General features: G+C 54.1%; 1 protein-coding gene across 1 annotated transcript; it reads left to right on the forward strand.

The window, feature by feature from the left end:
* The first annotated feature begins 33,052 nt into the window (after positions 1 to 33,052).
* On the forward strand, positions 33,053 to 58,853 carry WNT4 (Wnt family member 4). The gene is made up of 5 exons (XM_061187024.1): positions 33,053 to 33,129; positions 48,119 to 48,354; positions 57,226 to 57,357; positions 57,454 to 57,596; positions 58,310 to 58,853. The coding sequence occupies exons 1-5, from the start codon at positions 33,053 to 33,055 to the stop codon at positions 58,775 to 58,777; spliced, it is 1,056 nt and encodes a 351-aa protein (XP_061043007.1). The 3' UTR covers positions 58,778 to 58,853.
* Positions 58,854 to 70,501: the final 11,648 nt, after the last annotated feature.

Below are 70,501 nucleotides of genomic sequence, written 5' to 3' on the forward strand. Positions count from 1 at the left end.
AACATAATAATAGGCTACAAGGGCTGAGCCAGAGAAGTGGGGTGAAGGGGTCAAAGGAATGGGAAGTATTGAAGGTGCAAGTCCCCAGGGGAGATGGGAGAGAACAAGGGTCCAAAAGAGAGTGGAGGGAGCAGCCATCACCAGGCAGAAGGCCTCAACCTGGGGGCCAGAGGACAGAAGGTGAAGATGGTGTGGACAGGGGTGAGGGGGTGGGAAATCAAGGACGTTCCCACCAAGGTCTGGGGGTCTTGATGAGGCAACAGGCAAGATCACCCCGTCCATGTGAGAGGGCGGGAAACAGCCAGGGGCCCCGAGGAGGGTGATGAAGGCCAGGTGAGGTGATGAGGGCCTGGAGAGGGGACCACCCGCTCAAGAAAAGGGCCTGAAAGGAGGTGCTGAGGGCCCAGCTATGACTGGAAACCGTGCATCTGTAGCAGCTGTGACCCACCAGGCAGCGATTTTCTTCAGTGATGCTCCAGTAAGCAAGCAGCAGAGGGAGGAGGGTGGGGTGATCAGGACCAGGGGCTCTGGGGGCAGATGGAGGCCTGGGGGAGGGAAAGGAAGGGCTCAGGAAGCTGCCAGCCCAGCGCAGGTGTCAGTGCAGGAGGATCCAGGAGGACGGGGGCTGCTCACCGACAGGCAGTGGGGCTCGGAGTAGGGATTCAGAGGAGGCAGTCCTGGGGGATGATGAGGCCCAGGGTGGCCACAGGGTGGGCAGGTGGAGGGAATGGAGTCACTGGAGACAAGACAGTCCAGGAACTGAGTGACCAGGTGCTAGACAGGCCATCCACGAAGTCACTAAAGTCACCCTGGATGACAGTAGGATGGAGTGGAGGGAAGGGCGTGAGCGAAGTCTTCAGGGAATGTGCAGGGTGGCAGGGAGGTCAGGGCGACAGCAGTGAGAAGGATCCCAGCCTGCCAGAGCATGGCAGGGCTAGGAAGGAGTGTCCCCAAGGAAAGCAGGGTCCTAGGAGGGGAAGGGAGCTGGTGTCACGCTGAGAAGGTGGTGGAGCATCTGTGAGCTATAAAGACATCCAGGACCTGCACAGGGGACCAAAGGCCTGGGCAAGGATGGCGTCTACGGTGAGGGGAAGGAAGGCAAGAAAATGGGAGGATGAGACTGCATTATCCTACCACACAGATGAGAAAACAGAGGCCCAGAGAGAAGAGACTCACCCAGGGTCACACAGAAAGTGACTGAACTTGAACTGGACCCAGGCCTTTGCTCCGGCCACTCAAGCCTACACAGATCCCTTCACATCTCTAGGCCTCAGTTCCCCCATCCATCAAACAAGATCAGCAGGTGTGGTGGCTAGATCTCAGCTGCAACCCATGAAGATTTGGGGGTTACACAAAAGTTCTTGGGGTGAGAGATCCCCTTCTCCCAGCCCTGCCCATTTAACTGAGTCACCTCCGAAATGACAGAACTTTAAAAATTCCCCCAGCTCTGTGTTAGGTCCTCAGGGGAACTGAGTCACAGGAAAGATGGAGACTACAAGGAAGCTGGTGGTTGATGCAGGTGAAATCGGGCTGCCACCAGGACCATCACACAGGTGCCCTCTCTCACAAGAGGTGGCATCACACCCACCCTTGGTAACCCACCTGTGTTGATCTGGCCACAACAAGCCCTGTACAGTGAATGGTCCTCAACATCAAAGGCTTATTCCCCAGCTCCCTGCCTGTCTTCATCCCAGCCCAGTTCCTCTACCTGCCTCTGGAGCCATCCTCCCACGGCTTGCTTCTTGACCCTCTCCTGCTGTAGTCTTCCATAGCGCCCCCATTGCCTGTATAAAAAATCAGCTTCTTACCTAGCATGCCAGGCCCTTGTGACCCAAACCCATTGCCCTCCACAGCAACACCATCCAAGAGTCCTCCACTCCAACCCATGCTTCTCAGCTCCAGGCCTGGGTCATGCCGTTCCCCTGCCAACAGGGAATAGCGTTTCCTCTCTGCTGATCCAAATCATACAAATATAAAACCAAAACCCCAATGTCACCATGTCCTCTAGGTTCACCGTGGCCTTAATTTCAAAATAAAATCATTCAAAACCCTATGCCCCATACTTTGGAAAGCCCAAAGCCCTTCTTGATGTTCCTGGGACCCTGTGAGAGGGTTTGTGGTTCCTGTCTCCCTCCACTCCTACATCTGCTCTTGGCCTGAGCCACGTCTCCACTGCATCCTGCTGTCTGCCGCCCCTCTCTGCTCCTGTGTGCAGCCTCCGCCATGACTCCTTCACCCCCAAAGGCCACGGACACAAGGCTGTGTGTGCAACAGAACCCACTGAAGGGTCAGGGAAAGAAGGGAGACTCCTGGACCTAACCAGCAACACCACCAAAGTGACCAGTTCACTTACTGTTTGGGACATTCGGGCCCTCGCTGCCAGCCCATTCCCTGCCTCTGGCTGCTCCCACATTCCCAAGCCCCTCTCTACCAAAGAGCTCACTGCTCGTCCCCACCCTGCTTTGAGTCCCGGGCCTCCCAAAGTCTCTCTGCAGCGGCCCAGAGATGACTCCCAAACTCCTCCTCGTTACACAGACCCACGTCCTTCACTTTACAAGGAACTTCCTCTTCTAGACCAGGCCCGATGAGGGGTGGGGTGGGGAGACCCTGCCCTTTCATAACCAAAAAGGGCCTCTCAAGGGGGTTTGGCACAGTGGTTAGGAATCCACCTGCCAATGCAGGGGACATGGGTTCGAGCCCTGGTCCGGGAAGATCCCACATGCCGCAGAGCAACTAAGCCCACGAGCCACAACTATTGAAGCCCGCGCGCCACAACTATTGAAGCCCGCGCGCCACAACTATTGAAGCCCGCACGCCTAGAGCCAGTGCTCCGCAGCAAAGAGAAGCCACCGCAATGAGAAGCCCGCGCACCGCAATGAAGAGTAGCCCCCGCTCACCACAATTGGAGAAAAGCCCGCATGCAGCAACAAGACCCAATGCAGCCAAAAATAAATAAGTAAATAAATTTATTTTTTAAAAAAACATTTAAGAAAGAAAAAAAGGGGGTTTTCTGAAGTGAAAGTGCAGCCTCCTTCTGTTACAGCCCCATCTCAAGCGAGGAGCGGCTGCCCTCAGTCCTTTATTTAAGTAGCAATGTTCTTGTTTTCATAGAATGGAATTTTAGAGTCAGAAGCAGGACCATCAAGTCCAAGGTCATCATTTAACAGAGGAGAGGTCGACAGAGACCCAGGGGTCAGGATCCCACCCAAAGAAAGCCCAGCAATTCAGTGCCAAGCCTGGGGCAGAACCTAGTTCTCTGATTCCACGTCTGGGGCTTCTCTGCTCCCCTTACCACCTGCTCCTTCATATCCAGTACAAAGCAGGGAGGTGGGCAGGAGGGACCTGACATTTACTGAGCACCTACTATGTGCCAGGCATGATGTCAAGCACTTTATGTGCATTACATCATTTAATCCTCACATCTACTCTTGAAATGGGAAATGCTATTATCCCCGTTTTACAGATGAGCAAACTGACACCTGAAGAGGAAGCCCACGGTCAGTTGCCCAAGGTTCACCAGTTCAGAACTGGAATTAAACCGAAGCCAACTCTTTAGGAAACTGACCGAGCTTGGTCTGAAGCAGGGTTCTTATTCTTCATCACAATAAAAGCAAACATTGGTGGACTCTTTGCTTGTGCCAAGCACCCGTATGAAATTTTACATGATTCATCCTTGTTTACTCTTCACAATAATCCCAGGATGCATGTAGGATTATTCCCATTTTACACACAAGGAAACTGAGACTCAGAGAGGTAAGGTGATATGCCCAAGCTCTCACAGCTGATTAGTGGCAGAGGTAGATTCAAACCTAGATCCATCTGGCTCCAAGCCAATGTTCTTTCCATTTCCCCTTCCCCCAGAGCCCTCACCACCCCCCTTTCTGCTGTGGAAGGACAGGTGTGGACACAAAGGCCTGTGCCTGCCTCTCTCCCCGGCCTCGCACCAGCTTTAGGGCCTTTTTTCCCCTCCACTCGTGGATTCACTTCTGGGCACCAGAATGTGGTTATGGTCATGGTGCCAGCCTAGAAGGGGTAGTCCCCCCCTTCCCTCCCCTGCGCCCCACCATCCCCACTCCCAGGTCTCAGCAAAAAGGACTAGGTTTGGGGTTAGGAGGCCCCTCTGGGTAAAGTCCTGGCTGCCTGGCCCAGGCAGCCCCTGGAGTTGGACATTGGGCACCACTCAGGGACTGAACAGCTGATCCCTGTGGTCCCATCCAGGGCCAAGATGGGATCCCCCTCCGTCCAGACACTCTCACCACCACCTTCTCCTCCCCACTGGGGCCCTGACTCTCAGCTCCTCTATCCCAGGAGTTTGTAGATTTGCAGGGTGTGCGCATTGACTGCCAGCCACAGACTCCAATTTGGCTTCCTTAAGCTTGAAGGGTGTTTACTGGGGGTTGTGGAGAGCTCACAGAGTGGCAGGCAGGCTGGAGAACCAGGTCCAGACTCAAGTCAGGAGAAGAGGGCTTGGGTCTGTCCAGCAGTCCCAGCAGCATCTCATCATGTCCCACTGGCTCTGAATGAACCAACCCCTGTGGCTGAGGGAACATGATGACCAGGCTGGCTTAGGCAACTCACACGTTCCACCGCTAAGGGGGAAGAGTCACACAAGACAGTGGACTGAGAGGGCAGGGGAGAATGCCCAGGGATCCTGGGTGCTGTAGGCATTGTCTCTTCCAACCACGTAGGCTAGAGGCTTCTCTGGCTTGGTACTGTGCCTCTCACATCATACTAATTGTTCCCCTAGAGCAGGAAGGGCCATGTTTCCACGTTAGAGGGAGGGAGAGAGGAGGGAGGGAGGATGGAAGGTGCACTTTTAAGCACTGATTATGCGTTTAACCCAGTGCTGGCCTCTTTCACACAGGGTATCCCTGCAAGTAAGGGAGGGTGATCCTAGGAGAGCAAATAGCCTGTGCAAAGGTACGGAGGCATGACACAGTGAGACTGCAGAGTGGCTCAGGACTGAAGCCAGGGAGGTAAGACAGGGGAGGAGGCCGGAGAGGTGGACCAGGGTCTGACTGGGAAGGGCCTGGAACACCAGGCCAAAAAACTGGCCTCTCACTAAAGACTGGGCAGCCACTGGGGCTTGGCGTGGTCTCCTCTCTCCCAGTGGGGCCCAGTGAGTCCAGCCACCCCACAAAATAAGACCCTCCTAAGAAGTGCTCCTGCCTGGGCCATGGTGGGAACTCCCCATCACCCAGGTTCAGACCCTCCTCCTGGTGAGGCCTTCATCCGGATACAGCCTATGCCCATGCCCAGTGGGGCTGAACAGACAAGCGAGGAGAGACAAGCAACAAAAGACACGAGCCCAGATGCCACCTGGGCAGCCTGTCTGCAGAAGGGCAGGAAGAGAGTGCTGAGCAGAGATGAAAAGACAACAATGTTGATTTTTAAACTACTTTTATAAAGTTAAAAGTGAGCTGCAAAGCAAAATAATCACTGCTTTTTTAGCTAAAGACATACAACATTGTTCTTAGTTTTAACTCAACTAAGATGATTCTTTGCCTGGTGGCCACAGATTTGTTGTATGATTTGATCGGTGTGTTAACAATCACCAGCCCCAAATCTCTCTGCAATTGATCTGTACAGATGCCCACATGTCTCCATAGATTTGTCATCTCTTGGTCCAGTCAGTCCAAGATGCCTGCGACCTGTGAATATGCTACTGAGGTGTACACAGCCTGACCCACTAGGGCAGGACAATCAAGCTATGGGGTCTGGAGTGAGTGGGATTGGGGTGGGTCTTAAGGAGAGGCCTCAGGACATATCTAGAGAAGGTGAATGACCAGGGAACAACCTGGACTCAAATCACAGCTCCACTTACAAGCCATGAAAACTTGGCCAAATCACCTCACCTTTCTGAGTTTCAACTTCCTCATCTGTAAAATGGAGATAACAACACTGACCCCTCAGAATTGTTGTAAATGTTAAGAAAGGCAAAGGCACCTAGCAAGACACAGCTCACATAGTAGATCCATAGAATATGGCCACTTTCCTGTCCTTAATCAATCCTGCTGATTAGTTGAATCCATTCTCTTGCCTTCCCAGAATGCCCACCCCCAGCCCGCCCCAGGCCCCATCCTCAAAGCCTGTGGGAAGATAACATTCCCTTATAAGGTGACTCCTGGAGCAGGGCTCATTAGATGGGTCCGACCAGCCTCAGAAGGAGACACGTTCAGGGCCCCAGCCTGGAGCCCACGGCATGAGGTGTGATGGCTGCCAGATGATGACCTACCCTGAGTCACAGCAACAAACAAAGCCTGAAGTTTCCCCTGGCAACGGCCCCACCACCAGGTAAGCCCATTTACCGGCAGCATCTCGGCAGAGCCAGCGCCGCCAGCGCTGCCAGAGCCGGCAGGGTACTTGATGAAGACCTAAGTCTGAACCTGCCAGGCCTCATAGGAAGCAGAGTCGCTGGGCTCCACTCCCTGGGCAGGGCCACGTGGGGCTTCAGAGATGCTGGAGGCCATTACAGATGGCAAAGGGCTCCATCCTTCCATTCATTCAAAGGGGGTCTGATGGCAGCCACCATGCGGCTCACCCGTCCTCTGGCCACTCTGCTTTCTTTCTCATCAGGACCAAGATTGCCCCCGGCCCTTCTCTCCTCTTACTCACCCACCAGAGGTCACAAACTGCTGGGGGGGCCAGGGCCAGGCTGCAGATGGGTTCTGTGGATAAACGCATGGGCTCTGGAACCAGACTTGCCTGGGTATGCATCTTGCTCTGACCCTATCCAGCTCGGGTCCTTGGGTGAGTTACACAGCCTCTCCATGCCTCTGTTTCCTCATCTGCAAAACAAGATAAATTCCTCATAGAGTTGTTGTAAGGAAAAGGAGCTTAGAGCAACCCATAGTAAGTACTACCCAATTTTGCCTTTGAAGTTGAGCCAACATTTTAAAATAAGGCTATTTCACAGAAAAATCCAGATTTCTGGCTTTTCTTGAAAAATCAAGGGACTTCCCTGGTGGCGCAGTAGTTAAGACTCCACACTCCCAATGCAGGGGGCCCGGGTTCGATCCCCGATCAAGGAACTAGATCCCACATGCACGCCGCAACTAAGAGTTTGCATGCCACAACTAAGGAGCCTGCATGATGCAGTTAAGCAGCCGGTGAGCTGCAACTAAGGAGCCCACAAACTGCAACTAAGGAGCTGGTGAGCCACAACTAAGGAGCCCTCGAGCCACAACTAAGGAGCCTGCCTGCCGCAACTAAGGAGCCCGCAGGCCACAACTAAGACCCAGCACAACCAAATAAGTAAATAAATAAATATTTTTTAAAAAGAAAGGAAAAGAAAAATCAAAAATTTGGGAAGACACATTCCTGCAAGGCACCAAGTGGCATTCCTTTTGGACCACTGGTTTTCACCTCTGGTGATACCTTAGAACCACAGAATCACCTGGGCAGCTATTAAAATATTTTGCTGTCCAGGCCCCACCCTGGACCAATAAAGTCATATTCTCCAGGGATGGGGTCCAGGAATCCTATTTTGTAAAAGTGCCCCTGGTGATTCTAGTGGCTAGTCTGGTTTGTTTTAGGCAGACTGTGGACTTCCCAGTTGGCCATGGGGACATTTGTTCTTCATCATTTCACTGGTTTGTTTTAATTAGAGAGCAATTGTTGGATCCCTGCCCTTTTAAAAATGGGAAATAGAAGCAGACCCACAAAGCCATAAGATCTCTCTCACACCTGACCAACTTAGCTCACTCATGTGCCTGCCTGGCCCCCAAAAGCAGCAGCCTGTGACCCTGGTCTCTGCTCTCTCCTTGGCCAGCCTCATCCCACTTGTAACCTCAAGACAGGCAACTTCCAAGTCCTCATCTCTAATCCAACCTCACCACATCAGGAACTCTTGCTTTTTAGTGCCTTCACCCCCATTCCTGCCTTCTTTCCCAGTAAACTTCTATTCATCCTTCATGGCCCTGCTCAAGGGCCACCTCCCCTAAGAAGCCCTCCTCAATTTTCCAGGCAGAGTTGAAGTTTTCTTCCTCTAAGTCCCAGAAGTATATTGTATATCTCACTATCTGTACACTGAGTCCCAGTCTTCATTCCTTAGGGGTCTGATCCCACTAGACTGAGAGCTTCTCAAGAGTGGGGTCTTATCTGGAGCCCTAAGACCTAGCTCAGGACCTAGTTTCCTGACCTCTCAGCCTCTTCTTTCACACAGCTTCCCTCCCTCACGACTCCCCTTTGCACAGCCCCTCATGGCCTCTCAGCCTCTCTCCATATCTCCTCCAGCTTCAGATCCCCGTTCTGGCTGCCTCGGTCTCTCCTCATCTCGAAGCTCAGGTCTGGGATCTGCTCAGGCCAGTTTAGCTCTTCTCATTGAGTCACAATGAGATTCTGGCCCTGGACTGGCTGCCTTTGGCTCAGGACCCATTCTTGTCCAATTAACTGTGGCTGGGGGGGTCATGAGGTGCAAACGTGGACTCCTTGACCAGGGGTGAGGATGGGAGAGCTTCCTCTCCCAGGGGGTGGTAGCCACTGCAGGCACAGTGATGGCCATGCAAAGTATACTTCCTCTGCAGGGCCTCAGGGTCCCCATCTGCTGACACCCTCGGTGACCCCACTCCTCTCTGCTCTCCTCCCTCCCCTCCTTTCGCTCCTCCCCAGTCACCTCTCACATCTCCAGGCTCCCCGTCCATCCAGTGACAGCTCACCACGCACCATGCCTGTCTCCTCCTCCTCCTCCTCCTCCTCCTCCTCCTCCTCACCTTGTGAATGAACCTGTCCAGGGTGACTTCAGAGGAAGTCTGGGGTAGGTTTTCCAGATTAAATACGGGAAGCTCAGTTAAATTTGAAGTTCAGATACACGATATTTATTTAGTATAAGTATGTCCCAAATAGGGCATGACACATACTTATACCACAAAAAAAAAAAGGATTTGTTGTTTGTCTGAAATTCAAATTTAAGGAGATGTCCTATATTTTTATGTGCTAAACCTGGCAACTCTAAAATGAGTCCCCACGGTGAGGCGGGTCCCAGTGGAATTCTCACCCCGCCAGGGGTGAGATACACCTCGGTTGAATTACACTGAACGTGCCCTTTCGAGAAGCAGGTCTCTCTGGGGTGATGACAACTGGATGAGTCTCAGAATTCCAGCACCACCTCTCCCATGTGTCCGCTGGGACCCCTGAACGGCTTAAGGAAATGGGGATTCTTTGGCTCCTGTCACTGAGGAGTCCAGGGGCAGGCTGGCTCCGTCAGGCCTCAGCAGAGGCCCAAACCGCTCTCCAAGGACCCAGCTCCTCCCTCTCCAGTTCAGTTCCCCTCTCCTGCGTGCTGGCCCCGTTCACAGGCAAGTTTGCCCTCAGAACTTATCACCTTCGGCCACTACAGACCTCCGCGCCTCTTCAGATTTAAATCCTCCAAGTCACGGTGGGTGGCTCCTTCCCAGAAGCCCCAGCGAAACTCCCATTGCTTCTCATTGGCTCTGATTGGGTCACTTCCCCATCCCTGAGCCAATCAGTGTGGCCAGGGAAATCCAACGCTCTGATTGGCCAGATCTGAGTCACAGGCCACCTTTGGAGCCAGTGGGAGCAGCCAGTCTCCCGGAGCTTTATCAGGGTGCAGTCTTGCAGGGAGGTAAAATGGGTCCTGGAGGCAGGAAGGACAGATGACCACTATGGTCCTGCAATACACACCCTCGCCTCATCACACCCTCACAGCTGTGATTGTAACATTTTCAAGAGGAGCACGCCTTTTCCACATAAACGTTTTCCCAGATTTTACATTTAGTATTGATTAGACGATAAACCACCTAATGGTTTTTTAACATGTGAATTCAGAAATTCCTTGAAACTAATTTGTATTTTATTCATCACTTCAGCTTCATTATATATGTATGTATTCAGCCTGCAGACAATGCCTGACAATGCACTACGACTTTGAGGACACCCTTCACAATTACCCAGTCTGCCTTCCCAAGAATGGACCCACAGAGTGCATCGCCAGAGCCTTGTGGGAAATCACCCAGCCTGTGTTTGACGAGGCTTCTCAATGAATAACAGACTCTTCTCCCACCTTGCTGCAGACCCTTCAGCAGGTGTATCACTGAAGACTCTTTGGTTGTGAACAACAGAAATGAATCTTGCTAGCTTCAGCAAAAGGAAAAATATTGGAAGGCTGCTACTGGGAGTTCACAGGATCCACAGGGGGCCAGAGCACCAGGCTTGGGAACCAAGGATGCTGCAGAAGTTAGATAGCAAAAGATACATCGGGTTCAGGACTGGAATAGTATGGTGAGGATCCTGACACAGAGATAGATGGACCAGCCTCTTCCGCTCAAGGTTCCATCTCAGTAAAGGAGCTTTTGTTTAGCCCACCTTTGGCTAGGGAAGGTGGGACCCCTGCCATAATTCCAGGAAAAGAAACCAGAGTGCTGGCTTGCAGGGGAGGAGATGCTGACAGCCAGAAGCAAGGAATATTCCCTGCAGGGATGATACTCCCTTCAGGTGGTTTAGATTGGGATACACCCTCCTCAATCAGGAGTGTGGCTGTCAATTATTTTGCTATTAGAGTTGCCACCAATTTTGGTTTTTTTTTTTTTTTCTTTTTGGTTATTCTGGAAGCATTCATTTGGATTTTTCCCTGCTCTGGTTTTCTTTATGTTTCCATAATCTTTCGGCTCCTGGGTGGTCTGGTTTCCGACAGGCAGCAGTGTCAGCTGGTTCTCACAGAGCCCATGTGCTCATGGAGGAAATGTGGCCTGAGCTGATGTCACCACACCCACAGAAAGGAAGTGACAGCTACACAAGGTGGAGAAATGTATGTGTTGAATCCGTAAGGGTGACTTTGGTTACTAGGAACAGAAAACTCAATTCAAACAGCCATAAATAATAAAGGCAATTTATTGGCTCACATTTTTTGAAAAGTCCTTCAGGAAAGGCTTGATCCAGCAGCTTAACAGTGCTAGCAAGGACTCAGTTTCTTTCTCTTACTCAACTTGCCTTTTTCAAAACTGGCTTCCCTTACCGTCCCAGGACACCTCCCAGCAGTTCCCAAGAAAAAGATCGCTTCATTCGTGATCAGTAGGGTATCAGAGAAGCATATTTGTTCCAGAATCCCCAGCAAAAGTCCTAAGGTTCACTCTGATGTGACAGGTCTAGATCACACGCCCAACACAAAACCAGTCACTGAGCCAGGGGGTTGAAATGCACTTGTTGCCTTAGCCCTGCTCCTGCCTAGCACCAGCAGTGGAATCAGTCCCTGCAACTACATGGCTCCCCAAACCACAATCAAGGTTATCTGGGAGGGCAGAGGGGTGCTGGGAAAGCCACGCACTCGGCCCACTGCATTGGGCAGCCACCTATTGGGTTGGCCAAAAAAGTTCATTCGGGTTTTTCCATAAGATGTTACGGAAAAAACCAAACAAAATTTTGGCCAACCCAATACATGGGAGTTAGTTGATTAATCATCGTAATTGCAGCTCCCATCATGAACTGCATTAAGCACTTCACATGCATGAGTTATGTGATCACAGACTCCTGGGAGGTGGCCTTTTAATCCTATTTTGCAGAGAAGGAAGCAGGTTAAGTGAAGTGACTTGAAGCATCGTAGCTGGTATGAGTCAGAGACAAGATATGAACCCAAAATCTGTCTGATCCCCCAATCCATTCTCCTAACCTGTACCCCATCTTCCTCTTAATAATGTGGAAGTCACTGCTGGGGACTCCAAAAAGGGAGCACACTTATTTAACAGGGCTTAACTGAGCACCTATCATGTGTCAGGCATCCTGCCAGCCTCCGAGTACTCAGAGGTCAGAGAGGTATGAGGTTCATGGCCTAGAAAGAGAGACAGGCACAAACCTATAATGACAACCCAGTGGGAAGCACTATTTATTGCTATGGTGGGCATTTCACATACATTATCTCATTGAATCCTTAAATACACTCTGGGAAAGATGGTCTTATCACTTCTGGATTCCTGAGTTAGCAGGGGGACAGTAAGTTTAAGTCACTCCAGGTCACTCAGCTGCCTGGGCAACTCTACCTGGTCTCACTTTCTGGAAGCTGAGGGGTCACTCACAAAGGTCAGATCAGCAAGAAGACAGCCATGACAGGTACAAGTTCACTAAGAATTCATGGCCTGGAGGAGGGGAGATGTGCTGTGGATTGGGGTGGGCTGCAGAGGAACACATTTTTCTGAGCATGGAGAGTAAGGGTACAAATTCAAGGTACCCAGGCTGGCACTGGTGCCGACCACTTCCCCCGCATGCTCTGGGGATTTGTTTTTGCAATATTCCCACCTCTGGGAATTCCCATCCCAGAATCTCAAACCTGCTTGACTCTCTCAATATTGCTCAAACCCCAAGGTTAGCATAAGAGAATTTTAATAGCTACAATTTACACCCCTTCTCGGTGCCAAGGCTTCACCTGTCTTGTGATCACCCTGCAAGGTAGGAATGTAGACATCATTTTACAAGCAAAGAAAATTGAGTCCTAGAGACAGAGGTCAGAAGTCATGGGGCCAGAATACACCCCCCAGGCCTGACTTCAGGGTCCTTGCTCGTCCTGAGATGCTGAAGTTCCTCAGGCTGTGCATGTCCTGGCCGTCAGGGGCGGAGGAGGCTGTGTTCATCCTGAGTCACCCTCCTGTAGGCTTCTCTCTGTCCAGCCCTCTGGCTTGGGCTCCTAGCTATGGACCTTCTAGAAGCCTCAGGCACCTCATTGCAGATGTTCCCTCAACAGGGAGCTGGGTTCCCCAAGCCTCTCTAAACCTGCCACTCATTTCTCAAAGCCGTCGTGGAAGAGATAATTGCAGAGAAAAAAACATGGAGAAGAAGAACACGGGTTTTGAAGACAGGCAGACTTGAGTCAGAATCCAGGCTCGGCCGCTCACATGCTGTGTGACCTTGAGCAAGTCATTTCCTGTCTCTGAGCCTCAGTTTTCAGAGCCAGTTAAATGAGAGCCGATAATCCCCACTCCATAGGTTTCCGTGTAAGCCAGGAACCTAGAAGCTGTCCTTCAAATGTTTATCTCTTCCCACCCCTCCACCATTCAATCAGGTCCCCAATTCTATTAATTTTAGCTCCAAAATGTATTTCAAATTCATCCTGTCTCCTATGTCAATTCCTTCACTTAAGCCACCATCGCCTCCTGCCTGGATGACTGCTTTAGCCAACTGTCTCTCGGTGCCTACTTGCCCCCTTCAGTCCATTCTCCATAGTGTAGCTAAAGAGATCTTTATAGAACATATATTCTGTGATGCCACCCCGAGTTACAACTCTCCAAGGGCTTCCTATGGCTCTCAAGGAAAGGCCAAAATTCCTACTGTTGCCTCCACAGAGAGGCCCGCATGGGCTGACTGCCAACATACTCACTCATCTCTTGCTCTCTCCCCAGGGCTCTCTGCACCCAACCTCACAGCTGTTCTGCTCCTTCTGTCTCAAACACTCTTCCCCATTCTATGCCAGTTAATTCCCGCTTCTGTGTCAAACCCCTATTCAAAGGCTAATTCCTCCAGGAAGCCTTCCTTGATTTCTCAGACTAGATCAGATTCCCTCATTTACTGATTTCACCCTGTACTTCTTTGTGACACCAATCACAATTGCAATTATATAAGTATTGGTCACATTGGTCCTTGAATATCTGTCTTCTCAGTCATGGACACATTATTTTTGCCTCTTGCTCAAGAGAACGCCCCCCACCAGTTGTCTCAGAAGTGGGTCCGAAATTAGATTGGCTATGTGGGTGTTGCTAGAGAAGGGGAAGCTGTAGGGATCCTGGTTGGGGCAGGCATCTTCAGGGCCCCATCAAGAATGCTCAGGTGAGGGGCTTCCCTGGTGGCGCAGTAGTTAAGAATCCGCCTGCCAATGCAGGGGACACAGGTTCGATTCCTGGTCCGGAAAGATCCCACATTCCGTGGAGCAACTAAGCCCGTGCGCCACAACTACTGAGCCCACGAGCCACAACTACTGAGTCCACGTGCTGCAACTACTGAAGCCCGCACGCCTAGAGCCCGTGCTCCGCAACAAGAGAAGCCACCACAATGAGAAGCCCAGGCACCGAAATGAAGAGTAGCCCCTGCTTGCTGCAACTAGAGAAAGCCCACGTGCAGCAACGAAGACCCGACACAGCCAAAAATAAATAAATAAATAAGTAAATTTATTAAAAAAAAAAAAAAAAAAGGAATGCTCAGGGTGAATGAAGCCCCAGGCAGAGAAGGTACAACCAAGAGATGGAGACAGAGCAGTTGAGCCTGAAATGTTCTTTTGCCCTAGAGCCAGCAGCATGGGAAAGTCTTCTGATCACAGGATGCCCTCCCCCGCTGTGTTTTGTTTTGTTTTGCTTTGCTTGAGCTGGTTTCACCTTGCAAATAACAGATGAGAGGAAGCCAATATATGGAGCTTTCTAGACTGAAGCTCCATGGAGGTGAAGACTGTGAGTTTGGCAACTTCGGGGCTGTACCCCAAGCTCAGAGCCTGCTTGATTACCGTTTGTTGGATGAGAAATGAAATAGCAAGTAGGCAGCCCATAGTGTGGGACAGAAAGGAGTAGTGATGGATGATTAAGAAAGGTGATGTACATATTTACAGATGAAATATTTGATGTCTGAGATTTGATTCAAAACAATCTGTGAAGAGTGGAGAGTGGGTCAGAGTACAGATGAAACAAGACTGGTCACGTATTGATGACTGTTGAAGGAGGGAAATGGAAACAGCAATTGTCTCTACTTTGGTGTCGTTTTTACATTCTATAGTAAAAAGTTTTTTTAAAAATTAAAAAAAATAAAACAGAATGAATCAGCACTGAATGGCTGCTTACTGTAAAAAAAAAAGAAAGAAAGAAAGAAAGGAGATGTACACAGATAACCAACAAGGACCTACTGTATAGCACAGGGAACTATACTCAATATTTTGTAATAACCTATAAGGGAAAAGAATCTGAAAAAGAAAATATATGTATGTGTGTGTGTGTGTGTGTGTGTGTGTGTGTGTGTAACTGAATCACTGTGCTGTAAATCAACTATACTTCAATAAAATTTAAAAAGGAAAAAATAAAGAAAGGTGATGTCCTGTTTCTCTCCCGTCACACAGATGCTGCCAGGTTGACCAGAGCAGAGCCTCCCTGATGTCCCGACTCCAGGACCCTCCTCCCTGGGGAGCAGGCAATGCCAGCCCCCAAGCCAGCCCAGCCAGGGCCAGCTTCTGTGACAGCAGACTCGTCTTGGGCCCTCCCTTTGGTGCCCTCCACCTCACTCTCAGAGCACGAGGCCTCTGGTTTCCCTCCTTCACTTACCAGAATACTCCAGAGCTGACCTATCACCCAGGTGCACACCCAAGTAACCAAGGCAACTGTTTACCCTCTGCCCTTAGAAACCATCTCTGGCTTGTGGCAGTAGGCACCCAACACAGCTGCCCTCTGCCCACAGCCTGGCCGAACAAGCAAAGGTGTTTCCTGCTGGGGCTGGCATTGCCAGGCTGGGTTTCCTACCCACCCGCACGCCCTACTGCTCCCGTCCACCCTGGCTCCCCGCAGCCCCAGTGCACCACACACTCACCTTCTGGTCTGTCTGGGAGCCAAGGGGAGCGAGAGTCAGAACTCACCTCTTCCTGCTCCTCCAGCCACACGGCCCAAGGCATCAGCAAACACCAGGCAGATGGAGGAGGTCAAGCCCTTGGGCTCTGGAGTCACAGAGCCCTGGGTCCAAATCCCCCTGTCCACCTGCTGCCTTGTGACCTCAAGCCAGGCACTGCATCTCTCTGAGCCTCCATTTCTCCCTATGTAGCATGAGGATAACAACTGTAGCCTCCCCTTTGGGCTGTTGTGACAATGAAATTGGCTTAGTGCCTGGCATGTGACTGAACACTGACTGACTGGAGGGGCTCTGTTCCAGGGGCTCAGCCCTCTCCTGGGGGGACAGTGAGGGCTCAGCCCTTTCCTGGGGGGATGCTGTGCTGGGAGAGTCCTGCCTCACCCCGTGGCAAGTCCTGTTTTAGGGGCGGCCACCTGGCTGGAAGACAACCAGCGGGTTTGAGCTGGTGCCTCATTTGTGTAGCCAGCACCCTGTATTTACTTGACTTGTGTTTATTTGGGGGGAGGCTCTGGGATGTCCGACTGTGGTTTGGGGGTCTGAAGGGCTCCCAAGTTGTCCCTGGACACTGCTGATGCCCTGGTAGTCCCAGTCCTCCTGTGTGACGGGGACCCGCCCCACCCCCTTGCCCTCTTGAGGATCTTCAGAGCCATACCCACCTCCTTCCCCATCACCCTGTCACCACTCCAGAAACACAGCACATGCACCCACCCAATTTCCCCAGAGTTCTACTCTTTCCTAAAAAATCTGTTCCCCAGCCTGTGAACACTAGCTTTGGAGTCAGCAAGTGAGGATGTTCTACTGGCTGTGTGGCCTTGGACAAGTCACCTGGCCTCTCTGAGGACCATAGGATGGGGAAAACATTACCTAACCCCCTGGACACTGTGAGGATTAGACATGGAAACTTAAGGAAGCTCTGGACATGGCAGGCCCTAAGTAAATGATGAACATACGTGGCAAGGAAATGACACATATTGGCATCCCCCCCGACCCTTCCCTTGCTCGCTGTCTAAGGAGGGGGCAGGCTTAAAGCAGAGAAGCCGGGGGTGAAGTAAGAAGAGGGTGAGGCTGCTGCCATGCCCTGAATGGCCCTGGAATATGAGTGGGCACAAGACGAAGCTTTGCAACTTTCCAGTCATGGCCTGGCCCCTTCTCTTCCCAACCTGGTTTCAGTGTGTGGACACCCCAACCCGCATGTCCAAACTCTGTCCCATGCCCCCCAGACATCTGTTCCGTGGCCACCTCGGCCTAGCAGGGCTCACACCCACAGTGCAGTCCACCCTCGGGAGAATAGGCCTGGGGAAGGGGCCCACACAGACCCTGGAAGCAGGCTCAGGTGTCTTCAAGCACGGCAGGGGTTCCAGCATCTGGAGGGTGGTCTACAGGGGGATGTATCAACAGTATGAGCTCTGGGTGGGCACATCCCCTTGGTGCCTCACTCTGTGGGATGCAGCACAGGCAACAGAGGACCAGATCAGGGTCCAGGAGCAAGGTCAGGACCTCGCTTGCCTATGCGTAAGGGCAGTTAAGAGCTGACTTGATCCCTGCCCTTGGGACACTTACAGTCTAGCAGAGAAAATAGACGTTAAGCAAGGAATTATATGAAAGCGGGACCCTGATACGGATGCCTGAAAGGAGAGAGAGCCTGGCTTCACTTGTGGGGGGCAGGGGGTACACCCTCTGCTACCCTCACTGAGGGCCTAAGGCCCCTCCTGCTGCACAGCCCCTTCCCAAGACCCTCAAGGCAGGATGTAGGGGAGCCACACCCGCAGCTCAGCACCAGTGCTGCTGTGCTCGGGGCCCTTCTGCAGACCAGGATCCCCGGGCCCGTGTTTCCCGAGGGATGGCCTCCAGACCTGCTGCAGATTCCTGCTCACCCCAGACCCACAGAATCAGATTCTCTGGGGCAGGACCCAAGTCTGTATAGTTAACAAGCACCCTGGGGCTCTGATGCTCCTTGAAATTTGAGAACCACTGTTGGAGGGAACACACCCCATTTGTGCATTTATTCAGCATCCTTTGATTGAGCACCTACTGTGGGCCTGACACCGTGCTAGGTACTGAGGATACGTCTGTGAACAGACACAGCCCCTGACCTTGGAGCTGACATCCAGGTGGGGGAGACAGTAAGACAAATCAATATATGATGAGATCATCCAGGCAGTGGTAAATACTGTGAAGACAATAAAACAGGGGCAGAGCAGACAGGGAAGGCCTCCTGGAGGAGGTGACATTTGAACTGAGACCTGAAGGACTCAAAGCCAGATCTGTCTGCGTCCACACCTTAACCACTTTGCAGCATTGCCTCCCTTGGCTGGTTGGCCCCCCAACTCTGAGAAGCCAGGAAAAGCAAGGATGATGGTGGAAAGAAGAGCACGCTCCACCCCTAGAGAAAAACCTTCACAAACTCAGCGTGGAGGGAAGTGGTGATATAATGCCCACCACATATAAATAGGTCCGACCGCTCCAGAGTCACCCTGGAAGACTGCGGTCAGTTTGGACTTTGCTTAAGGCCGAGCTCCCTGCCACCAGGAGCCCAAAACGGCTGAACAAACTTCGAGCTTCACATGGGGCCGACCCTCGATGAGTTCAAGGCCAGAGCATTTCCCCAAAGTCAAAACCGCAACAGGAAGGCACAGAAAAAGTCTTCTGAAGAGGCCCGGCCTGGTGCAAGGGCTCTGGTCAGCCTTCCCAAAGGCCGCATGGAGTAGGAAAGAGGGAAGCTAGAAATGTTCCTCCCCAAGTTCCAAAATCTCTGCCCTGCCCAGGTGCCACCATGCCTGAAATATCACCGTGAGAACTGGGGATTTGGGTTAAGCATTGACCTGCATCCTCACTCCCGGAAGAAGCGATGCATTTAGCCGCTGAGACGGGGGGTGCAAGAGGAGGGACTCTGTGGGGTTTAGTTGTGCTGACTGTGTCTCGAATTTTCCTTGACCATTCTGATGTCAGATCATTTGTTCCCATGTCCCATGGGAACTAGCTAGTGACTTGTTGGGAAGTAGGATCATCCTGGGAGTTCCACAGGCGAAGGGGCCCTGGGCAGGGCATCTGGAGCCCAGGTTCTCAGTTCTGGCTCTGCCACTTGGGCTAGTCTCCCTTCCTGTCCCTGGGCCTCAGTTTCCTTACGGTAGGGACCATGGCCTAAATCAAGTGCAGGAGCCCCAGGCTGATTCTCTTCCCTGACAAGAGGGAGGGAAGAGGGCTCCAGAATGAAGGTGGTGGTGGCCTGAGTAGGGGAAGGACCCTGGGAGTAAGAATGAGGTGTCGGGAAGCAACACGCTGACTCCCCAGTGCCATTGCCACCTGCTGCCCAGCGGCCCACTTCCTGCCCCCTTCCTGTCCTTGGGCCCCCAGGGAACTTGACCCAGAGCAGACCTGAGCCCACACTCCAGCCAGGGTAGCAGCCAAAGGCAAGCCCCAGGGCAAGGTGGCCTCCTGTGGGCGCAAGGAGAGGCTTTGGCAAAGCTGCCCGGGCCGTCACATGACCTTGACTGGCAGGGGAGAGAGCGACCAGCACAGGGGCCTGAGTACTGTTTGTGCAAGAAAGAGCAAAGGAGTTGGGGCCACTGGGACCTGGGCTGGAATCTTCACTCCATCTTTTATTCACTCTGTGGCCTTGACCAGACCCTTGGCCTCTAAGCCTCAGTTGCACCATCTGTAGAGTGGGGTTAATGATCCCCCTTAAAGCCCATGCGATGCTCCCAAGAAATTATGCACCTACTCTGCTAACCTCGGCACTTGGCACACAGTAGGAGTTTTAGAAAGAAAAATTCCCTTCCTCTTATAAATGTAAGTTGAATTGTGCCCTTGATCCCGGTTCCTAACATTTAACCCCAGGGCCTAAGCTCCCTCCACAAGAGGAACTGGACTTAGTTCAAAAATAAATCACCACCATCACCCTCATTCTTGCTACCAAATCTCTGCACATTTGTTACCAAGTGACGTCCTGTCCAGTGCACAGTGTTACCACCATTGATAGTAGGTACCATTATTGCACACCTACTATGTGCCGGGCACTTCTGTCACTATCCCATCACATTCCCAAATCAACCCTTCAAGCTAAGGAAAACCCCATTTTACAGATGCGAAAACTGAGGCTCAGAGATGTGAAGTTTCTGCTCAGGGACCACAAGGAGGTAAAAAGGAACTCAAGCCCCACAGTCTGCCTGTAAAGCCCATGCATTTACCGCTAGGCTACACTGCCTCCCAGGCTGAGGGAAGCCTCCTCTCTCCGTACTGCAGCAAGGGCTGCTAGGGAGACCCCGGAGGAAATAGCAAGGCTTGAGTGGCTCCCTTAACCATTGAGCATGTGATAATTTCACTAAAAACTCAATTTCCCTCCATCAAGGGCTCCTCCTCCTTTTTTTCAAAGTAAGACCTGTGTTTCAAGGTGGACCCCAGGGCTGCTCTGAACCCTGGAGGGGTCAAGAATGGAGCTGTGGTGGTGGGAGCACATTTCTAGAATGATCACATTTGCCAAACCCAAAATGGACCTGTGAGGCCTGCCGAGGACGAGGTCCCCACATATGTGCATTTGGGGCCATTCTGGCAATCAGGGTCCCAGGGTCACTGCAGCCAAATTCCCATTATGCCTCAGCTCTCTCTCGGAAAGTGCAGTTGTGACTCAGTCGACACATCTGTGGGCCAGTCACGGTGATTAGGGCTCTGTGGTCTCTCCGGCCCCCTGGACACCCTTGCTGAGCCTGGGAGCAGGTCAGGGAAGTCTTCTTGGAGGAGGGAGGGTTGAGCAGGCCGTGGTGGACAGAGAGGTTTGGGGCAGGTAGAGAGAAGGACGTGTCTTCTCCAAAGAGGCATCCTGGCACAAAGGAGGTCTGCTTCATGGCCAAGCAGACCTGGGTGTGAATCCTTAGATGGACAGATGGATGGGTGGATGGATGGATGTACAAATGGATGGATGGAGGGACAGACAGATGGATGGACAGATGGGAGGATGGATGGGTAAGTGAATGAATGGGTAGATGGATGGACAGATGGACGGATGGACAGACAGACAGATGAATGGCTAGATAAATAAAAGAAGGAAGGAAAAAGGATCAGTTAGTTAATTCCAAGGCTGCAGTCTCTCTTGCTGTCTCATAGCTTCCCCACCCCAGAACCCATCAATCAGGATACACAGGTTATGTCACAGTAACAGACAACTCCAAAACCTCAATGGCTCCAAACAGCACAGGTTTAGTTCCTGTTCACACTACATGCTTGTGGGTTGGTGGGGGCTCTGCCCCATCCTGCCCTCACTCAGGAACCAAGCCGCCACCATCCTGCTAGTCTCTGGTTGCTGTCACATTTCATTGGCCAAAGCCTGTCACATCATCATCCCTAACTTTAAGGGAATGGACAGTGCATTCCTACCATGGATCCGGAAAGAGGTAAACCTGGATATTTGTCAACAGCTCTAAGGCCACCACACATGCTGTGCCCCACTCCAGCTGCCTGGGATCACTGTCCCCAGGGTCAGTGGGATGGAGACCAGGTGGGGCTGGGGTAAACAGAGAACAAAGGCCCTGGCCCCATCTCCCTGGACATCTTCACTCCTCAGCCCCTCAGCCCTGCCTGCATTGGGAGGCAGATTCCCAACCACTGGACCACCAGGGAAGTCCCTGAATGGATTTATTCTTGATTTCATTTCAGCAGGTGCCTGCCAACTCCAGGGCCAGCACTGTGGGTGACTAGATGACAAAGTTCCTCTGTCCTAGGAGGAATCCAAACACATCCGCTGAAGATGCAGGAGAGGGCTTCCCTGGTGGCGCAGTGGTTGGGAGTCCGCCTGCCAGTGCAGGGGACACGGGTTCGAGCCCTGGTCCGGGAAGATCCCACATGCCGCGGAGTGGCTGGGCCCGTGAGCCACAATTGCTGAGCCTGCGCGTCTGGAGCCTGTGCTCCGCGGCAAGAGAGGCCGCGATGGTGAGAGGCCCGCGCACTGCGATGAAGAGTGGCCCCCACTTGCCGCAACTGGAGAGAGCCCTCGCGCGGAAACGAGGACCCAGCACAGCCATAGGTAAATAAATAAATAAAATTTAAAAAAAAAAAAAAAAAAAAGCAGCTAGAGAAGGAGAATTTGCATTTAAAAAAAAAAAAAAAAAAGATGCAGGAGAACAGGAGGTCCCAGGTCATGCCGGATACTGGATGCTTGTCTGTGAATCACTTGTTCACTGATTTATAGCCCATCTCCCCCACAAGGCTATGAGCTCCATGGACACAGGGACCCTCTAAATCCCCAGCACCTGACACGTGGCTTATCTTCACTGAGTATTTATTGACTGGATGGAGGATCTTGCAGATCTGTTTTCCTGGCAGTCCCTTCTCTTGAGCCTCAGGTTCCTTATCTGTAAGATGGGAGGTTGGGAAAATAAACTCAGAAAACAAAGGACTTAGATAACTTAGTCTGCAGAGTTCCTGGATCATCACAAGCCTGCAGTGGGCATGGCTGTTGTCATCATTGTTATCATTATTACTAAGTGCTATAATATTGTAGTGATGGGAGAGATCTCTCCGGGGCTCAGAGAGCTGGGGGAGAGCTCCAGCCCCGCCCACAGCTAGCCCTGAAATACCACTCACATTGCGGTCCACTGCCACACCCACAAGTCCATTTCAGCCTCCCAGACCATGGTTCTTCTCATCTTTTCAATGAGGAAACTGAGGGTCAGATTGATGAGAGAATTCACCCAGGTCTCAGAGCACCTAAGAGGTTTGACCCCGGGAGAGAGCATTTCCTGAGTGTGTGCAGTGGACCTGTCACTGCCAGGAGAGACACTTCCTTTGCCTTATTTTATCACCCCATCTTACAGATGAGGAAACTCAGACTCGCAGAGGTAATGGGCTTGCCTGAGGTCCACAGCCAGTTAGTAACAAAGGAGCACCTCCTGCCCCTGCCCAGGGCCTCAGCCTCAGACCTCCACCCCTCAAGAGACTAGGATCTGAGCAGTGCCCTGGCCACCCTCTGCTGCTCCCAGAAGTGCCCTGCGTCTGCACCTTGATCTCCACACCCACGATGCCAGGAAACCCCAGCAGGGCGGCCGAGCTGCCGGGTATTTATAGCGGACATGCAGAAAAGCTGCCACCCCCATCTGTTTACCCAACAACGCTCTTCTAGCTGGACGCTTTCAGCCCCGCCAGCCACAGACAGACCCTCACCGCCGCCTCATCTATTTTTTCCTCCCCACTTAATTTTGCATCATCCCAGCTTCCAAAATAAACTTCCCCAAACCAGCCGGGCTCATTCTGGCCCAGAGGCCCTAACGGAGAGCCCCCTGCAGCCCCAGCCTTCACATCAGCCCACAGGGCAGAGCCACCAAACCCAACCCGGCCCCTCGGCTGCCTTTGGCCTTGATTTAGAAGCAGCTGCTCCTGCCCTGGCGGGTTTCTGACACTCCAGGGCCGGGGTGTCTGAATTTGTGGGGATGCCAGCTGGGCATCTGTGTGCATGGTTCCTGGCTGGAGGCCAAGGGTGCTGCCCTTGCCCCCAAAACTGCCCCCTCATAAACTCACATGTACACACACACGTGTACACACGTGCACACACTCACACATGCATACGGTGTCCTGCAAGCTGCAGTCTCCTCCAGGGCATCCCTCACGTGTTGGTGGCCTCCTCCCTCTCTACCCTTGTCCTGACCCCTGTTGACCTCTTCCAGCTTCATCACAGGACCCACCCACTCCTCCATCTCTGCCCACCCACCACTCTGAACTTCTTTCATTCCTCCGACACATCATGCCATCTCACCTCCAGACCTTTGCATCTGCTATTCCCTTAGCCTAGAATACTTTTCCTCTCACCCTTTGCTAAACTAACCTTACTACCCCTTCAGGCCTGAACTTAGATATCACCTCAGCCAGGAGGTCTCCCCTGACCAGCAGAAGGGGAGCACACACAGGCAAACCAGCTCTCTCATCCCCAGGAGAAAATGCTCCTTCCCCTCGGGATCTGAGAGAGTCATTTAGTCCATCCCCCTGTGGCAGAAACCAGGGATATCTCAGTCATTCCAGAATTACAATTCCAACTTTGTAAAACTCCTTTTCAGGTGGGTTTTTCAGGTGAACAATTCAAAAGACCATTTAGTTCTTCTGAGTTTTTTGCAAGGCGTGAGGATACGAAAGGAACTAATGTCTGTGAGGTATATCTATTCCTATTCAAAAGAAAGATACTCATAAGCCCATTTTTTGGATGAAGAAACTTGAGCCTTAGGGAATTGCACTTCATTTATTCATTCAGCACTTATTAACTGAGCTCTCACCATGTGCCAGGCACACAATGGCACTAGGAACACAGCAGTGAGCGAGACAGGCATGATCCCCACCCTCTTGGAAATCATAATCCACTGGAAGAGACACATTACACAGATAATATTACATAGAACTATTTAATAACCATTGTGATTAGGCTGATAGGGCTTCAAAGGAAAAATCCAGGGGGTTGAGAGAATATATGTAACCAGGAGACCAAGGAAGCCTTCTCAGACATGATGTGTACACCAAGACCTGAAAGGAATGAGCCCAGTAAAAGGCAAGTTGCGGAGCATTCCAGCAGGGGAAACAGCACATGCAAAGGCCTGGAGGGGAGAAGGAGGGACAAAATAGACGGTTTGGTGAAAGCCACACAGCCAGTAAGGGACAAGCCTAAGTCAGATCCCAAGGCTAACTGACCCCAGGGCCTTTGCTCATGCCTCCCCAACATGAAGGCAGATTGCTGCTGAAGGAAAACAGCACGAGAGCTGCCTCCTTTACTGCCTCCTTGTCCAGAAAGTTGGATTTCAGATGTGAGCATGACACAGAGATTAGTATCACTTATTCTGCTAGAGAATGCTTGAGAAAATTAAGTCCTCTATGAAGACATCTTAGCCACCCATTTTTTTAAGCCCTAATAAAAACAACTCAAGAAAATAAACATTCCAGAGCAACTTGGCACCACATGCAGAAATCCTTTGCTGTCAGTTACATTCCCTGTTACCATGACCTTAACAGAATGTCTCTTCTAACTTACCTTGGATAGTTCTCTACAAATCCGACCTTTTTTCTGAGACTTCAGGATTACAGGTATCCAAGGACTTGTAGGTAATGTGAACTGAGAAAAAGTGAAGTTCATACTGCCCACCCCCAAGTTCCCTTCAGGTCAATGAGCTGCTTTACAGTTCCACAGTGCGCAAGGGAGGGGTCCCACGGGGCCTTCCCACCCCTGAAGAGTTTGCTTCCTGGGTTGGGTCCTAACAGCAGCTTCAACACAAACTCAGATTCAAACTTCTGGCACGAGGCAGCACGCTAACGAAGCTTCCACGTTCCCCAGATGCCGCTTGGCTTCCTGAAGGTACCAGCATCACTTCTAGCTCAAGCCATTTTCAAGAGTCAAGCAGAAGGCTCAGCCTCAAGGAGTGTTTTCACCCCAGCCCTGTTTCTGGAAGGAAAGAGCAAGCTCCCAGCTGACTCAGTAAGGTGGGGTCGGGGCCCGAAGGAGCAGACCAGAGGACGCAGGCGGAGAGGAATCAGCTTCCGGGATTTGGTCCAGATGGGAAGAGTGGCCCAGGACAAGAACCCTGTCGGGGACCAGAGACACAACTCAAGGCTGGGTTGGTGGACAAGACCCCAGGCCTGCCAGCCAGGGAACGCAGGGGGACCCCAGGATGATGGGTAAAGGAGAATGCCCTCTGCCCTGATCTGTAAGGACCCCCATCCTGCAGGTGGGTGGAGAAGGTATGCACAACTTCTCCTGGGCAGGGGCTGAGGGCACAGCAAAGTTAGAACCACCCTGGGGTAAAATGACTACCACTTCAAGTATAGGATTTAGATTCCTGGAATCACATGGTATTTTGGTTTGTTTTTCTCCTCAGCTCTAGAAGAGACTGGAGAATGGAGAGATTAAGAAATTCCAGGGTTTCACTATGGAGAACTGTATGGAGGTTCCTTAAAAAACTAAACATAGAATTACCATATGACCCAGCAATCCCACTACTGGGCATATACCCAGAGAAAACCATAATTCAAAAAGACACATGCACCCCAATATTCATTGCAGCACTATTTACAATAGCCAGGTCACGGAAGCAACCTAAATGTCCATTGACAGATGAATGGATAAAGAAGATGTGGTACATATATACAATGGAATATTACTCAGCCATAAAAAAGAACGAAATTGGGTCATCTGTAGAGATATGGATGGAGCTAGAGACTGTCACAGAGAGTGAAGCAAGTCAGAAAGAAAAAAACAAATATCGTATATTAATGTATATATGTGGAATCTAGAAAAATGGTACAGATGAACCGGTTTGCAAGGCAGAAATGGAGACACAGATGTAGAGAACAAAAGTATGGACACCAAGGGGGGGAAGTGGGGTGGGGGGATGAATTGGGAGATTGGGATTGACATATATACACTGATACGTATAAAAGGGATAACTAATAAGAATCTGCTGTATAAAATATAAATAAAATAAAATTCAAAACAAAACAAAACAAAAGAATTCCAGGATTCCAGGTAGAGAAAATGGGCTTGACCTAAAGCAGGAAAGACTGCAGTTAGACATGAGATAGGTATAGCTGACCATCCGAGTGACAGCATCCTGGAATGAACTCCCAACGGCAGTTCTTCGTCCCTGAGAGCGGAATGTAGAAAGACCTGCCCAGACTGGTGAGGCCCAATCAGAGAGGCCCAGCTTTCCTGAGTCTGACGACCCCTCCTGCAGAGCAAAAGATTCCATAGTGGGTGTATTTGTTGTCTACGGTGATGGTGAAATAGCAAAGAGCTACCATAAATGTTTTAATGCTTGTCTGTGACTTAGCATTTTGTTCATCACAAAATCATCTACAAGCATCAAACAATTAATTGTACAGCCCAGCACTATCTATGAAGTCTTCTGTCCCCACTCCTCCAAAAAAAACAGACAAATGGAAAAAAAAAAGCTGAATCTATTCAGCCTTTCAAGACCGGATATACAGGGATGGAGGAGCACATTAACTTACAGAACATCCAGCCAAAGCAGAATGGGGACCGTCTACAGATCAGCCAACCTGATGTCTCCAACGATCAAGGCCAGAAAAATAAACACAGGTGGGGGATAAAGGGGCATGCCCTGGATTAAGAAAAATTAAGAAATGTAACAACTAAATATCATAGCTAGATATTTGACCTTGTCTGAGCCCTGATTAGATGAACAATCTGTAAACAGATATTTTTGAAACTATTGGGGACATTTGATTGGGATGTGAGCATTCATTTCATTAGGGGAGATAATAGCATGGTGGTTATGTAAGAAAATGTTCGTGTATTTTTGACAGTGGTGTACTGGTAAATGTTTAACAACCGGCTCTCTGGGGGTGGGGGTGTGGAGGGAGCCCTGGTTTGTAGCCTTTGTCAATTTCCATGGTGTAAATACTCCCACCACAGATGATTTCAAGCTACCAACATGACATCACTGAACGCCAAGTTGAGAAGAGACCATACAATCAGCTCTCAGCAGCCAGAACCAGCTGGTTCCAACCCTCCACTGGTTTTAGAGATCTACACTGAAGTATGTTCAGGAGACATGACAAGATATCTGGAATGTGTTTTGAAATAATGCCCTAAAGAAAAAGAGAAACAAACAACAACAACAAAAGAGTAGATGAAGCAAAATGGAACAAAATATTGATAATGGCTGAATCTGGGTGATGCGTACATGAGAGTTTATTATACTACAATTTTCTTCTATTGTGTATATTTGAACGTTATCATAATAAAACATTTAAAACTACAATCATCTTATATATAGGTGAGAGAGCTTTATTCCAAGACTTCTAGGTATGCACACTGATTCCTGGACTCCTACCCCTAACTCCACAGCCCCCCAGGGATCTGAATAAAGAATGGGAACCACAGGCATTGACACCACATGCCTAAATCCATCTATCAATCCATCAACAGGTAATAAGCAAGATGTCTCCATGGACCCTGTGCTAGGCTGAGGGTGGAAGGAGAGCCCCCAAAAGAGAAAAGTGACACAGGGCCTGATTGGAAGTCCTGGGTTTGTACCGTCTGCTGACAGAATGGGCAACTTAACCCAACTCTCTGAGCCCCTATTTCCTCGTTGGCAAAATAAGGGTATGAGTAACCTATGGTGAGAATTAAATTGCAATTCGTAGGCACAACTCCTGACATGATCCCTGACACACAGTAGGATGCTCAGGAAATACTGGCTTCCTTCTTTCCCCTAGGGCTCTGCTGGGGTGCTGCAGGGACACGCGTGAGCCGTTAAAGATGTGCAGAGGTCACTTTCTTCATCAGAGAATGTCGGTGTCCTGTTGCCAAATCTCCCCATTATTCAAGAGAAGCTGGGGATCCCGCTTCTTATGTGAAATCTCCCGATCTTGAAATGTTGTCAACAAATTCATATATTTAAAAACCTTGGGCAAGCCAAGCAAAACACACCTGCAGACCACTGGAGTGTGACTTCTGATTTAAACCATAGAACAAGATGAAGTGCTAACCTTCACTGAAGCCGGGCCCTGGGCGTAGAAGGCTTTACACACAGAATCACACTGATTCCTCACAATATCCCTTATGATCCCCAGTGTACAGATGAGGAAACTGAGGCTCAGCTTGGTGAAGAGTTCTGGCAGGGCTGGAAACAAATATAGGTCTTCCTGAGAACTCGAAGTTCCACTTTACCCCCTCTCTAGATTCCTAGAAGGGTCTTTAGGAAGCAAACGCCAGGCCCAGAGAGGGGCAGGGAAATGCCCAGGGCCACACAGACACACCTGGCTGGCTGAGACTGACCAGGTTTCCTGTGCTCTTCTGGAACGGGGCCCCAGGGCGGACAGCTCTAGAAAAGGTGACAGTGCAGATCCAGCCAGCCAAGCCTGAGATGGTGCAGGAAAGGCACCCTCTACTTTTTATCTCCTTGAACAATGTATGTATAGGCTTAAGAATGCTCTAGACCACAAGCCTAGGCCCTTGGTTTCTCCATCTCAAAAACCTGGAAGTTGGACAGGAAATCCCAGTCATCAGCTGCTCCACTCCTCAGTGCTTCTAAGACTGGGCTGGAGACACAGCCAACCACCCTGCTTTGGACTAATTCACCCAGAGCTGGCAATAATTTAGACGTGCAGTATGTGATTCTTTCTGATTAAAACTTGGCCAGGTTTCCTGTCCTTGGTGAATTTTCATAGTTTTACCAATAAAGAAGGAGAATTCACTCCAAAAAAGGGCCACTCCAGGAGAAAACGGAACCCTCCTACACTGTTGGTGGGAATGTAAACTGGTGCAGCCACTATGGAAAACAGTATGGAGGTTCCTTAAAAAACTAAAAATAGAGTTGCTATGTGATCCAGCAATCCCACTCCTTGGTATATATCCGGAGAAAACTGTAATTCTAAAAGAAACATGCACCCCAATGTCCATAGCAGCACTATTTACAATAGCCAAGACTTGGAAGCAACCTAAATGTCCATCAACAGATGAATGGATAAAGAAGATGTGGTATATATCTACAATGGAGTACTACTCGTCCATAAAAAAGAATGAAATCATGCCATTTGCAGCAACATGGATGGACCTAGAGATTATCATACTAAGTGAAGTAAGTCAGAAAGAGGAAGACAAATACCATATGAGATCACTTATATGTGGAATCTAAAATATGACACAAAGGACCTTATTTATGACTCACAGACATAGAAAACAAACTAATGGTTACCAAAGGGGAAGAGGGGGAGGGATAAGTTAGGAGTTTGGGTTTAGCAGATACAAACTACTATATGTAAAATAGATAAACAAGGTCCTACTGTATAGCACAGGGAACTATATTCAATATCCTGTCATAAACCATAATGGAAAATAATATGTATATGTATGTATAACTCGTCACATTGTAAATCAACTATACGCCAATTAAAAAAAAAAAAGAAGACACTCCAAAAGTTAAGGAATCGTTTCCTTCAACCAAGGAACAGGAAACAACCAATACACGTTCAGATTCCATTTGTGTGGGGCACTCAACACACTGGACACAGAGACGAGCTACAGATGGGGAGACCCACCTCAGTCCTAGAGGATTTACAGTAAGTGCCAGGAGGAGCCTAGAGAAACCCCATGACTTTCCCCTTCTGGACCCAGACATTAATCCTTACATGTGGCAGACTCTTGTCTACTAAACAATGTAGTGGGTCATTCAGCACCCAGAACACCTGTGTCCAAACCTTGGCTGTGCCACTTACTATAAGCAAGCCATTTTACCCCTCTGTGCCTCAGTTTCTCCATATGTAAAACGGGAGTAACAACAATAGTGCCGATGTCAGAGGGTCACTGATATATATCTTAAAGCACTTTAGAGCAGCACCTGGGTTTCACCACGTGCAAATGGGAATAATAACCGCACCTACTTCCTAGGGCTGTGGCCAGGATGAAATGAGTTAACATGAGCAAATCATCTGGAACAGTGGCTGGCACGTAGAAAGCACTAGATACACGGTTGCTATTATTATATGAAAGAGCTATTGATGATTGAACTTTTTATTAATTTGTATTTATATCTTCACAATTGAGGCGCTCTTGAAAGTTAGAAGAGCATTTTCTCAAAGAGACTTTCACATTAAGACTTTCCACTGACTCAGACCAAAGGACTCCTCCTCTCCCTTATCATGATCAGGGCGTGCCTTTCTGGCCGGGGGCCTCAGTTCCCTCCCTCCCTCCCTCCTGGGCTCATCTCTTTCCAGCTCACAGGACTCACACCCACTGCTTCACGTGTGTCTCCCAGCAGCCCCAGGAGAAGGTGAGTCAGGTAACGCTGTCCCCACCTGACGGTACAGACACTGGAGGTCCAGCAGCTCCCCAAATGTCAGAGGCATGTGCTGAGGGACAGGGACCCAAACACCAGAGCCCCAGGCACCAGGCAGCACTGGGTACACCACTTCCCTTGGGCAAGCCACTTCTCCAACCCTCATTTCCTCATCTGTAAAATTGAGAAAAGAACAGTACCTTCTTCCTCGATTTATTGTGAGGATTGAATGAGTGACAGCATGTAAAGCATTTAGAACAACGCCTGGCATATGAGGGCTCAATATTTTAGCAAAAAAAGATATCCTAGTTTGCCTGGCACAGTCCTGCTTTATGCCTGATACCCCAGCAAATCTTCCAGCTAGAGTCACCAGTCACTCTCAAAAATGTCCTGGTTTGGAAGAAAATTATATGGCCACCCTAAAATAATTGTCCGTTGCTGTTTAAATTATTATTATTATTATTATTTTCCACCATACCACGCTGAGACTCTAAGAGTAAATATGTTGGCTCAAAGTAGTTCTGTAATTCAGTACTGCTCTTAGGTGAAAGTGGTCCCTGCCCTGGGGACCCCAAACTCTGGTCCTCCAGCTAAGCTCTCACCACAGGGAGAAGAGACCATGGGGCCAAAGGGACGTGTCATCTGGAGACTGTGCCCCCTCTGGGTCACACTCTTGGTGCCCAGGGCCCTGAGATTCCCTGCCCAGATGGCCCTAAGCCCAATTCCAAGACCTGGGTGGGTCTCTTCTGCAGATCAACCCCTGAGGTCAGATGGCACCGCTGATACGCCCTGCCCTGCGGCCGAGGGGTGGCCAGGGGCAGCTCTCTTGGAGGTGGGGTGGGGTGGTCCGAGCTTGTGTGTGCAGACTGAGATGTTCACACGTGTGTGTGCACAGGGCCCCTGCACCACCATGCTCCAGTGCAGGCTCTGAGGAGTCTGAGAATTCTACATTCAGAGCTAGCCTTCCAGGTTGTTATGAAAGTGTGCTTGTCAAGGTAGGAGAATAGAACATATTTTATTTCACATTTTGTTAGCTTGATTTATAACTTGCAAATATTTAGACATATGGTATGTGAACCTCCACCTGTACTCTTGCTCAGCCCCACAAATCCCTGCCACCTCCTGCCCACTCTCAACACCGAATGGTTACTGAGCCCCTCCTCTGTGCTGAGCCCAGGGGACTCCATGGAGTGAAGGGTACCCTCCTGGCACCCAAACGTGACCATCTACGTGGGAGCAAACCTCTTGCCCCTAAAACAGTGAAGAGCACAGTGTCAGGGGTGAGGGTGTGAGCCTGGTCTACGGCTCTGCCCCAACCCGAGTGAGGTGGGCAGCTCCCTGCCCCTCTCTGGGCCTTAGTTTCCCCCATTTAGACAAGAGATCTCTCCAGCCCTGAGAGGCTCTGGTACCCAGGCTAAGGTAGGGTGAGGAAGGACACAATTAGATCAGGGACCTGGAGAGGGCGTGACCTGGGGATGGGCAAATAGCTCTCACCGGTCAGTAAGGTATGGAACTGAGCACTTCGCACCAGGGAGGCACAGGCTGCAGCCCATTACATTTCATTCATTCATTCCACAAACATTGCAGCCACCCACGCTGTGCCAGCTACGGGCTGATCTGCCGGATCTGGAAGGATAAATAAAACAAGCACACAGAAAACGCAAACGCAAAGCAAGACTTGGCGAGCGTGCTAAAAAGAGACCTTCCCTAATCTCCTTCCATCCTCACAACCCCCAGGTCTTATGTCCATTTCTTGGAGGAGAAAACGGAGGACTGGAGAGGTAAGGGGCTCGGTCAAGACCCTGCTGCTTAGGGCGCGCCCAGATCTTGTGGCCAGCCAGAAGCGAGGTTTCGGATTCCGGCAGTCTCCGGCCACTGTCCCAAGCTGCCCGAAGGTGGGGAGGCCCCGTCCAGCTCCCGGAAGGCTGGAGGGAGGTGAGCGCCAGGGAGGGGCTGGGCCAGAGGACGCGCCGGCCGGGAGGCAGGGAGGGGCCTGGCGGGGGGCGGCCGGGCGGCACCGAACTCCCTGGTGCGCAGCCCGGGTGCGCAGCTCCTGGCGCCCGGAGCGCAAGCGGCTGGGTGCGCGCGAGCGGCAGCCGCGCTCGGGCCAGTCCTCCACGGTCGGGCCGGGGTCGGGTTCCGAGGCGCCGGCGGGGGGCGAGGCGGGGCGGAGAGGGCGGCGCTGCAGTGCCCGCAGCGGCGGGCTGGGGGAGCTGTGCCCGCCTGTCCCCCAGGCTCGGGCGGGGACCGGGCAGCTGGGTCGCCGCGCCTCTAGCCCGGCCGAGCTAGGCGACGCGCAGCCAGGCGTGCCTGGAGCGGGCTCCGGCCCCAAGTCCTCTCGGGCGCCCGGCCGGGGAGGCCCCCGGAGAAGCCAGTCCTGCGGGCCACGGCGGCCGCGGCCGCCGCCGCTCCGGCCCGCCCCCGGGGGGTGTCCCGGGCCGCTGGGCCCGCCCAGGTAACCCCATCCTCGGCCCGCCCCCGGCCCGCCCCCCCGGCCGCCCGCCTCCCTCCGCCGCCGTCGCCGCATCCCGGCTCTGGGGCGGCGCTGACAGTCTGGTCCGCGCCGGGCAGCGGGCGCAGCAGCGGGCAGGGCTGCCGGCAGGCACGGAGGCAGAGCCCCGCCGCGTGCGCGCGCCCCGGCCCGCGCCCGGCGCCGCGCCCCAGCCCGCCCGCGGGGCGCCCACCTGCCGCCCCGACGGGAGGCCCCCAGCGGCCGCAGCCGCTGCCCGGGGCCGGGCGCCCGCGGCGGCACCATGAGTCCCCGCTCGTGCCTGCGTTCGCTGCGCCTCCTGGTCTTCGCCGTCTTCTCGGCCGCCGCGAGCAACTGGCTGTAAGTCGGGCCGGGACCCGGCTGGGCCGGGCGGGGGCCGGGCGGGGCGGGGCGGCGCAGGCCCCGGGGGCAGCGGTCGGTGCCAGGCAGCGCGGGGCAGCGGGCGCGGGGGCGCCCGGCAGGTGTCTCGGCCGCCGGACGCGAGGCTCGTTCGCCCTCTGCACTGCCGCCGACACCGCCCGGGCCTCCCTCCGGACACCCCTCTGCCCGCGTCCCAGCCCAGAGGCTGCAAGGGTGGCGGCGGCTTCCGCACCCCTAGGCGGCCTCGGGAGCCCGAGAGCGCAAGGGGTGCGAGAGCGGGACCGCGGCCGGCGTGGGGTGCCGGGCGCGGGGCGCAGACCGGGCTGGGCTGACAGGTCGCCGAGGAAGCCCATTACGGGGAAGAGCCCTGCCTCCTAATAACAGGTTAATCCCCCCCCCAGAAGTCCAGGGGCGAGTTCCCCGCGCCGAGCTGCCCCGCGCGGCGCTGCGGGCTGGGCTGGAGGCGTGCAGAGACCTGTTTCTGCTTGGGGGACGGGAGCCGGGAGAGAAGGAGGGAAGGGACGGGACGCCCGGCATCCGAGAGACCGCAGCCGACGCTGGACGGCCTTGGTTCTCCCTGGGGCAGGAAGAAACTCCGTCCAGACCTTAAAGAGCACAGCAGCCCTCCACCTCCCTCAGTCTCACCTAAGGAGGGAGGGGTAGTGACCGCTGGTGACCTGTCTGTTTCTCCTTGACTGGGCCTGGCTCAGGGGACTCCCTGGGAAGATTGGCTCGGGGGGTGGGGGGATTCTAAAGGATGAGCTTCCATGAGTGGGTGAACAGGGAAGCAAGAGGACCCTGGACCCCTTCTTCATCTCCCTCAGTGACCATTCCCCCAGTCCCAGGCTTAACCCTGGTCCCAATTCCTTCTGCCCAGAGCTCTGCCCCCATCGGCTATGGGCAGCCAGTGGGGAGCCAAGATCCAATATTGATCTGAAAAGCATGAGGTGGGAAGGGGGATAGCCAACAGTGTAGCTGGGGTTTCCATGGAGACAGCAGGAGAGGAAAAAAAATTCTCTCTGCATCAAGACCAAAGAACAAATATCTCCCATGAAATTGCCCCGAGTGTCCAATGGCTGTTGCTATGAGGTCATTGCAGCCGCCAGGGCCCCGCAGGCTGGAAGGAGTGTGTTCGTTGGGGTCAGAGCCACCCAGGGCTTGGGGGACGGAGGTGATGTGGAATTCTCCCAGCTGTTCTGAGAGCAAGAGTGAGCGACTCCAAGGCAGGCTGAAGTGGCTGCGGAGCTTTTGTTTTTCTTGGAGACTTAATTTGATTAACACTTCAGGGGCAGTGGCAAAGTGTACAAAAACCAGGGCACCACTACCTCCCTCCCGCTACCCCCTAGCAGGCCATCCCCCTGAGAGGGGCCTGGGTCGCAGAGCCGAGGAGGGGAGATGATTTGGACTTGGGGAAGTCCGGGGTCCCTGGAGCTGACTCTGGAAAGCATGGGTTCAGAGCCGGGGTCTCCAAAGCGAGCGTGAGCAAGAACTGGGTATGACCGGCCCAGGGCTGAAGGCCACTAAAAGGCAGAGGAGGAAGCGGCAGTTCAAGGGTCTGACCCAGGCCATCGGGAAACAGCGTGACATCCACAGTGGAAAGTCCTTCAAAGAGCATCTAGCATTTTGGCTCATTTTACAGATGAGGAAACTGAGGCCCCAGGAGGGGAAGCTACTTGCTCAAACTCAGAGCTGAGAACTGAACCCAGGTGCTCTGACTCCCAGCCAGTGACACACGCCCTTCCCTGAAGCCGTCCCAAGGTTGAGCCAGTGTGGCCCAGGTGGTGTCACCACCCACCCTCAGCCACATCCCAGCCCGAAATCCCAGCCAGGGAGGCAGCCCCAGCTTTGGGTCACGCAAACCATGGGGAATTCCAACAGCTCAGTTCTCGTGCTGCGCCGTGGGGGGGGTGGGGTGAGGAGCGGCGGCCTTCTCGAGAGAAGAGAGGTTGGCAAACCTGTTCTCTGCAGCCGTGATGGTTCAGGTTGCCACGAAGCAGGTCTCCGGATGACCCAGCTCACTCCTGCTCCACCCTGGGCTTCGAGCCAAGGGTCTCTCTGCTCAGCCCAAGGCAGGAAGAACAAGGGGCTTCCCAGGACGCTGCCAAACCAGAGAGGCTATGATGGAGAAGAGATCTCTGGGCACATTCCAAGACAGGGTCCATCCCCAGGCCAGGGACTGGTCCAGCTCTGGGGGAAATAGATGTCACAGCTTGGTCTCCAAGAGGAAGACAAGATAAAAGCAGATCACGAATGGATGAGACCATGAACATGCTATTGCTATCAGAGGAAAGAGTTGAGTGTGAGCTGGAGCGGTCATGGAGGGGACTTGGCCTGGAGGTTGTAGAATCATGACAATAATGATTATAGTAGCTCCCCCTGTACTATCTAAATCCTGACAACATCTGAATCCCATTTTACATATGAGAAAATTGGGGATCACAGAGGTAATTGCCCCGAGTCACCTAGCTAGTAAATGACAGAGGCATCTGACCCGAAAGCTGCCTCTAGAAGGAAAAGCTTCTGGCAGGCAGATGTCCATCCAGGCATGGTAGCTGGCACTGTGTCTTTTCAAGTGTGAGCCACGCTGGAGGTCTGGCCACAAGAGGATGGCTGGCAGCACTCTCAGAGGGGCAAGGCCTGGGTGTCCTCTCCCCTTCCAATACCTGGAGTCAGGCTTCCGTCCAGGGTCTGCTGGCTGGCCGGTTGCAAGAGCCAGTGCTATCTGTTGTTTCCGAAGGGCGGGTGGCCTGGAGGGGAGGCCAGGTGTCCCGCTGCGTGCAGCTGTTGGGCAGGATGGAGCTTGGAGATGGGAGGGCTCTGCAGCCTGAGGCCTGGGCAAGCCCAGAGAAGCTGGAAGCTGTTGATTAGACTTGTGTCTGGCACCAGGAGTGAGTTGACATCTTGTGGCAGCTCCCACCGAGGGAGGGATGGAGGGAAAAAAACAGTCCATCGGTGGAAGGCCTGGACTCTGCCACAGACCTGGGCTCATAAATGTCTCTGAATGTTCCCCCCGGCACTGGGGCTATGCTGGAAGTCGGGAGACCAGGGTTCCAGTCCCAACTTGGTCCCCAGTGCTGGGCGGCCTTGGATGGGCCTCTCCCTCCGGGCCACAATCCTCAGCAGATTGTTCTGAACGCCAAATGGAAGTACTGCAAGAGTTAGAGAATAGGTAAACTAAAGTTTCATCGTTGCGGGTTTCCTGAAGGAAGGCAGTGACGTGCTATGCTGGGGCCCCAGCAGAGCCTCGTAGGCGAGGGCGGGGGGCCTGTGCTACACTCAAAGGTAGTCCAGCGGAGTGGCTAGGACAGATTGTATGCAGTTCCATCCCAGGTCTGCCACCGACAAGAGCAGTGACCTTGGACATGTTACTCAACCTCTCTGAGCCTCGGGTTCCTCATCTGTAAAATGGTACCCATGCTTGGGGGTGATGAAGCCAGAGAGAGCCCGTGCACGTGGCATGCTGAGAACAATGCCAGGCACAGCGATAGAAACTGCAGCCATGGCTGCTGCAGGACGTGGAGGGCAGCTGTCACTGAACTGGGGGAGCTGTGCCCCTGGTTACAGAGATGATGGAGGGAACGGGCCTTCAGGCTTCTGCCCCCAAGCGCCATCTACCCAAAACTGTGCTGTCCAGACCCTGTGATCTTACACAGGTCACACAGGTAGGATCCTAGGCTGCTGCCTCCCTGCTCTTCAACCAGGGCCCCTGCAAGAGCCTCACAGAGCCAGGGAGACCAGCCGAGCTCCCGGGCAAATCCTGCCAGCCAGAGGAGTTGCTGCTGGGAGTGCCCTTCGGTGCCCCTGGGGGAGGCATCTCCCTGCGCACTGGATCTGACTCCCCACAGGTGTGCACCTCCGTCTCCGGGCCAAGCTCCCACGTGCCTGCTCACGCAGCAGAGGTGTGTAACTGCCCTGCCCATGAGCAGAGTGAGGCCTGGCACTCTGGGTGCAACTTGCTGGACCAGGTGTGGGCAGAGCCAGCCAAGATGCAGTGCCAGCCCCACAGGTAAAGGTGTGGTCTGTCTCCCCCAGGAAGTGTCCGCCTAGTCTCCAGCTATAAAGGATCCCTCGCTCCCTCCTAAATAACAAAAACCCACCCCCTTGGATCACCTCCCATGGCTCTGGGCATTGAATCATAATCACTACACACCCACAGCTCTTTACAGTGTACACCAGGATTTCTCAAATCCACCACTGATATTTGGGGCCTGTCCTGTGCACTGTAGAATGTTTAGCAGCATCTCTGGCCTCTCTACCCACTAGACACCAGTAGCACCCCCCCCCCAACCAGGTGACCACCAAAAATGTCCCCAGACATTGCCAAATGTCCCCTGGAGGGCAAAATCACCCCTGGTTGAGAATCGGTGGCTGACAAAGCATTTTCACAGCCACTTCCCTATGAGAACCACATAACCTCTCCCCCTCCCCCTTCAGAGGAGGGAGTCTGTATTCTCTTCAGCCCCACTTCAGAGGCCCAGAGGTGCAGTGACTTCCCCAAGGACATTCTGCACGTCAGAAGCAGGACTTGAACTTGACTTGCTCTCACATGTCCAGATCTCATGGTTTTTATCCCCTGCCTATAGAACTGTCTCGTATTGTATGTAACTATAGTCTAATAATGTGGCTCCTTCTACAAGGTTATAAACCTCTGGAGGCCGAGGCTGTGGCATCAACACTGCTCAGCAGCCTCAGTGCCTGGCATACGTCTGGCATGTAGTAGGTGCTCAGTCAACATTTGATAAACAAAGGAAGGACAGGCCTGTTCGCTCCAGAGGGTTGTAAGTTGCTGTCACATCGTGCCCCACTTTCAAAGACCTCGAGTGGGAGGGAGGCTCTGCTCTACTGCCTTGAGCCTCAGGTGATGCTAAGATGTGCCAAAGTGGGTGTCAGGACGTGTGGCTGTCACCCGGCAGATGCGCTGCCCTGGCCCGCAGCTCCCAGCCAGGCCACCCGCTCAGAGCCAGGCTAAGCGCTCATTCCCCTCACCCTCTTCCCAGGGCCCCGGGACCAGGCTCTGCCCGAGGGGTTTGCTCAGACAGCAGTCACGACCCAGCTGTCTGCTGTGGCTTGACTTTCTTCCCTCAACCCTGGATTAGCAATTGAGCAACTCAGCATCTGACAAGACAGTGCTCCCCAAACCTGTTGAAACTCGCCCAACTCGGGCCCTGTGGATGCATTTGGAAAGCTGAGCAATTGTACCATGGCTCCTCCTCTTGTTCCTCCCTCTGGGAAGAAGGGCTTGGCCTGAGCCAACTGGGCACGGAGTTGGCCGGGGAGCCGCTGATGGGGGTGGGGGGTGCGTCACAGCTGCCCCCACCCCAGTCACCCCTGCTCCAAAGGAGCTTGCAAGAGCTGCTCGGCAAACTCAGCTGGGAGGCGAAGCTGCGACCCCCATGGTGGCTGTCCAGATTTCTACAGGAGTTGCCAGGTTTTATCTCTGAGTCCTGAACTGTGTCTTCTGTGATTCGGCCAAACCCAGGAGAAGGCACGCTCCCTGCCGTGACCACCCCCAGCTCCCCCTTCCCCGCTCCAAACCCCTCTCCACCTCCCCCATCTCCTGGCAAACTTGAAACCAAACTCTGTTTTAAAAGTTCCCTGGCCAAGTCAGAACCCCCGCAGCAGAGGGGACCTGGTCTGAGAAGAGAGGCTGGGCGGGGAGGGTGGAAGGAGGGAGGGATGTGTCCCGGGAGGGAAGGAACCTCCTGACAGCTCGCAGTTCACGGGGGAACTTTGGAGCGGCCCATTGGGAGCAGCATGAAATTGCTGATGAAACTAGAGGGGCCTCTTTCCTGCCGTGACCCTGGAGGGTGCTTTCAGACCCTGTTTCTCACTCTGTTCACACACAAGTCATATCATCGCAGGGTTGGGTCCCAGGAACTCTTTGCCAAGGATTGGAGACAGCAGGGTATTCCTCTTGAGTCAGTGATGCCCTGCTGTCCTGGCACCCCAGGCATAGAGGGCGGAATCACAGCCATCAGAGTCAGAGGGGGTCTCAGAAGTGATCAGCTCTGCCCGCTCCTGGGACACAGAGCCTCCAAGCAGGAGAGTGAGTGCCGGGTAAGCCCTATTCAGTCATGTCAAGCACTTAACTTGTCCAGACCTACACTCCGTCAGGCACTGTGCTAGGCACTTGGGGTCACAGAGCATATTAGTGGTAGAGCTGGAACTCTACCCCAGGTCTCCTGACTGTCTTCCCAGAACTTTCCCTGCAGCAGGTGAAAGCAGAGCTGCAGCCCATACACCTAGCCAGTCATCTCTGCTGGAGGTGATGAGCAACGAGGGAGGAACCCAGGTTTTCCCATCTGCCCTGTTGGGGTGGGTGTCCGGGCTCAGCCACAGGCTCTCCCAGGACTGGGCCTTTAGAAGGGGTGCACCAAGGCCAAGGAACTCACTAGAAACCTGAAGCCACCAGAGCATGAGCCTCACTCCAGGAAGCCAGCGCCGGCCCTGGACAGCTCATGCAGCTTCCCCATCCCTCCCTGGTCCTCGTCCCCAGGGCTCCCTCAGCCGAGCTAGGGAGGACAGTGCAATGGTTCGATGGCTCCAAGGGCAAGAAAGGCACCCTGGGGACGAGGGTTGGATGGGTCTTTGCAAGGGAGAAGCTCTCTGCTGGTAAATTAGGGGGGCAAGGCAAGGTGAGGAAGTGCCTTACATTCGACACCCACTCACCCCACAAGCACACCTGCCCCAGAGAGAGAAGAAAAATTCTCACCTCTGGCACAGCTCTGGAACCATCCAAGTTCAGGTCTGAGAGGCTACTTCCTGGCCCCGAGTCAGCCACCAGCTCCCCTGGGAACAAATACTGTGAGATGGGAAATGGGGGGGCCTCCCAAATAAGAGGTGGGGGACAGGAAAGAAATCTAGGGCGCTGAAAATACTGGAAACTGGGATGTCAAGAGACGGAAAATACGGGTGCTGAGGCTTCTGCGGATGGGGAGTAAAGGGAGCTAGGGATCCCAGAAGACAGGCAGAGGGGGAATTAGCACCCTAAGGTACAGGAGTGGGGCCTTGGGCTCCAGAGGAGGCTGTCATTTCCCCCCAGCTGGGGAAATGCACTGGGGACAAAGAGAACGTGACCTGGGCATTGAGAACTCTAGAGTTATGCTACATCTGGGAAGAAGGTGGCGTGGAGGCAGCACCCGCCACCCCACCACCACTGGGAATGTCTCCAAGGCCAGCCCCTCCTTGCTGGCTGCCCCTCCAGGGGGTTCAGGCCAGTGACAGCAACTCCTTCCATGGCCTGAGTAGCTGCAGAGACCACCGGCCCAAATGCTGTCCAGGCAGCCACATAACCCCTGAGACATTGCCCTCCCCAGCACCCCTCACTCCTGAAAGCAGCCCTGAAAGATGCCTTCGCCATAGTTCAGAAGAGACATGGGGCTCTAGAAAGACTCATCAATTGAAGAAGAAGACCACCTTCCTCAAATCATTGTCCACTGATGCCAAACCATCATGCCCTCGATGCCCTGGGCCACCTCTGGAGCCTGATCAGCCAGCCCGGGCTTAGGAGCCAGTATGACCTGTTTTCAAATCCTGACCACCACTGACACGGCCTTGAACACATGCCTCTCTGAACCTCAGTTTCCTCATCTGTAAAATGGAGGGGATGGGGCTTCCTTGGTGGCGCAGTGGTTAAGAATCCGCCTGCCAATGCAGGGGACACGGGTTCGAGACCTGGTCCTGGAAAATCCCACCTGCCGCAGAGCAACTAAGCCCGTGCGCCACAACTACTGAGCCTGCGCTCTAGAGCCCGCAAGCCACAACTACTGAGCCTGCGCTCTAGAGCCCGCAAGCCACAACTACTGAGCCTGCGCTCTAGAGCCCGTGAGCCACACTACTGAAGCCAGCACGCCTAGAGCTCGTGCTCCACAACGAGAGAAGCCACCGCAGTGAGAAGACCGCGTACCACAATAAAGAGTAACCCCTGCTCACCGCAACTAGAGAAGGTGTTTGTGCAGCAACGAAGACCCAACAGAGCCAAAAATAAATAAATTTATTTTTTTTGAAAAATGGAGGGGATGATACCCACCTGGACAACCCTGCATGGATATATGGATATATATCCATATAAGGATATAGTAAAGCATGTGGCTGTTGTTTGAAGAGCACAAGTGACAAGGGACATGAGGTCCCTTTCTTCTAGTCATCTAGTGCCATGAACGGTTTCCAAGTCCCCTGGGCACACCTGAGCTAGTCCTAGGTCCCCACTGTCCCTGCCCTCCTCACCCCAGTGTCCCCAGCTCCTAATCTCCTAACAGGACCATCCCCCCCCCCCCATCCCATCCCTCATACTCCCAGTCCTTGGAGGATCCATCTGATGGGCCAGAATCACTGGAAACACATTCTCTAACTCTGCATACTCCGTCCGGGGACTATCAAGAATCTACAGTTGGGGGGACTTCCCTGGTGGTCCAGTGGTTAAGACTCCGCACTCCCACTGCAGGGGGCACGGGTTCGATCCCTGGTCAGGGAACTAGGATCCCGAATGCTGCTTGGCCAAAAAAAAAAAAAAAAATCGACAGTTGGGATCGAGGCTGAAGTGATCCACTGTGCCCCATGGGCGTGTGCCCTGCACTCCGGAGTGATCAGCTGAAAGACAGGCTGGGAACCCAGGTGGAAGAGAGCTGATGGAACCAAGCCAAAGGAGACAAATGAGCAGAACTGTCTGGGGTCCAGAAGAGGGTCCAGCTCAATGGACTATGAAGAGGCTTTGAGAGGGCAGTGATGATGATGATGATGACAAACATCTTAATGATGATTATGTAATACTGTTGCCAACAGGGGAAGAGTGCCTCCTATGTGACTATTTAATTCACTTAAGCCTCCTGAGATCAGAACTATTCTTCTCCCCATTCTAGAGGTGAAGACACTGAGGCTCAAAGATGGTCCCTCTCTTGCCTCAGTAACACAGAGGTGGGACGCTGACCCAGACGGTCCCTCTCTCCTGCACAGTGCACCACGCTGCCTGCCACGCGAAGGGATAAGAGTCTCCGGGACCCGGACACTGTAGGGAAGAGGACAGCAGGAGACTAAGACCACGGGTACAGAAACCCTCAAAGGTCTGAGAACAACTGGGGGTGTGGAAGGCTCCTGGGGAACCAGGTGCACCCCGCCTGCCACGAGCGCACAGTCCCGGATGGGTCTGGGTCCCTCTCGCCCTCACCCGGCCACGTCTCCCCAGGCGGCTCTCGGCTCATCAGGGGCTCATTTCCTTCCAGCTCCTCCTCCTGCCGCTTGGCCTCCTTCCTCCCTGGTGTCGCCGGCAGGCACGACCGCTCCTGAGGAGGCTCTAAATGTGGCCCGGCCGGGTGGGGAGGCCAGAGGGAGGGGGTAGAGAGGCCTGGGCTGGCGTCCCAGCCCCCACCTGGAGACCGTGGGGCCAGGACCCACGACGCTGATCTGCTTGGCCTCCCAAACGCTCCAGCTATTTCCCGTCCCCTGTCCTCTTGACGCGCAGAGCAAGAGCTGGGCAGGAGTCGCGAAGAGGTGCGGATTTTCCTCTAGGAATTTGTATATTTTTTTTGAAAAGCAAGCAAACCTGGAAAAGCTTGGGACAAGCCCAGCTAATTTTAGTTTCTAATGAAAACAGCAGGTGGCCGAGAGGATCTGATCTCCCTGGCAGGGCCAGGGCCCTCCAGCCTCGCAGGCTGCAGGCACGGGCCGGGCGTGGGGAGGGCCTCCTGGGAGGAGCCTGAAGGACCGGAGCCCCCGCTGGAGAAGACAGGGCACGAGCTGCCTGGCAGCGGGGCGGCCCAGGGTTGGGGGGTAACCTGATCGATGGCACGGCTGTGGCTGGAGTCCTGTGTGGCCGGGGCAGCGGGTAGCAAATGGCTAAGCCTGTGCTCAGCAGTGGCAGGAAGAAGCCTAAATTGGGGCGATGCAACCAGAATGAGAGAAGAAGCAGGGATGGCCGAGGCCCTCCACAGGCCGGCCCAGCGCAACGCAGTCAGCCCCCCCCCCCCCCCCCCCCCCCCCCCCCCGCCACCACCGCACACGCCCAGGCTCTTGGTCTCCTCCAGGAATGGCTTGTGCAGTTGACATTTGAGCCGGGCCCGGCTCCCGGTCAGCAAGTGGCACGCGTGTCTCTGGAGGAAAAGTTGAGCCACCTGAGGGTGCAGAGAGGGGATTCCTGAGACCCCTGGAACCAGCTGGGCCTTGCCCCTAAGGGTCTCCAAGTCCTCAGCAGACCAAAAAGCCACAGAGCCTCCACTTTCTCCCCTCACTGCCCCGCCCCCAACCCTGAGCCCTCTGCCAGGAGGGGAGCAGAGGGGACCTAGTCAGGACAGAGCCATCCATTTATGCTGCAAGCATGTATTGAGCACCTTCTAGGTGCCACACCCTATGCTAGGCATCGAGGAGGCCACGGACTGGACGTGACACCGAGGGTGGTGTTAGCCCCCTGCAGCTGTCAAACAAGGCAGATCCACAACCAGGGTACAGGGGAAAGAGAGGTCCCAGTTTGAGCTGGGTTTGCATTCCAGCTTTGCCACTCACTAGCTGTGTGACTTTGGGGAGTCACTCCACCTCTCTGGGCCTCAGTTTGCTCATCTGTAAAATGAGGCCAGGCACCCTAACCAGATACCAGAACGAGCAAGCAGTGTGGGCAAGGGCGTGTGATGCCTGAGGTCCTAACTCTCCCCACTCCTTTCCCAGTTCCATTTCCAGTTCTGATACCCAGCCCTTCCCAGGCAAGACCCTGGGATCTGAGAGAACCAGGGTGAGTTGGGGCCCTGCCTCCTGTGGCAGGGAAGGAGACAGCTGTGGAGCCAGATGAAGGCAGGGGCTGGGGGTGGTGGGCATTGGTGCCAACCTTGGGGGCAGGGACACTCCTCAGTGGAAGAGGGTTCTCAGCCTCTTCCTGGAAGCTGTCCCAGTGACTCACACCGTGGCAGGCCAGCAGCTCACCCCTAAATCCCTATTACTGTTATTTCAGCCCGTGTCCCTCGTTGAGTCCTGAGCTTACGGGAGGTGGGGGTGGGTGGCCCCTCTGGCCCATCTCACGCCTCTTCAATGGCAGGGGCTCCGTCTTATCCGCCTGGCATGGGGCCAGGGGGACTTTGAGGCTTGAACCCACCCCCCGTCCCAGCGGACTCTGACACAGACCCATTCATTTATGGTACCATGAGGAGACAGGCTCCGAGTGGGGCGGAGACCTGCCCAAGGTCCCACAGTGGGTTGGTGGCTCAGCCAGGCCTCCCCAGCTTGTTCCTCCTGCCCAGAGAATCCCTGCCTTGAACACAGAAGCCAGGGCCCAGCACAGCCCCACCTGGCCCCTTGGCAGGACACAGAGGGAGGGAGCAGAGGCTGAGATGGGGACAGGCCAGCTCTGTGCCCCCATGTCACAGAGGGAATGGGGGGCCCCACCTTCTCCTAGAGACCAACCCTGGCATCTGAGCAGGAAAGGATCCAGCTTTAGGCCCAGTTGCTAGTCCCCTCACCCGTGGCTTCCCAAACGTGGACCTGGCCCACGGCCAGTAGCCGGGCTCTTGGTGCCCCCTGCAGGCCAAGAGCGCCAGGTGGGACCAGCTCCATAGCTGGCAGAGGCGGGGGATGCACCTAGGTAGGGCTAAGGAGCCGAGTCAGGCCCCTTCCCTTGCAGATACACCCTCCCCGGACTCCTCCCCGGACCCCCAGCCATCTTCCCACCTTTGTCTCCCTTCTGAGAAGCTCAGGCTTCTGCCCAGGCCTCGTCGGGACACTACCAGCCTCTGTGCATACTCTGGGCAGGACCTGGTAGAGAAGACTGTGAGGCTCCCGGGAGGCAAGGAATTCAGGAAAAGTGAGGGGAGGTGGGACTGCCTCAGCCCAAGACCACCCACCTCCCACCAGCCCGAGCTGCCAGGGAAGGGCGAGATCCTCACAGCTATGGCGCACCCAAGATGTGCCGGCCGAGAGCCAGATGCACCAGCCACGTCAAATCACGTTAATTTCTCACAGCAGCCTGTGGGATTGCCAGATCAAGAAAGCCAGATGCAGAGAGGCCTCGCAGCTTTGAGGAGGAGAGAGGGTCCCAGAATCAGATTCCTTGGGACTTAGAAAGAAACATCCCCAGTGGGTACTCACAGACTTCCCCTAAAGTGCCCTCCAGGCCATTGCCAGCCTGGCTTCACAGCTGCTGCTGGGAACGTGTGAAAAGCCCAGATGCCCACCAAGCCCTGCCTGGAGTGGGGCCCAGACACCTGCACTTTCAGCAAACCCCACAAATGTTTCGATGCGCAGCCAGATACGAGAACCATCACTCTGGTCCAGCCCACGCGCCTGACAAATAGAACCCAGCTGCTGATTGTACACCCCCAGGGGTGGAGAGCTCAGCAACCCGCAGGCGGCCCACCCACTGCACCGTGGCCTGCATCCTTACGTCAAACGGACCCAGCTCCCAGCAGCCTCTGCCCACGGGTGACGTTCAAGTCCTTGAGCCACATAAAAGAATATTGTCTCTACCAAAGGTTCTGAAGTCGGGCAAAACCAGGTTCAAGTCCTGGCTCTGCCTTTACTAGCTGTGTGACCTCGCACACAAAGCAAAGTACTTAACTTGTCTGTGCCTCAGTTTCCTCCTCTATAAATGGGGGTTCATTGGCTTGCTGGGAGGATTAAATGCAATCATGTAAGTAAAGTCAGGCTTTACTGATTAAGGGCCATACAAGTCAGCTATTCTTATTGTCATTGTCATAAAAATCTCCCATATCTTACTAGGCTTTCTGTGTGCTTTTCTATCTGGGTACCGTGCATTTATTCATTCCTTCACTAAGTAAACAGATGACGAGTTCCTGCCCCATTGCCTGAGGCCCCACGTAAGGCCATCTTTCACATGCAGGATTCCTTTAGTGCCTGACAACAGTTCCCTGACTTGGCCACAATCGGTGGTCTCCCTCTCACATTACAGGTGGAAAAACTGAGTCCCAGAGAGCAGTGGCCTTTGTCCTTCTTTGGACAAGAAATCTGTGCAGCTTCCCTGGTAAAGATGCACTGGCATCTTCACCTCTACCACCCAGAGAGCCATTGCCCCCCCACCAAGCAGACCTGGGTTGCTGGGCTGGTTCACTGTGGTCTCTGGGGCAGTGGGACACTTGCTCTGCTTTTGTTCAGAGCCCCTGATCTATGGGGCTGAGGCTGAGGGTAGAGCCAGGGTCTGAGTCTCCTGCTGGGAGGTGGTGGGAAGGCCCCTCTCCTTCTCTGCGCTTACCTGAAAAATAAGGAGTCTGGACCAGACCACCTGTCAGGGAACGTTCTTTAAGGCTGTGATTCTGTGCACCCTGATGCTCCTCCAAGAATCTGGAAGGCAGCGCCAGGCAGCCCTGCCTGCCCTGGGAGGTGGCAGGTGCATCTCCCACTGAAGAGGGGGGAAAGGGAGGCAGGGGAGGGAGAGGAGGCCTTCCAGAGTCACCAATCAGCTCTCCTTCCACCATTAGGCTGCTACTTGTGTGCCTACTATGTGCCCTGGGCCCTGGCCAGGGACGCTGGGATGGGGTCAGGGGACAGGTTGAGGGGCAGTGGCTGGAGCACAAGCCTCAGGGTCATCCAGACCCGGGCTCCAATCCAGGTCTGCCCCTACAAGTTGGGTGACCTTGATGGTCATCTCACTGCTCTGAAACATGCCTGGCACTTAGTAAGTGTTCTGTTAATGCACACCCTTCCCTTGAGAGAAAAACCAGTTTCTTCCTCACAGGGTCTTTCCCTAGCTCTGCTCCCACCCTGGTGAGTATTTTTGTGTCTTACTCCTGGCCCCCTTGCCTCCTGGCCCAGATTGCAAAGTGGCCGTCATTAGGGACTTCCCTGGTGGTCTAGTGGTTAAGACGCCATGCTTCCAATGCAGGGGGCGCGGGTTCGAACCCTGATCGGGGAACTAAGATCCCACATGCCACGCAGCACGGCCAAAAAAAACCCCCAAAAAACGAAGTGGCCGTCATTAGACAGGGCAGAGCCTTCCAGGGCCCTCATGGAGGGGGTCGGCAGGGGAAAGGCCCATGGGGTTTGGAGGGGTTTGAAGCTTGGCTCTGACACTTGCTACCTCGGTCACCTTGGGCATGTTACCCTCTTAGCCTTTATTTTGGAATCCATAAAATGGCCGTAGTAATTGTCACCTGATAGATTTGGGGTGAGCTGGCAACAGGAAGAAGTGTCTGCCGCCGTGCACAGCACATGGTAGGTGTCCAATCAACGGTAGTGTTCTCTGTCCTCTGCTGAAAGGGATGCAGTAAAGCCCCTTCCCACATATGCCTGGCCGCAGAGTGTCTTGACATAAGCTGTCTCATCTGGATTGTGATCCTCGCTATAACCCTATGAGGTGGGGCAAGCACTGGTGCCCCGTTCTCTGGCTATAAAGACTCCAGGGGCTGAGGGGAGAGCATGGCACACTTTGTTTTCAAAGCCCCCTCCCCCAACACCATCCCCAGCCCCCCAGCCCTCACTGCCCTTATTGTCCTAAGTGCTACAGCAGTGACGCTGTTCTCTGCCTGGTGGCCCTGGGATATGGCTGGCAGTGAGGATCGTGACCTTGTAGCCAGAGGTGGGCTTAGGTCACTGGGGTCTCTGCCTTGGGAGGGGAAAGAGACACACCAGGGCAGACAGTGGCTCCAGCCTCCCATCTAGAGGGCATTTCAACATGAAGGGCTCGGAGCCCATGGGCGAGGTCTGGGGTAACATCGGGGCACAGATGCCAGTGCAGGGGCCACCCAGGCAGGGAGGGATCCCACGGGGGTCTGTCAGCCGCCCTCCCAGTGCTCTCCCTGCTTTGGCTAACTTGAGATGGAGGCCTTGTGCAAGACAGCACTTCCCCCCTTCTGGCCCTGGGAACCAGGCAGGAGGGCTGTCACTGGGTCCAGAGAGAAGCCGACCTCCAGGACCCATCCCTGGTACAAACTGGCTCCCAGAGACCTGGGCAGGGTGTGGCCTCAGCCGGGGCGTGGAAGAAGGAGGGAAGGGGCTCAACATCACGTCCCACCCCCGTCCGCAACCCCCCTCTCCCCAGGTACCTGGCCAAGCTGTCATCAGTGGGGAGCATCTCGGAGGAGGAGACGTGCGAGAAGCTCAAGGGCCTGATCCAGAGGCAGGTGCAGATGTGCAAGCGGAACCTGGAGGTGATGGACTCGGTGCGCCGCGGCGCCCAGCTCGCCATCGAGGAGTGCCAGTACCAGTTCCGGAACCGGCGCTGGAACTGCTCCACGCTCGACTCGCTGCCTGTTTTCGGCAAGGTGGTGACGCAAGGTGAGGGAGGGGCTCGCGGGGGTGCTGGGGACCCCGGAAGGGACCACTGTTTCCTGGGGTGGGGAATCATGTGCTCATGAGTGGCCTGACGGGTCCATCACTCATCACAGGATGCAGGTGGAGGCATGGGAGCGGGCAGGACCCAGCGGGCGGCAGTCCCCTGCGGGAGGGCCGACGGAGAAGGATGCTGTTCTCTGGCTGTGCAGCACAATACGGTGTGCCGTGTTTTCAGTCCTGGAGCCACCATCCCGTTTTAGAGTCAGAAACTGAGCCTCAGGCAGGGGAAAGGACGGAGTTGCCCGGGGCTCCTCAGAGGGTGAACAGCAGAAAAGAATTCAGACCTGGGCTTCCAGCCCCCCAGCCCCGTGCTATTTTTACCTTAGCACTGGCCTCACCTATGCAAGCGCATCTCGTTCGTCTGTACCTTTGACGAACCATGTTGAGCCTCACTTGCCCAGCCCTGAGTCCCCGGGAACAGCAGCACCCAGACCCTGTCCTCCTGGGCTCACAGTTGAGGCAACGATGACACCTCAGTAGGGGCAGTGGCTCTCACACCTGTAGCACCAGCTAGGGACCAGACACTGTTTAAGTGCTTTAAGTGATATTCACTCATCTGGCCCTTTGAGATAGGCTTCCGTATTGCAAATGACGAAACTGAGGCACACAGAGGTTAAGTAACTCGCCCAAGGTCACAGAACCAAAAAGTGGCCAAGCCAGGACTTGAGCCCGTGCAGTCCAGCTCCAGGGTCTTGCTCTTACCCACGATGAGAGGGGACACAGGAGCCTCGGGAGCACAAGGGTGGACCCCTGCCCCAGCCAGGGCGGGTGCTCAGGGAAAGCTTTCCCAAGGAGTGGGTCCTCGGCTGACACCAGAAATATGAGAAGGCATCAAGCCAGAGGAAGATGGGCCAGGGCATAGAGAACGTTCCATGCAACTGGAAGGCTCCTTAAGAGGTCACCGGGTCAAGCCGCTACCCTCGAGGGAGCGCTCTAAACCAGCTGCCTCTTTTTCTACTTTCTGAGTGTGAAACTGACACTCCGAGCCACCAATAGTCCACAGGCCCCTTGACTTGCTCAGGCAGCAGGAAAGCGTTCCTGGGCCAACCTTTGTCTCGGCACCTGTGGTCCTGGACAGCGAGGGCTGCTGGGCTTGTGGCAAAACCATTTGGATGTTGTTGGAAACCAACTGGGATAGAAATTTGGAAGCCATTCTCCTGGGAGTTGGCAGGGGCCAAAAAGGCACGATTATGCTTGGCATGACTGAACATTGCTGCTTCGGAGAAGAAGCAAAGGCCCAGTGAGCGGCCTGGGAGCGGAGCCCCTCCCGGGACCACGGTGCCCCTGCCGAGGACCCAGGGCTGTCTGTCTGATGAGGCCCAGATACTAGGCTCAAACAGCAGACCCTGGGCACAGGAAGCCCCTGGCACACAGTAGGTGTTCCGCGTTTTAGGTGGACTGATGAATAGACTGGCAGGGTTACGTGTGCCAGGCCCTTCATACCCCCGTGCCTTTGCACATGCTATTTCCTCCACCCCCAAACACCCAACCCTCTTTCTCCACCAGCTCAGCAGTTCCCTCCTCCAGTCTGCCCAGCTCCTGCAAGCAGGTGGTTGCTTTTTCCACTGGGCTCCAAAGCTCTTTGTTCATGCTGGGGTTTTTTCCCTTTTTTTTGGTAATTGTTTTGATATAATTTCAAACTTACAGAAAAGTTGCAAAAATAGTACAAGGAATTCCCATATACTCTTTTTAAAAAAAATCTCTATGTGATGGGTTTATTCAGTCAGCTACTTGCATTTTCTTTTTTAAATGAGGTATAATTGACATATTACATTAGTTTCAGGTGTACAATGTAACGATTCAGTAAGTTTAGTTACCCGTCCATCACCACACAGTTGCAAACATTTTTTTTCTTGTGGTGAGAACTTTTAAGATCTACTTTCTTAGCAACTTTCAAATATGCAATACAGTATTATTAACTATGGTCACTACGCTGTACATCACATCCTCATGACGTATTTATTTTATAACTGGAAGTTGGTACTTGTTGACCCCTTCACCCATTTTGCCCACCCCCCATCCCTGCTTCTGCCTCTGGCACCACCAGTTTGTTCTCTGAATATATGAGTTCAGTTTTTCCTGTGAAGAATTGCCATATACTGTTTACCTAGATTCACCAGCTGTTTACATTTTAACCCATTTGACTTATCAATTTCTCTCTCCTTTCTCTCTCACTCTCTCTCTCCCTTAATACACACACGTGTACACACACACACACACTTCTGTCTAAACCATTTGTGTCCACATGGCTTTCATTACACCTTTCACACTGAACTGTGATGGCTGTCTCCCCCACCCCACTCCCCCATCCCTAAACCTTGAACTCTTCCAAGGCAAGGGTAATGTCTCATTTACCGGTTTCCCAGCGCATGGCAGAGCCTGGCATGAAGGAGACAGTCAAGGGATGTCATCCAGTGGCAGAGAGCAAGTCGGGGCAAGGGCTCAAGGGGCAGAAGAGGGGAGGCATGGGTCAGTGCGGCCTGACGCAGGAGAGGGACCCCATCGAGAAGTGCTTTCCTCACCTGTGTTTGCACCAGGAACCAGGGAGGGGGCCCAGCCCCAGCTCATCAAGTTCAGGGAGATGCTGAGAATCCTACCGGGCTTGGCTGGAACCTGCTCTGGACTAAAGTCCAAGTGACTTGGTCAAGCATCCAGTCTCCTCGGGGCTGAGTCAGGGCATGCACTTGCCAAGCCAGCCACACGCCAGGCAAGGGCAGTCGTGTTTGGAGGAGTCTGAACTCTTCCCATTCATCCATGCCCTCACTTTTGCATTTTCCGTTTTCTTCCATAGTAAAATTCCTCCTGGAAAAGTCTCAATTCATCTCCACTGAATAAGAGACGGGACTTGTCCCTCCCGAGGCCACAGTGCTGCTCTTGGAGGGTCCAGGGTTGATGAGGCCGTGCGGGGAGAGCACGGGCAGCATGACCTTGGGGGAGGGACCTCACTCCTCCAAGCCTCGGTATCCCCACCTGTCAGTGGGACCTGCACGTGTGCTTACCTCATAAGGGTGTCAACATTTAGGGTGGACCTTGACCCCAGAAAAGCCATCCGTCCTCACCAGCTGCTGTGATTTTGGGCAGCAGCCGGTGGGCAGGCCTCTCTCACAGCCCCCAGGGTTTAGGGGTTGGGGGGCTAGGCCAGTGCCCGCATTCATGGGCTGCCTGGCTGGGGTCCTGACCTCAGACCTGGAAAGGTAATAGCTCACAGATCCCTCCAGGAGCCAGGCCATACTTGGAGAAGAAAAGGAGCCCCATTTGTTGAGGGCCTCCTCGGTGCTGCCTTGCATCCGACCACCCTCACGACAAGTCCGAGTGTGTAGTATTGTTCCCACGTTACAGCTGAGAAAGGAGGACCAGCAGACAGAGGGTGTGATGCACCTAGATCCGGGACCTGCCGGCTCTGGCATGAGACCCCGGGCAAGGTCCATCCCCTGTCCTAGCCTCAGCGTCCTCCTCCCTGGATGGGGGGCAACCCCAGGCCCCAGCTCCTGGACTTCCCATCAGGATTCAAAGATGATGTCTCCAAAGGCGTGCCTGACTCCCAGGGCACCCGGGGGTGGGAGCAGCTCTCTCACGACCAGCACTGCCCGAGGCCGTACAGCTCCAAGCCGTACCCCCTCCCCTCCCAGGCAGTGGAGACCCCCTGCTCCTGGCCTACAGAGGCAAGACAGACGGTGACATAATGGTGACTGGTGAGGACAGTGTGCAAGTCAGGGCCAAACTGTGTGCTCTAGGCTGAGAATCTGCCAGAAATTTGGTGAAGTTGGCATCGGGGGCAGCCAGGAATGGGGCAGGCGGTGGTTCTTGGCTGAGCAGGCGTGCAGGGCCAGATGTGGGATGGCCTCTGTGCGGTTTGGTCACTGCTTAGTCCCTATGCCTGGGGCGGCACCTGCACAAGGTAGGTAACTGATAAGTATTTGTGGAATGAATGACGAGGGTTTGAGGGTGGGAGGGAGAGGCCAGGGAGTCTGGCGAAAGTTCAGTGTGGCCGTGAGCAGGATGTGCTGGGGTCTCAGAGTGGGCTGGCCCGAGCAGGACAGGGAGGGGTGGGGAAGGCCATGCAGCCTCCTCTGCTCCTGCTTCCCTCCATCTGTAGCCAACGCTGGGCCTGCCCCTGCCTTCTCACACCTCACTCTGTGAGCTTGATCGTGTCCCTGTCCCGAGAGAGGGGACTCCATGAGCCCTGAGGCCCCTTTGGGCTCTGGCTGCCATGCCGGGAGGTGATGTGGTGCACTGGTCGTAGCCAAGAGAGGATCCAGCCCAGGCTGTGTTTCCAGTCCCCGCGTGTCTAACCTCAGGGCACCTGACTGACGGTAACTTCAGGCTGGATCTACGAAGTAGATGCTTTTCAGTCCTGGGCTGTGACTCCCTAACACCTGTGCTCTCACCTTTGTCCTCAATGTTGGCATCACTTTGGACCCAATGAGGGTAACAACATGCCTTTCTTCTGGGGACCTCTCAGGCCAGCTTTTGGTGCCATCAGATACATCACAGGAGGTCTGGGGAGGGGTTACCCCAGAGACACTTTGCACTGGGGGTTCCTTGAGGACAGACTCACGTCCGTCTCCCTCGTGCTGGCATAGGGCCTGGCTCAGGGCCTGGCTCACAGCAGGCGGCTAATAAACGTCTGGTGAGGGAGGAGGTGTCTCTGGGCTAAGGAAGCTTTTAGCCCAATGGCAAATATGCGGACAAGTGGCCCTCAGGGGGTAAGTGCCCTACCGATATTTGTTAGCGAATGAATAAAATGGCATTAATCACCCAACAGTAACATTCACAGTAGCTACCATGTCTCAAGCTCCTACTCCAGGCCAGTGGCTAAGCACTTCCCATGTTTTACGTCATTAGATTTCCATACCCACCTGAAGAGGTCAGAACTATTGTCAGCCCCATTCTATGGACATAAAAACTGAAATGACACATTTAGGAAGTGGCAGAACCAGGACTAGATCTCAGGCCTGCCAGGCTGAGCATCCACGCTCCTCCCAATACCCGCCTCTGTCTCCAGGGAGCTGGGAAAGGCCTGTTCTTGCCAGCTCTGTACTGGGCTCGAGGGGGGCAGAGGAGGTGGTGAGGGACAGCGTGGCCCCTGGAGCTTCCAGTCTGGCTGCAGACAAGCACACAAGACACTTAGAAGATGAAACAGTCCGAGTCCAACTCTGACTGCGTGGGGAGGGCAGGCCAGGCCAGCCAGAGCACCCGGGGTCCCAGGAATCCATGATGGCGGGAGGGACGTGCAGAAGTGCCAGGGCCTGGCCTGCTGGGCCAGCGTTACTTTCCCCATGTTAGAACTTGGAAAGGTCACTACACTAGTAAGAGTCTTAACACGGCTTTGTCCAACTCCAAAGCCTTTACTCTTTCCCCTGCCCTACATTGTCTCTTAAATCCAAAGAGGCTTCCTGGAGGTGGTTTCAAGAAAAGGTGAGCCTTTGCAGACAAGAAAGCAAAGGAAATTGGAAAGGCAGGCTGGGGGCAGGGATGGGGAGAGGACAAGGGCAGTGCCTCTCCTGCCCCACCTCCCTAGGACTCCCGCTGGGTCTGCTTTGGAAACATGTAAGTTATGCTCGGAATGACACTGCCATCAAGACACCTGCCTGACGCCCCGGGGATCCCCACGCCTGTGGCTTCCTTTCTAGCCCAATTCAGCCTCATCTGTTTCTCCTCCAAACACTCCTTCCTGCTCAAATGTCCTTCCATCCAGCATCTGGGGAGACAGCGCATGTGATGTGCTCAGAAGAGCACTGGCCTCGAGTCAGGCAGGCCGTGGTTCCAATTCCCTCTTGGCCACCGACTGGCTGAGGGACCCCACACGAGCCCCCGAGCCTCACTTTTTCCTCCACAGAGCAGAGCTGGAGAGAGCTGGTTGCTCAGGTCGCCATAAGCTCATGGAAAGGCCCTGGCACATCGTAGGCCCTCAGAAAGGGTAGTTATCACTGGATCCCCAGGACAACTCTGAATTCCCAGCCCCAGGCAGCCTTAGCACCTTGGAAAAGATGGCAGTGAGGCGGGACCTAGAGGACGCTCAGGATTTAGACCAGTGGAGCCAGGGAAGGAGGTGCTCAGGGAAGAAGAAAGAGCAGGAAGAAAGGAGTTGGGTGCGGAATGGGGCAAATGGCATTACGGAAAAGGCAGAAGGCTGTAGGGCAGCTGCTAGCACCTTCGAGAGCTCTGCCTTTCCCTCGGCCGGCTCTGCTGTCCCAGGAGGACAGAGTCAGGACTGTCCTCCCCCTGCAGCTGGAACAGGCAAACCCCCAGACCAGGGAGCAGTTATCGACCATGTCGCTGGGGAACTCCCCTCTGCCACCCTCACAGCCACACCACAATCCTTTTTCTGTGTCTCAGCGGTCTCTGCCAGGCGGCTCACTGGTGAGCAAGGCTCCAGCCAGGCAGAGGGGATGAGCCAGGAGGGGCCACAGCCCTGGAGTCAAGGGATCGGGACCCAGGGCCAGTCATAAAAGGCTGGAGGAGCCGCTGCCATCGGCTCTCGGGACACAGTGGCTCAGCCACATTCTTCAGGCCTTCTGGGGCCTCCTGTGCTGAGCACAGCCCCACTGCTCACCATCCCCCAGTGAAGAACCCACAAAAGGAACTGGACATGTCCCACAGCTCGTGGCTTCACACATGGAGGTGGGAAGAGATGTGCATATATTCCTGGGGGCTCCAGGCTCTGGGCTCCGGGTGGCAGGATCATGTCAAGGTTGAAACTCTGGAGCTAGGCTGCCTGAGTCCGAATTCTGGCCCCACCACTTCCTGGCTGGGTGTCCTTGGACAGGTGCTTCGTGGCTCAGTGCCTCAGTTTCCATATCTGTAAAATGGGGAGTGAAAGTCTCTACTTGGCAGGGTTGTTGTGAAGAGTATATAAATTATGTCAAGTGCTCAGACAGTGCCCAGCACAGAGTGAGCTCTCTCTGAGCTTGCTCCTGAGGCCAGGACAAGAGGGCCTGTAGTCCTGGCAGATGGGTATTGGTTGGGGATGAGGCAGGGGTCTCCCTGAGCCACCTCACAGGGAGCCCTGCACCCAAGGCTACTAGCGCTCAGGGGAGGAGGTGGGCCCAGAGCTTGGGGCAGGCCAGGGGCTGCCTGAGGGCCCAGAGAAGCAGAGGACAAAGGAACATGCCAGGCCAGGAGCTGGGGCCACCCTGCCAGTCCCATCCACCCTACTATCTCCTGCTTTCCCTTCCCCCTTGGTCTTTGGGGCAAAGATTTGTGCTGGTTCAGGCCTGGAAATACCAGAAATACCAGAAACTAAAGTCGTCTCTCTTTGGGCGGCCACAGCACAAAACCAACCAACATGATCCTGCTATTAACCTCGATTAACTTGGAGAGGATTCCATCTCAGGCTGTCAAGGCCCCCGTGGCTCCAGCCAAGCCCCCTCATGCCGGCCCAAAGTGTCCAGGCCAGGGCAGAGGGTGGGCCGTAGAAAGTGGGTGGCGGGCAGTATCCCCAGCTCAAGGGCCGAACCGAGAACAGGGCGTCCTGGGCCATGGGGGCCTGAGCTGCCCCCAGCCCCAGCGCTCGGCCTCCGCTGCCTGTCCACAGACACGGGCACAGAGGAGGTGATTGTTTCTGTCTGACCACGGCGACTGCTCCCCAGGGCAGCCGAGAGCACCGGCCTGGGTGTCACAGAGGTAATTGCCAACCACGAGGCCAAAGCCTCCCCCCTCTGCTCCTGTGGACACAGACACTCCAGCAAGAGACAGAAGGACAGTCACGGGCACACAGAGGCCCTCACAGGGCCCAGAGAGGAGCAGGGCTCGTCTGGTCACACACCCAGCCAGCCGTGTGCACACGCACCACACACACACACACAACGCACACAAAGACACTCCCTCCCACCACCCACACCCCCAGAAAGGGGCTACATAGCAGCTACACCCCCTGAGGCACAGTTCCTAGGAGGATAAAAACACCCATTCAGGCAAGAGACAGGGCAGGCACCAAAATAGAACCACCAAGAAGTCATGGGGCGGAAGGGAAAGACAGGCAGCAGAGGCGGACAGACCAGAGTTTGAGTCCTGGTTCTATCACTTCCTGACTGGACAACTGCGACCCACTTCCCCTCCCCAAACCTGCACTGTGCCATCTGTGAAATGGGCACAGATAAAGCTTCCGATGGTAGAGGGCATCCCCTCTTCAGCAGTGATCCTGGTAAGCGGTGGGGCCATTGTCATTACAGTTTACTCTTAGAAGTACAAGGAAGTAAGGTGGTCTCAGAAATGGGCCCAGCCTCAGCAGGAAGGGCTGGGGCAGGTTCCTCGGACGGGGGACCCCATCAGAGCCTAGAGGGGCCAGCTGGGGAATAGGCACAAAAAAGAGCTGGGTTGACAGGCCAGCCTGCTACTTCTGTAGTCTTGGTAAGTTAGTTCACCTCTCCCACGCCTGTCTTGTCTCTCGTAAAATGACGTTAACATCACTAACCTCCTGGAGAGGTTGTGAGAACAGTAACTGACGGTGCTCAGAGCGCTGAAGCTGGACCATCTGGCTGCTCAACCACATGCTGCGTGGCCTGGCACAAGTTGGCTGATCCCTCTGAAAGCGGGGATAATAATTGTACTCACCTGACGGGTGCGGGGAGGATAAATGACCAGCACACGTGAAGACCGCAGGGCAGTGTCCGGCGTGTGGATGTTGGCCATCGGTGGGTAAGAATAAGCGCCAGCACGGCGTGACTCCTGCCCCACGGGAGTCAGCCTGCCTTGCTCTCTCCCTGGGCCTCCGTCGTTCAGGAGTCCCATCTATGCCTCTCCTCTAAAAAGGAGGGTGCGGGGAGGAGCACTGGGACCCAGCCCTGCCCTCCCTCTGCCTCCCTCCCACAGGGACTCGGGAGGCGGCCTTCGTGTACGCCATCTCTTCGGCAGGTGTGGCCTTTGCGGTGACGCGGGCGTGCAGCAGTGGGGAGCTGGAAAAGTGCGGCTGTGACCGGACGGTACACGGGGTCAGCCCACAGGGTAAGTGCGGGCGGTGGGGTGGGCATGCGTGGCAGGGCAGGGGCCGGGGCCCGGGCCCTCACTCACCCGCGGACCCCGCATGCCCACCCCACCCAGGCTTCCAGTGGTCGGGATGCTCGGACAACATCGCCTATGGCGTGGCCTTCTCACAGTCATTTGTGGACGTGCGGGAGAGGAGCAAGGGGGCCTCGTCCAGCCGGGCCCTCATGAACCTCCACAACAACGAGGCCGGCAGGAAGGTAGTGCGTGCGGCCCTAGCACCCTCACGGCCGGCCGGGAAAGGGCGGGCTCGGCAAGGTCTCCAGACACTCTCCCCCACCCACCTGCCCCTCAGAAAACACTTGTTGGGCTCCAGTACCAGGCACCTCCTATGGGGCGGGGGACGCGGGGAGGGAGTGGACAGGTGAGCAGGCGTCACAGAACAGTGTGAGCGGCCCCCAGTGTGGCACACACGTCCCCCAACACGCCCCCACCCACACATATATGTGCACACAGGTGTGTCTCCATCCCTCTTTGTCACGCACACACACCCCTAATAAGTAGCAGGGTTAGGATTTCTGCGTGTCACTGCGAAGACCGTGTGCTTAACTGCAATACCATCTGCTATCTCAACACCTACTCTTCAAGGTTCCTGTGCAGGTTCAATGCAGCCGTGTTCTTCCCCAACACGTCACTTTTCACTGTTTTGTATGACACTGCCCTTTAACATGTCTCTCCTCCATCAACTCCGAGTGCCCCAAGGGCAAAGACAGTATCTTTGTTCCCAACACAAATTACCAGCCCACCGTGGCATACGGCAGGAGCTTAATACAGAGGAAGCATGACCGTACATCTTTCTCCAATTCTGCGCCATGCCCCCGTCCCTGCCCCCGCTCGTCCGCCCCCCAGCAGCCCCTCCCCGGCCTCCCCTGACATCTCCTGATGGCCCCTCTCCCCTCCCCGCCCCCCGCAGGCTATCCTGACTCACATGCGGGTGGAGTGCAAGTGCCACGGGGTGTCGGGCTCCTGCGAGGTAAAGACGTGCTGGCGAGCCGTGCCGCCCTTCCGCCAGGTGGGCCACGCGCTGAAGGAGAAGTTTGACGGCGCCACGGAGGTGGAGCCACGCCGTGTGGGCTCCTCCAGGGCGCTGGTGCCGCGCAACGCGCAGTTCAAGCCGCACACAGATGAGGACCTGGTGTACTTGGAGCCCAGCCCGGACTTCTGCGAGCAGGACATGCGCAGCGGCGTGCTGGGCACGAGGGGCCGCACGTGCAACAAGACGTCCAAGGCCATCGATGGCTGTGAGCTGCTGTGCTGCGGCCGCGGCTTCCACACAGCACAGGTAGAGCTGGCCGAGCGCTGCAGCTGCAAATTCCACTGGTGCTGCTTCGTCAAGTGCCGGCAGTGCCAGCGGCTCGTGGAGCTGCACACGTGCCGGTGACCGCCGCCCAGCCCTGCGCCCAGCAACCACCTAGTGGCCCAGGGAAGGCCGATAATTTAAACAGTCCCGCACCACCCACCCCAAAAGATACTGGCTGTATTTTTTATTTTGGTTTGGTTTTTGGGTCCTCATGTTATTTATTGCCGGAACCAGCCAGGCGACCCCAAGGGCACCAACTGGGGCCTCCCTGAAGCCTGGGCCTTTGTGGCTGCCACTGACCAAAGGGACTTTGCTCATGCTTCTGGCTGCCCACATGTGGCCACTGCTGACCACTCACTTGTTATCTGTACCTGTTTTTCCACTTGCAGACTTAAGGTGGGTAACGAAGTGTTACAGCCACATGCCTACTGACCCTGCCATCTAGGGAAAGGGGCAGCCCTATGGCAGGGGAGTGGTGCCATCTTGACGGCAGTTGCACCCCACACTTACACATGCACCCCGGGCAGCTTCAGCCTGGTAGCTTTGTCTCTCAAGCCCCCTGGAAAAGGAATGGGCAGACACCAGGTCCAGGGCAGAGGGTTAATTTCAGGCCTCCATGAGCAGCCAGAGGTTCAATCTCTGTGGGACCCTCCAGGCAAGAACAGCAGATGAGGCAAGAGCCGGTGAAGGCTGCAGTGCCCCCACCCCTAGCCCAGCCGCCAAGCCTCCCCTCAGAGAGGGAGACCCTCACTCCCTGGTCCCTCCCAGGCAGGAACACGGCTGCGTCCTGGATCAGAGACCCCAGCTGGGCCTTCACGGTGACGCCGTGAGCGTCACTCCACGGTGCTGCTCCTCCATGAAACTAAGAATGGAAACGCCACACGCACACAGGAGAGGGCCACGTGAAAAAGCCATCTCCCAACTTTTATTTCACTCCCTTAACCAAATCTATTGAGCAAATACTGTTCTAGGCCCTGTACTGGGCCATCTCACTGGATGACCACAGCAGTCCTGGGAGGCCAACAAGACAGGGATGCATGCTTGTGCCCATTTTACAGGAGGAAGGGCAAGGCTCAGCTGGGTCCCAGAGCCAGGAGAGGCAGAGGCAGAGCCAGAAGAGCCCCCCAGCCAAGGCTCCTCCTGGACTCCTGTACCCAAAGGCCCAGAAACTGTAGGTCCCCCTGGGTCTGAGCCTCGGGGATGGAGCTCTGGCTGGAGGAAAATGGGCTGGGAAGCAGCAGGAGCCACAGACTACAGGCTGAGCCAGAGCCCACTTGGTTCCCAAGGGAGGGCAGAGCAGGCTCTGAGGGAAGAGGTGGACAGTGGGAAGGCTGACGAAGTGAGGTCTCCGCAGCGGAGGCACCCCTGCCCCCAGGTACCATGGGTACTGAAGCAGAGCCCCCCAGAGCCAGCACCAGCAGCCCGGGCCTGGCCCTGTGCACCAGCCAAACCATCAGGAGCCCAGTCCAAACTTCTGTGAGCAGGACCTGCACACAGCAAGCCCTGGCCTGACCCAACTGCTTCTCAGGTGGGCTCCCGACCACCAGAGGACCTCACTCTCAGCCCTCTCTCCAAGCTGCACCAACACTGGGGCTTTCGGCTCCTGGTCTGAGGTCTTAAGCTCCAGGCTCCAGGTTCTCAGACTCCAGGTTCTTGGCTCCAGGGTTCAGCGTCTGAATTCAAGGTCCCAGATCCAGAATACGGGCTCCAGCCTGTAGACGCTCTCCTCCAGGCCTTGCGGTTTGTGCCTCCTGGTGTTGGCTCCCTCACGAAGACAGGGTCAACACCCTCGGCCCCCAGCCAAGCTCTCTGCTCAGTGTCCATCCAAGAAGAAGGCCAAAACCAAGTGAGATGCTGGACCCACATTCAAATGTGGGGATAATCTTGGGGCAGGCAGGCTCTGATGTGGATGAAAGCTGAGCCGACTAAGTGTCCCCACAGCTGCCCAGCTGGGCTCACTGCTCCTCTGGCGGGCTCTGTTCAGCTGTCTGCTCAGAGCCAGGGAAAATACTATCCCTCACTGGCAGAGGCCCGACCCACATAAAGGAAGCAGTGGAGACCCCTCCCCCACCCCTAAGTCCTGTCCCCAGAGCCAGGGGACTAGTAGATTCAGGCTGGATGCTGGTATGATGGGCACTGCCCCAGGGAGAAGAGAGAGGATCTCTGCTTATTCATAGGCCTCACCTCTCCACCTACCAGGGGGCTCCTCAAAGCTGATCCTCCCGGGGTTCTGAAGGGTGTAGCCCCGGTGAAGCAGACTAGATTCTAGGAACCTCTGCCCAGCCCTACCACCACTGCCACCAGCACCCCAAAGGCCAAAGGGATCCACAGCTGCAGGAAAATGGAGTTTCCTTGGACACACCCAGCTCTAAACTGTCCAGCAGAACAGTTTAAAGAGGAACCAGCACAGGACTGACATAGCCACCCACCCTGGAAGCTGGCCAGAGGGTTCAAGCCCTGCCCGAGACCCTCTCCACTAGTCTTAACGCAAGGCAAAGGTGTCCTCGGAGGCCTAGGGCTGGACAAGCCCCAGCTCTGGATGCTGCTACCCCCTCTGCTGCCCCACCTCATCCCGATTTTTATACTAGGCACCTTGCCTTTGTGACGTCCCCATGAAATAGTCTGGTGCACGATAAAATGATTATTTCTTTATCTTGCAATTGTGGCAGTGACTTTTTTGTAGAAGAGGGAGAAGAGAGACTTGGGGAAGGACATGGGAAAAGCAGATAAACATTATCAAATTCTAGATATGGGGACACTCTTTGCCCCCTCTCCTTCTCAATAACTAGTTTGAATTCACCTTTAACACCCAGAGGCTGTATCCGCATTTCACTGAGCCATGATCAGCTGTTCAAACCTTGGCCTAATCCAAGGTCTCAGAACGCTTCTTGGGCATTGATTTGGAAAGGAGGGACAGATACGATGACAGAGGAGGGTGTGGTAAAGTGGATGTAGATTGAGGAGGTGGGGGACAAATAGAAAAGAATTTAGTTCCTGCCCAAGCACACAAGGATTCAAGGCCTGTGGCTAAAAGTAAACTCCAAGATTGGAGCCCAGTCAGAATGAGGAGTCTGGATGGAAAACTCCGTATAACTCAAGTCACAGCTGCTGGGGAAACCCAAAGTGGCTTCTCAGGAACCTCAGTCTAGTGGAATGAAGTCCTCAGCCTTACCAAGGGGGCTATGGTCCCACACCCACACCCCGTACCCTACTGCAGTAAACCCACACCAGCCTGGGAACAGTTAGGCTACTATGTGCTTGGCTTTCCAAAAATTTAATGAGGTACAAAAGGGCCAAAGCAAAGTGCTTTCAGGATAGCAGTGGTACACACAAATTTGTGAAGCACTGGGGAGGGGATGGGGTCTAGAGTATGGGTGGATAGAAAAGGACACATCCGCAAATCAGGGTCAAACGCAGAGAGAAAGGGACTGGTGACATAGAGGGTCCGAGATGGTAGAGCAAAGAGCTGGGGATGTCCATGCCCAACCACCTTCCAGAACTGGGAAAAGGACCTAGGCTTTGCAATCAAACAGACCTGGGTTGGAATCCCAGCACTGCCACTTCTTCACTATATGGAACCTTGAACAACTCTTTGTCCCTCTCTGGAACTCATTTTCTTCATTTGTAATATAGGGCTGCTCTCCCTGCCCCAACTTCATTCATAATTTGGGGTTAAATAATAATAGAACCTATTTCTTGGGGATGTTAAATAAAACATGTGAAGCTCAACAAATGGCAGCTATTACTATAAATATTATTATTCCCTTTTCAGGAATGCAGTGGGCAGTTAAGGGAGCTCTAAGATCGAGGGGATCTGAGGGAGGATGAGACGAGGAGGAAAGCAGACAGTGTGGGATAGGTTAGGGGCTGAAGGCAGGGGTGCCCCAAGACTGTGGTCCTACTTTGGCCCCATCCCAGAGATCAGAAGCAGGCGGATGTCTCAGGGCAGAGATCTCCAGGCAGGAAACAGAGAATCCAAGGGATCGGGATACCCAGGGAGCAAAGCAATGGCAAAGCTGCCCCTAGGCACCAACAGGAGAGGCTGAATCAAGGTTCCAATGTGGGGGAGAGGCAGGACTAGGACAGGGAGAGGGGGTGAAGGAGGCCACAGTCAGAAGTAGAGGCGGGTGTGTCAGAGCTGTGGGAAGCTTATGTAGTGGGGCCCAGGGGCTCCTCCTGTGAGGGTGGAAGGTTTCCAGGGCTCCCAGGCCAGCTCTGCTCGCAGAGAGGCTGTGTCCAGATCCATCCTTGACAATGCCCTCAGACTCAGGCCTGAAGGTTTCTGAGAAGGTTGTGAAACCGTGTGATAATAAAGTGGACCTCCTTCTCAGCTCCTTCTTGACAGCCGGTACTCCAAGGAAGTCTTGGGGAGACCAGAGGCAGGGTTTAAAGTGGATCTTGGGCCAAGAAAGGGCCGGAGAACACAGGAAAGTGAAGAGTAGAAGGAAGTATAGGGAGGGTTCTGGGCAACTGAGAGGGGCTAAGAAAGGCTGAGTGAGGAAAAGGCAGCGGGGTGGGAGGGCAGACACAGAAACAGAAAGATACCAGAAGAAAGAGAGGAAGGTGCTGAGGGACCAGAAGGCATCCGGGCAGAGGAGCCCAGCAGCTTCCTAGTAAGAGGGGAAAACGCTGAGCTTCAGGAGAAGGCGTCTGACTCGAGAAGGTCTAAGGGATGGGGGGGAGGGGGCGGAGTGTGGCCTGGCCTGGCCTGGCCTGGCCCAGGCGATGACTTCATAGGCATCTCCCCCCATTCCTTCCTGAGCCGCCAGCCCTGCTGACCCCCTGCCCGCATCTCAAGGGTCTAGACCAAGCAGGCGCTGACAGGGGAGCGAAGGGGCCCTCCTGGGCCAGGTCCCCAAGCCTGGCATAGTGCCTGCTGGGGAGGAGGGGCCTAGAGGCCCAGCCCTTGTCAGCATCCCGGCCGGCACTTCGGAGGCAATTAGCAGCCCAGCTGAGCTAATCCCCCGCCTGGCGAGGCCAACACAAACAGGCCCAGGCTGGGTACACACTCGCCTCCCTGTTTGCTGAGGGGCCCGGTGGTCTGCCAAGAACAACACCAATAACCTGGGGCCTTCTCGAGGTTAAGAGGAGGACCGGGGCTTGCTGAAGAGCTGACAGTGCCCGACAGAGCATACCCTGGCCAGGTGCCCTGGCTGCCCCAGAAAGGCAGCCACTGTTCCCAAGCCTTTGGCCAGCCAGGAAGAGGAAGCTGGAAACAAGGAGCCATATACTCTGATTCAGTGCCCACCCCCACCCCCACCCCTGCCACCTGTGAGCGAGAAGGGCCAGCCCGGGCTTGTGCTGCCTCAGCCAGCCCGACAACTGAGGCCGGGAGGGGCCGGGCCCTCTAGGCAGGACTCGAGGATTACATGCTCCACGCTGGACATGGGAACCCAGAGGCAATTCAGACCTGGACCCTGCCCTCAGGGGCTCACAGTCTAGCGAGAACAGACTGCGTAGGACCCTGCAGCAGGGCCAGTCTCTAGCCGCACTGGCCACTTCTCCAACTTGGAAACGCCATGGCAGAACTCCCACAACTGAGAAGGCAAAGGCGGACCCAGAAGAAACAAACTGAGGCCCAGAAATTGACAGGAGGGATCCAGAACCAACTTTGGCACAGACTGGTCCCGGTTCAAGCCAGCAACCACTGGGTGAGCCCAGAGACAAGGCCCTGCTCTGCATCCCCACTTCTCGATTCCAGCCCAATTCCACCTTCATCAGCCCGTGGCCTGGGAGCATCTCCGTCCTGAGCCAAACCCTCTATCCTCAGCCCCACAGGTATGTATGGACTCTGCAGCAACATCAGGAGCCACAGCCCCTTTGAAGCATCTACTTGGGAAAGTGACATGGCCTCCTGCCTGGCCAGGCCCCTTGGGACACTGTGCTGATCATCAATAGCCAACACCATCACCGTTTACTGAGCACCTACTGGCTGTGGGGTCAGACCCACACCAACACTGCCTACCAGCACTATCCCGTGTCATGGTCACAAGCGAATAATGGAACAGGAATACTTCCTGTCGGATAAACCAGCTGGGAGGCAGGTGCACGACTTACCCCCACTTTACAAATAAGGACACTGAGGCCCACAGAAGGGAAGACTTGCCTACAGCCAGAGCCCAGATCTCCAGGCTCCTGGTCAGGATGTAGTGTGTCACCAGGCTCCACCCACAAGCCTCTTCATTTTTCTTCACCCCACCCTGGCCTAGACCCTCCTGGGTCAAAGAGCCTCAGAGTCTTGAGCCTACCCCTCCCCACAAAAACAGCATTATCTGTCTCCGGCTGGGCTAAGATCAACTCTGTCACTCTGCTGGGAACCTACACATGGCTATGTAGACAGCTTTCTCTAGGGCAGAGGGTGAGGAAGGCTGGAGTCACTTTGCTATGGTGGACAAAGCCACATCTGGAAACAGCAGCCCTGCCTACTACCCCCTGCCCTGGCTGGTGTGGCAGAAGACTAGGTCCGGTTCCAACCCTACCAGATAGGCTGTCAGGATCCTGCCCACCACAGGAAGGGGCTGACAATCCATGATCTGAACTCTCTTTGGGCTGCTCCCATACCTGGCCCTAGAGCCTCTAGCCTTGGACCAAGGTATAGATGAATAGATGAGTCCTTTTCCCCTTCAGTTCAGCCAAAAGGGGAGGTATTTTCCAAAAAGATCTTTTACTAGGAAATGGAAGGAAAACAAAGAGATTATAAGTACATAGAACCAATCAGATTCCTAAGCAGGACTTTAACCAGCGCCTAAGCAGAGCCCTGTGGGCACCACTTCTCCCTTCTCTCCTCAGGAAGCCTCCTTCTAGACACCAGGACACGGGGGTCTCATTCTAGCTCCACTGCTGGCAGCCTGTGGAATCTGAAGCAAGTTAGTAAACTCTAAATCTCATCGGTAAAAGAGAGATGAAGATAACGACAGAGCCAGGACTGAGCTCGCTTCTGACTCCAAAGCTTCTATTCTGTACAGCCTCCCCACCCTGCCCCCACCACTATGGCTTTCAGAGGACCACACGAAACACTGAATGGGGAAGTGCTTTGTGGACTGGGAAGGGCTGTAAAGGACATTGATGGTCGTCATCAGCCAGCACCCTGGCTCTTTAAGAATGAGGGAAAGCGTTCTCTGGGGGTGTGGGGATGGCACTGTAGGTTCCCGGTCCCATCAGGTTTACACGACACAAGAATTTGCTGGGTCTCTCTTCTCCTGGGAGTCTTCCCATCCCTCCTTCTCCCTCCTTTCAGCACCTCAGGCAGCCTGGGCCTCCTCCTCATCCCCTTCTTGGACTGCGGCTGGAGCCACCTGGGAAACTTCAGAAATAGCTGATGGTTATCACAGCCAGGACAGGGCGAGTTGCTGCCCCTCTGATTCATCACAGAGCTGGAGTGGATCCAGAGAAGTGACCAAGAGGATGCAGGGCTGCTGCTATGAATTCAGACTGCTTCAGTCCAGAAAGAGAGAGGCAGAGAGCTCATTCAAATCATAAGGGGATAAGGAAAGGGGACTTTGGAATCATTCTTCAAAAGAACAGGCACGCGGGGTGCTGGAAGAAGCCTGAGCTGAAGTCGCACGGATCCGGGACTGAACCTCTTCTAGGCCTCTCGCTAGCAGGGTGACCTCGGATACGTTAACCCCTGTGAGTCTCAGCTTCCTCGTCTATGCCATCTCAGAGGCTACTGTGGGAACTGGACCATAATGTAGGTGGGTGTCCAGTAAAAAGTTCTCTGTCCCAGTCCCTTCACTTTGACCTGGGACGTGTGTTCTCCCCTTCCCCCTTCCCACCTAGCCAGGTACCAAAGGCACCACCCACACGTACGCCAGCCCTCTCCTCTCAGCGCCAGGGGAAGCTCAACATGTCACATGATTCCTAGGCCCCATGCTGCTCAGGCTCCCGTCTGCAAGCCCGGCAGTCTTCAGTTAGACAGCAGGCCCCCAGCTCGGTGAGGAGAAAGGCAGGTTATTCCCCTCCAACTTGCCCTCAAGGGTAAGAGCTCCACCCAGTTCACCCAGCAGAGGCTTCAGCTCATTAGCAAGAAAGGGGTTCTCAACCTTTAACCTATGCCCCCCTGCCTTCGAGCAACAAAACCCTTGCTTTGTTAGTTCTCTGTGACATTTCAAAATAAATCTTGTGACTAAAACGAGCACTTCAAGTTACATACACCATTTGTCCCCTGGCTATTCTGTTGATAATACTTCCCCTCAAGGGAAGTCTAGTGGTCAAAAGCTCTGGAGTCAAATAATCCCAGCTCTACCATGTCCTAGCTGTGTACCTTGGGTAAGTCATTTAACCTGTTTCCTCAGTTATAAATTGAGCTACTGTGAAGATAAAGCACATAAAGCACTTAGCACGTTGCCTGCCACACAGCTGGTGCTCAGCCATTAGCTATCACTACTGCTGTTAACAGCAGAGAAGGTCCCGAGACTCGCTGAGCCAGATGCGTCACGGTGCGCTCCCCAGACTTCAGCTGGCAGAAGATACACTGCACAGAAAAATGGGTGGGTGCCCCTTTTACAGACCCATGCTCCCCTGAAGTACCTGTCACACTGTGCCAAACACACTGCTGCTTCTAATGTTCACAGCCTCCTCCTCAGACTGTGAGCTTCTTCAGGGTGGGATCTGCATCTTCTATTTTACATGGCAGGGAGCAGGGGAGTGTCAGGAAGCATTGAATAAATGTCAAATGACCCGAGGCGTGCACTCTAGAAAAAAATGCAACGCATTTTTAACCACCACCAAGCACTAGATGGCACAAGGTGAGCTGCTGGCCTGATAAAGGGCAGCAGAGGAGTGGCCTCGAATCCTTGAAAGCTCTAAAACACTACAGCTCTATGGCTGTTACTCTAGATTCCTTCTCTAGAACAAAGGAGTCAGGAGAGTAAACTATCTCCATCCACTACTACCCCTGGATTACAGGACCCCACCGCCCTTTCAAGGCCCCGGAGAAAAGCCCCGGCCTGAGCCCACAAGCCCTGGTCCCTGCGCAAGGCCCCCCGGAGAGCCAGCTCACATGGCTTTGTTATAAATGATGCCCTGACAGCCATCTGACCCACTGCCTCCTGGTCTCCCCATCTCCAAGTTCCTGAAGCCTCAGCCAAAGACAACAGTGAGGACTCTTTTCTTCAGGGCCCAGAGTGGAAGGCTCCCCAGCACCTGGGAGCAGCTGGAAGTTGGAACTCAAGGACTCATCGCTGCTGGTCTCCCCATCTCGAGCCAAACACATCTGTAAACAAGCCTTCTCAGTGGCTCCCTGCAGCTGCTCCCCAGGAGTCAAAAGGGAGAGAAGCAGGCTAGAATCAGGGCGGCCCAAGGCTTACAAGTGAGAACTGAGCCAGGCGGGGCCTGGTCTGAAAGATGGTCCCTTGGTATGGTCAGGCCTGCGATGGTGGCCTTGTGCCCAGATCCTTGGAGGGGTTCACCACTGCCCAGGACTGCTGCCCTGTGCCAGGCTGCTGGGACCCCAAGAGGCATGGGGTCTGTGTCACACTGCTGTAGGTCCCACCGTCTTACAAGCTGGCAGAGAGGAAGAACTTGCTGGGGCGGAGATGCCTGGATGCTGGGCTGTTGTGCGTGATCCTGTTTGCTATAAAACAGCCAGACATTCCTAGGACCTGGAATCGCGCCGAGGCCGTGGAGCTAGCCTTCCCGACCATATATCTCCAGGCGGGGGACAGGCCTGAGACATCTGAGATAATAAAGACATGATTGTCTCAGCCCTGGGGCTTGTCTCCCCTTTGTCCCAGGGCCCAGCAGCCAGCAAGAAGTTTAAAGACATCCGCCCCCTTCTCCTGGGAAAGTACAAATGCATCAGATTCTATAGCCCCTGGGGTGAGCTTCCCAAGAACCAGGCCTGGGATTCCTGCTCTCAGCTCACCAGAGCAGAAGACAATCCAGGGTCCATCCTGTGGCAGCACACAACTAAGTGGAACGTAGAGCACTCATCTGGGGAACAGGCCATTCTCTGTGCATACATCTCAATCTTCACCAGCCCTACAACAGAGGAACTCTTCGATTTTAGGGATGAAGAAACTGAAGCTGAGAGGGGTTAATGCACTTGTCCAAAGTCACAGGTATTCAAAAGCAGATGGTTTCAAACCTAGATCTGTTTTACTCCAAAGCCTGCAACCTCCATGTTAACTCTAAAACTCCTCCGCAACCCCAGACTTTTTTTAATGCTCCTTCTTCCCTAATGTCCAATTTCTCAATTCCAAAACAAGAAGGTTTACCCTTTAACATCTGAAGGGAAAAATTCATGAAGGAAGCAAAACCCAGACTCCTGAATCTAGAAGCCAAAACAGCAGTTGCCAGCCTGGTTTCCCCGAGTCATTTCTACCTCAATCTGACCAAGTGACAACCACCACCTATCCCAAGGGAGGGTGGCTTCACAAGGGAAAATAGACGTGAGAGGTGCTGAGGATGAGCCCCAGCCATTTTGTGAATTAGTGGAACGCCAGTCCTAGCTTTCCTAACCACAGGACCCACTGAGTGGAAACGGGGCATCATCCACACGGAAGGGCGGGCTCAAGGAGAGGCAGTACTGGACGCAGAACCAAAAGACTCTGATTCGATCTGTGAATCTTACAGAAGCTGAACTCTAAGCCAGTTTTCCCATTTATAAAATAAACACCTGTTCTACTTGCCTCACAGGCTTTTCTGAAGATGAGCACAAAAGCATTTTATCAACAGCTTTACAAATAGATGGTATTATGACCCATGCGTGGTTTCTTCCCCTGTTGGTTTCTTTTGCATTCCTGGCTCCCCACTCTTCTCGCTGCCTTTCTTCTGTTCAAACATCTGAACTCACTATGTGCTTAACACCATGCTGAATACAAGGAGAGGCTCACACACAGGGTAAGAAAAGATGACAGAGACCTAAGATCAGAGAGTGTGAGACCCGAGCCAACTGGCTCCCAACAAACTGAAGAGCCAGGCCCGCTGAGGAATGGCCAGGGTCTTGTTAAGCCTCAGGCCTGCCCAAGGCCCTCTCAGCCTGGCTGTGGGGCCCTAGGACTAAAAGTTTAGCTTTCCCCTAATTCAGACATTCATCTGCCCATAGGCAAGGATACCGACATGATCTTTCAAGGATACTTCCAGCCCCAGGATCCCACCAATCTGCCACTAAGTCCTTGATTTTTCCATCCTCTATTCGTGGGCCTTACCAAATTAAAGAGCCTCAACTCTATTAGATATAAACTTCCCTCCTTGGGAGCAAAAGGGCACTAGGCAAAACCAAGCAGTAGGAAATCTTTCTGAATGCCCCCAGGGAAAAGCTGAAAATCCCCCTTACCCACCCATTTTGGCCATCTAGGCTCAGAACTCTTAAGAGGATATGGAGGTCACCTCATCTGATGGTCCCAGTGTACACCCTTAAGGAGTTCTCTGCTTACACACATTCCAACCAAGCCCAACAGCCCTGAAATAAACCAATTCCCTCCAACTCCCATGCCACACACAGATGTTTCACTCTTCTCTGGCAGCCCAAATTTGATGCTGCTGCTTGTAGGGACAGAACATATCTGTCTATACAGAACATGTCTGTCTATACATGTCTGCAAGGTCCCCAAAGACAGAGCCTGCACAAAGGCTTGGTTCATGATCCAATTTAAAGAAAAAAACTTAGGGAGAATGAAGACGGATGCTTGGCTGAAGGTTAATTGAAAGATATTCAGTTATTTGAGAAATGAGAAGCAAGATCATTGGCTCTGGAGGGTAGTAATGGGTCTCAGAATTGAAGTACAGGCTGCAGGTATGGGTGACAAGACACTGTGGGCAGTGGGCTCTTTTCCCAGCAGTTTGAGAATTTGTACTCTCTTC

The sequence above is a fragment of the Eubalaena glacialis genome, chromosome 3 (assembly GCF_028564815.1).
Source record: "Eubalaena glacialis isolate mEubGla1 chromosome 3, mEubGla1.1.hap2.+ XY, whole genome shotgun sequence".
Taxonomy (NCBI): domain Eukaryota; kingdom Metazoa; phylum Chordata; class Mammalia; order Artiodactyla; family Balaenidae; genus Eubalaena; species Eubalaena glacialis.

Coding starts and splice junctions, on each gene's coding strand:
- WNT4 (XM_061187024.1), top strand. CDS start 33,053: ATGAGTCCCCGCTCGTGCCTGCGTTCGCTGCGCCTCCTGGTCTTCGCC. Junction 48,355..57,225: donor CGGCAAGGTGGTGACGCAAG/GTGAGGGAGGGG, acceptor TCCCTCCCACAG/GGACTCGGGAGGCGGCCTTC. Junction 57,597..58,309: donor ACAACGAGGCCGGCAGGAAG/GTAGTGCGTGCG, acceptor CGCCCCCCGCAG/GCTATCCTGACTCACATGCG.